Genomic DNA, 60,948 nt, shown 5'->3' on the forward strand with positions numbered 1-60,948 from the left:
ACACACCGCTCAGCATATAAGAGTACACCCTCACAAATCTATCTTTAAATTTGGTCTTTTATTTAGGATGCTTTAGAATATTAGATTTGTGCATATAGATTAGATTAGTCAGTACTGAAGCTTAAGATCACAGTCCAAAAATTAGCCCACCCAAATTTATATGTTAAATCAAAAGACGCAAACGTATCTAAAATTTAGTTAAAAATGCTTATTATTTGATTTTGCTAATTTTTTACTTTTATTTAATGTTTACAATGCAAATCTTATTAGATCCATTTATTTGGTAAACAAAGCAAGTCTCTCATATAATACAATCTACCCTATATCTACTAAAAGACAGAAATTATTACTTTACAAACTGTATTGTAAGTAAATCATAAGAACGTTTTCATATTAGTCAGTATTATTACTAAAATTAATTTAAAAACTGAATAAATATAAATTTACACACAACAAAATAACTAGACTCGATGGGCTGAAAATGTGCAGAGATCTGCGGATTTCTGCGCACACAGATTCCGTGTGGGCCTAGTTATGACTTATGATATTACCACTTTGAGAATTACACTATTATACAATGAGCTTCTGTCACAATAGTGCTGAAGTCATAAAGACACTTGGTATTTGTGTGTGTACAAATATCACACAGACACAAAAAACATGCAAACTTCAATTATCTTTTTGGCGTAATATTTGCAAATTTAAAGTCACAATTTAATGTTTTATACAGCATTACTTATTTATCAAGAATGTCAAATTCAGTGCCTTTCTACACCACACATAAATAAAAAAAATACAACTGGATTCTGCTCATTTAAACAAACAAACATGTGAATAAATTAACGAATGAACGATAGAAGGAAATCATTTGGCCCTAATGTTGTGGAGTTAAAATACATGTTTGGATCATTCTTCACCCAAACAAATAAATAAATAATTAAAGCTGCAAGCAACGATGAAAGGGAACTTTGCACCCAAGTGGCCTTAAAATGACACAGAACAGTGGACAATAATAATTTAAGCTGATATATAAAATATCTGATAAATCACTGATTTATGCCAAACTTCCTTCTGTCAGCAGGTGGCGCTACGACTGTGACTCAATATTGGCATATAGATGTCTTCAAGAGAGGATTCTCATCGAACATGTGAATTTTCTGGCAGATTGGACATTGTGTGGCTGTGACTTTTTTGTAGGTATTGGCATGTTTGACGTGTGTGCCAATTTTTGTATGTGTGTGAATTGTAGCTTAGGGGCCACTTCATTGAATGTTTATAGGTGGCACAGTTGAGCCATTTTGCCACACCCACTTCCGAAACCCACATCAAACGATTATTTTCACCACGTCTAGTGTGTGCGTGCAGTTTCATGAGTTTTCGAGGATGTTTAGACCCTTTAGAAAATTTCCTTGATTAGGGGCAGAATAACAATGATGATAATAATAATAATAATAATAATAATAATAATAATAATAAAAATAATAATAATAAACAGAGTAATTCCAATAGGGCTTACGCAACGTAGGTGCTCGGTCCCTAAAAATAAAAAATTCACTTGACAGATGCCGTGTGTGTGTGGTCTACCTGTCGGGGGATTTGCTGACTTTGCTCTTCTGTCCTGCACTGTCTCCAGAGTGATCAGGTGAGCTGAGCTGCCGGCTCTCTCCACTCAGACTGCCAGAGAAGTTGATCTCGTCATACAGAGGTGCCGAGGGAATGCCAGGAGAAACGGCACCCACACCGTTCAACGCCTCCAGCAGAGAGATGGGCTCAAAACCTGGAGGAACGGAGTCTGAGCTCTGGGGGAACACACAAAACTTTCTGAATAGCAGAGAAAGATCATGTAAAGAAAGAGCACTGACTTGAAAAAATTACTTCTTGCTGCTTGTTCAAACTACTTACTTAAAATGAGCTGAATCAACACAATTCTTGAGTTTGTTTAGAGGGGGACTTAATTGGTTTATGTTCAATCCACTTAAATTTCTATAAAACAATTAAGTTAACTTGATTGATTTGTGTTGGAACAACATGAAGGGATTACGTAGAACTCAGCATTTTTTGACAGTGCAGGGACATTAGCAAATTATTATACTTCAGTGTTTTTAATTAGTTTAACTGATGTGTTTATTTTTTTTACTTTTGTTTCTTATCTATTTAGTTTCTGTATTAGCAATTGTAGTATTCCTATTTCTGACTGCATGTCTATGTTCTGAAAAGCTCCTTATTTCTGTCCATGTTCATCATAAAATTTATTTAAACTCAAATAAAACTAAACATATTTGTTTATTTTCAGTTTCTTTCAAATTCATATTCAAAAGGGAAACAACAGAGTAAATGGAAGAAGCAGTAAAATTAAACAACGTATATGTTTACCTGCAGGCAGGATCGAGACAAAACTTAAATACTGCGGGTGGGAATGGAAGAAAATATTTTTTGTGTGTGTGAAAGGGACAGAATCTTGCTGGAGCCTAGTGCCTAATGCCTAGCTTATAAATTGGCAGATTAAGATCCATCTTCAGAAATGTTCATCTAAACATGTGCTTATAGGCTGCTGAACCTGACATGGACAAAACTCTATCAGATTTTCCTCAGACACAAGTGGACTGCTTATTAATTAGGAAAATTACCATTTTTGCTAATTGTGATTTTATTTCAGTTTGCAAATGTACACATTTTTACAAACTAAGTCTTAGTTTTTCATTAATTGGATTTCAGTTAACTAAAAGTTTTTTGACCAATAGTTTTAGTCTTAATTTCAGTTTTAATTTATGGAAAATAACTAATAATTTTGCATAAATATTGTACATTAGTGACATACCGAATGCTCATCGTGGTCCATGCTCTGAGCCAGAACTGGGCTGAAGGAAACAGGAGAAAGAGCTCCGGGCTTCTTTCTTACAGCCCGGATCTGAAGAAGAGCTCGAAACGCTAGAGACACACAACAAAAGCTCTTTAACATATGAAGATTTACATCAACATAGGTTTTCTTTTGTTTTGTTAATAAATATATATATTAGTTACTGTCATCATGGCAAAGATAAAATAAATCAGTTATTAGAAATGAGTTATTAAAACTATTATGTTTAGAAATGTGCTGAAAAAAATCTTTTCTTTTTGAAACAGAAATTGGGGGAAAAATAAACAGGAGGGCTAATAATTCTGACTTCAACTGTGTGTGTGTATGTATATGTATATATATATATATATATATATATATATATATATATATGTAACCGTATGAGAGCAGGTACATACGCAGTCTGCAGATAGGACAGTTGTTGGCCTGGTAGCGTAGAGTGTCAGCACAGGAGTTACACAGACACAAATGTCTACAGGGCAAAATCAAAGTGTCCCGCAGATCCGACAGACACACCACACACTCGTTGCTGTTGTCACTGTTCTCATCATCAGACGGCTGAAATTACAATGAGGTATTACAAATAATATACAAACTTATTACACCACTCAAAAGTTTATTTTATATAAAAAATTCTATATTATAATATTTGAAATGTAATTAATAAAAAAAAACAATCAGCATCATTCAATCAATCATAGTCTTCAATATCTACACTGCAAAAAAAGCTTTTCTTAGTTAGAGTTCTTTTTTCTAGTCCAAATATCTAAAAATTCTGAAATCAAAAAAGAATTTCAGGACAAGCTAAAAATATGGTCTGGTTTTCAGAAATAATATGCCAAAATTAAGTGAGTTTTTCTATAAAACTACAATTATTAATTAAGCAAAATAATCTTATGTCAAATTATTTTGCTTGTATTTTCGCTTGTCAACTATTCTAGCAATCTCATTTTGAGGGCTTATTAATATCACATGTACCTACAGTTTCTGTGAAAACTGATATTTATTTATTTACAGAATTATTTGATGAATAGGAAGTTGAAAAGAACAGCACTAATTTGAAATTATATGTAATATTATAAAGATATCCTTATAGCTTGAACACATCCAGGAATAAAAGTATTTTAACCTTAAAATGTTCCAAAACCTTTTAGCATTTTAGCAGCGTTTTTATCACTTTGCACACAACAACATTAAGCCAACAACACCCTATGTATATCCCAGATATATATTCATTCTGAGAATGACCTATAAAGGACGTGACAGAGTAATATTTGTTAAACATAGCAGGAATAAATTGCATATAAAAATAGACTTGAAATGAAAAGCAACATTATTTTATAAATCAAATAAATCCAAAATTTATAAACATTCAAAATCTGAATTATACCAAACCCATGGCTAATTAGTGTACACAACATATTGTGAACATATTGAAAATGAACAACAACAATCCTCTTTTCACCTTTGTTTCCTGATTATTTTTGTTTTCAATTCCGTAAATCTCCTGTAACAAATAACTAACACGATCCACCTGTGACAAAAAACAAAAGACCATTATAAACGCATCACTCTCTCTATTTTAGACTTAATTTAAAATAAAAACAGACTCACTATTTGTTTCTGCTTCAAAGGTTTCACTGAGAAACTGCCATCAACATGCTGTATTAAACAAAAATATCATCAGAAATTGACAAATAACAGCAAAGACTTTAGAATCAAACTCACAAAGTTAGAAATAATATAAAACTCACTCTTTCAAATGCTGCAAGCAGTACATGAGCATGTCCCAAACAATCTGAAACGGAACAAAACGACAAACCTTCATGACAGCAGTAAACACTGCGGTTTCTTTTCTTGGATTATTTGGGCAACACCATAGTCTATAAATCTCTTCCGTGTGTTTTTTTGCACAAACAACCAAAAATATCAACAGTAAGGAGTGTCAAGATATTTTAATGGACTACTATGTTGTTTTCATCTGACAAAGTAGCAATTAAACCCTGTAACCTCAGACATTATCCTCTATAATTCTGTCATGACAACATACCATCTCCTTCATCAACCACAGCCTGAATCACCATGGGAAAAACACCTCGGTCCAAATCAAAGTTGAGCTTCAAAAAAAGAAAAGGATAACAAGCACATAAGTCAGGGAACATTCATTACTGTACAAACTAATAACGTAAAGAGGTCCAATCAATATCTTAGAAAACATTATGGATTCAAGCATCAGAGATGATTGACTGTTATAAAACAGGCTGAAGATACTTACATCTTCTTCCTTCCATTCAGAGAAATCAATCTTGAAGGATGGCAGGGTAAACTGCTGGCTAACCCCTCTTTTGTAATATACTGTTTCAGAGACCAGCGCAGGGCTTTTGGGGCTGTATCTAGAAAAGGAAAACATACTGTTAATGCATGAATGTTATATATTACATTACATTAATGGTAACACCATCATTCAAAGATTAAAATAGAAAATCAATACATCTTAAAGTACATTTTAGGCATTATTATTGATGATAAATTATGTTGGAAATCACAAATTGATCAAGTAAAACATACATTACTTATTGGGTGGAGTTAAGTTTAAGTTTACCAACTTTATTAATCCTGCCAGGAGAAATTAAATTAGGGCAGAAGCATCATGACACAACAAATACATCACACACAAATCACTTACAACCAATATTAAACAAACACAATCCAGCATGCTTCATAATAAATTCATAAATATAATAATACTACTAAAAAACAACAACAAAGTAAAACTCATATATTAAAAATGTTAAACTTGATCAAATGTAAGGTTATAAAGCCTTATGGCCTCAGGAACAAAAGTGAATTGATGGATTGAAAGGAGAATTTGATGCTTTTTCAAGAGGGCAACAGTACAAAACATGCCTTCAGAGGGTGGGAGTCATCTCCCAACACACTTTGAATTTTCCTTAGCATTTGCTGCTCATGTAACTCTGCAGAAACATACTAATAATCTTAAAGCAAGTCCTGACTAAGATCTAAAGATGATTTTTGTATCTATCTATCGACAGTATCTATCCATCCATCCATCCATCCATTCATCTATCTATCTATCTATCTATCTATAAAAAAACAAAAGTGAGCAATGAGAATTGTTGCACTGACTATTATGAACAAACAGCAAAATTATTAAATTTACATTCTTTAAAATTTGTAGATTTAGTTGATTCATATACAGCTCGGAAATTGTACAAAGTTTTAAATAAGTTATTTCACAATAGTATTAAATGTCTGTTCAAAATAAGGGAAGGTCCATATAATGTCATTTGAATTTATGCGTTTAAAAAAGGATGATAATTAATGTAAGAATAGGTGTAAACCTAATAGAAAAACATATAGAGTAAATGTGATGAGGAATTTAGATTTTGTAATTCTCTTTGCAAATAAATAAGTATAAATAGGGTAATAATCAGAATACTGTAGTAATTGTTGCAATGTGTATTTTTGTACATGCATTTTTAGAATTATTGAACATATTGGAAAATGTCTAATGTAGTTTAGTTTATTCTGTGTCATCAAATTTAGTTGAAAGAATCGGTAATCAGTTATTTATGTATAAAGGGTAGGTATAATAATCAAGGCTTCGACCTATACATTTCTCATTAACTATTGCTATTTATAAATATATGGCAGTGAGAAGAAAAAAATTAATAATCGAACAAAACTAAGACCTCTCATTACTTTCCTCTATCACTGATAATTTACAAACTCAAATGTATGCCAAAATATAAATAACCACTTCTGCTTCATCATAACTTCAAAAATGTGCAACTACAACTAAAGACCGTACATCGCCATCCCATTGGAGAACTCCTCAAAGGCCTGACAGTAGAGAGTGATGGCCACTCGTGCATCAGAGTCAAAGGTGAACTCCACTCCATACATGGCTCTTGGCTTTACTCCTTCATCGGTGGGAGTATCAGCATCATCTTTATACCTACAATCACACAAATATAGAATGAAAACACAAATTATTAAAGAAATAATTGTACAAATGAATAAAAGTGACTATATGCAGCACCAACTGAGATCTTTTGTTCTTAGATTACCAGTGATGTGATATTCATACAGTACCTGACCAATCGTAACGAGTCCTTTCTGATGTTGACAAGACTTCTCAGTGTCTTGACTGGTTCATGGGGAGCTGGAGTAACATAGGGAAACTGCCAAAAATAAAGAATTATTGCTAATATTTTATAATGTCAGTATGCTTTTAACTGAACGATTTACAACACAAGAAATGTATAGAGGGGATCAGAAGTCTCATTCATAATACAATATTACAAGTGCTCCATGATACTTGGAAATATGCACTATAGTTGAGTAATGCAATAATAATATTTCTCGCAATTCAATATTCCCCTAAATAAATGCCACTTTTCAAATCATTTATTTATGTAATGATTATACTAAAGTGAACAGGAAATGGTTTTCTAATCAAATTAAATCAAATTCAGGCTAAAAAATAAAAAGGTGTCAAGGTCAAAACAATTAGAATTTAAAACACTTAAATGATTGTAAATCAGATATTCTGATTGTTGTTGTCATTTTCATCTCCAACCACTAGTGTTTATTTTGAACTGTCTGGTCTGAGGAACTAGGTTCATCTTTGGGCCAGTCTAGCCAATAGCATCCAATAGCTCCCACTAGGGAGGTGGGTGTAAGGATAGTAAGGCACCTAATCAAATTGGTCAAATTAGGATGAACAACCTATGCATGTAACAAACAAAAACTTAGTAAATATAATTAATTTCAATAAATACCTTTTCTGTGATAGAAATATCGCATATACTAATATCACATTAATGTTTGTTTGGTACTATACTGTGAGCAGCCCTCATATATTTAAAGCAGATAATCAGAATAATTGCTTTTACTGTACCTGCACTGGACGGTTACCGAGAAAGTTGAGATCCATATTTTCCCCAAAAAGGTAACCCTCGGGATGAGGAGTGTCAAACTTTTCTCCTCCCATGAAAAAGTGGCTGGCAAAATAGTTTCCTTGAGAAAAGAAAACCAATAATTAACCAATATAATGATACATCTAACCTAATGTTTGAACAGAAAAAACACAATAAATACTGCATAAACTGACTGGCCTTGTGTACAATGATACTAAAGACCAATCATAACTGACAGTACAGCGATGATGTTTGGTATGTAGTGTTACATAATGTAAATAATGTCCCATTATTATTATTATTATTATTATTATTGATAAAAGAGTTTTAAAGCGAGCAAATAAGTAGTTTCTGGTATTTCCAGTTTAGTTTTTTAAAAGAAAATTAATTCGAAATTAAAGTTTGGGACATGAATACTGCAATAATGAGTGAGAATTACAGTTATTATATACGATGCCTATATTCTGAAATGGAGGTCTTCATATAGGCTACTATATTAAAATATATGCATTCTTATTTTTGACTAGTAAAACCATTCAATAAAAAGCACACTATTCAAATTATGAATAAAAATCATTGCAATAGCCAAGACACTAAATATAACTGTATTATAACAAATATATTTATATTAGGAACACTAATTAAGAACATTAATCAGAAATTAACGTTTAGGACATGAATACTGTCAAAAATCAAGCATCAAGTTATCAAGCCAAAGAAAAATACAGGTCTACGTTATGACTCAATAGTATCATTAATAAAAGAACTGGAGGTATAATGTGGATGCATTGAGAATCGTTTAATAATCGAATAGGCAAGTCGAGAAGCACATCTTGTGTTTTAACTAACTTAGTATTATGGATATCAATCTGACTTATCTGAGTGAGTGTTTAACTCACAATGCTACATGAGAAGACCAGCAGCAGCTTTTATCGATCTTACCTGATTTTGGAGGATATCTGTATGCAGAATTGGCCTGGATGTCGATGTCTTCAACACCAGCGATTCTTCGGCTGAGAATTGAACCCATTTCTCCAACTCAGTCCGATCAGCACTAACGTTAGCGGTTATTAAATGTGTACAACAGCTAAGCAGCTAACCGTAGCTGCGTAATAAAAGAAACGCCTCCGAACAGAGAGCGTGGTCAAATTAACATGACATGTATTTAATTGTCATTTCTTCTCTTCGGAGTCGAATCAGACGGATCTCGTGCTGTCGTGTTTATGTGATGTTCAGTTCAGTCAGCTGGATCAGTCTTGACACTGGCTGGCTAACTGACTAGCAAATCAGCATCTAGCCAGTTAGTTCACCTGTCACGAACGGAGACTCAATAAAACAAGACGAAAAGAGGCACACCAGATATAAAAGTAAACTATAAAAAGAAAGGAAAATGAGACGAGGAAAGGATTTTACCGTCTGGCGTGTTTTCGGATATAAAAGCAGCAGCTCCTTCGTGAAAACACAACACAAGGAAATCGTTGTTGCGATGCTTCCCCGCGAGGGTTGTAGCATATCGCCTCGTGATTGGCTAAGCTTGTCATGAGACCCATTTGCTCGACCAACCAGGAGAGCCAGAGCTTGTGTCACTGCAACCGCGAGAATCTTATTATTGTTGTGAAGATGATATATTTTATGAAGACATTTTACTTGGCTGCCATACCTTCACGAAACAAGACAAATACAAATATTATCTAATACATTTATTTATCTTTCTTGCTAAATTCCTTTTGCACAAATGCAAATTTCAAGATGCGAAACCCTATTTTCCTCTTTTGTTTTCTGTTGTTTGTGTATTTTTCTCAATACTCTTCTTACATCCTACTATTCCAAAGCCCTTAAAACTGTCTACTTATGTCATTCATATTATTTTCCTAAGTATATAACTAATATCTTTGTAGTTAACTGAATTTGCCCCTGATATTGTTTGCTTACTATCAGTTGTACACTCTTTTTTTTTTTTTTTTTTTTTGTGTGTATTCTTTATGGCATTCAATAAAAAGATGGTATATTTTAATAACTCACAAGATTTATGATGTAAAAAACATATAGATAAAATATAATATAGACAAGAATAACATATAGATAAAAATATCTATAAAAACCAAAATGAAGGCCATAATGAGTGATAATTACAGTTATTGCATGCGATGCCCGTATTCTGAAATGGAGGGTTTCACTATAATAAAACATATGGATTATTATGTTTGACTGATAATTGGTTGTAATACAATTTACCAAATGCTAAATAGAAATCATTGCAATAGCCAAAACACCAAAATATCATTCTATTATAACACAAATATAAATGTTATATTGTGTATTAATTAAATTATATTATGACTGCAAACAATCATGACAAAAATAAAACAAACATAAATGAGAACATGACAAATATGACTATTTAACCATTTTAACATTTTCTAGGTGTATTTACAATTTACATTTTGACAAATAGTGCTTTTTTTACTATACACAGTGCTAATACTGTGAGCAATATTTTAATAGTTATTTTATGCTTGTGCTTTTAAGAGGGGATCTTCCTTTACTAAATTCAGCTTATTATTTTTCACCTATTATCTGTTGATAATGTAGGCCTTCTATCATCAAATGCAATTATCTGTATCTTTGCTGTTTGCTTGGCATGTTTTAATTTGCTGGCGCTGTTTCGAATATGGTCAAAGACATCCTGGTGTATGTAAAAAGGTGATTTTTTACAAAGAAAATATATTAAATTCAAGTAGTGTTTAATAAAATATTTAAAATAAATTATGAGAAAATAAATGGTCAGCAGCACGGTGGAGCAGTGAGTAGCACAATCATCTCACAGCAAGAAGGTCGCTGGTTTGAGCCCCGGCTGGCTCAGTTGGCGTTTCTGTGTGGAGTTTGCATGGTCTCCCCTTGTTGGCGTGGGTTTCCTCTGAGTGCTCCGGTTTCCTCCACAGTCAAAGACACGCGGTACAGGTGAATTGAATAAACTAAATTGGCCGTAGTGTATGTGTGTAATGCATAAGTTTATGGGTGTTTCCCAGTGTTGGGTTGCAGCTGGAAGTAAAACATATGCTGGATAAGTTGGCGGACTAAGTTGGGACTAAGCCGAAAAGAAAATGAATGAATAAATGGATAAAAGGTCAAAATATGAGTGAAATGTTCTATTGCCAGTGAGAGTATAACAAACAAAAAACTTATTCTAATCTATACTTACGATAAGTAATCACATATACTAGAGGTTTGTTATACAATAACTAATCATAGTACATTTTATTTTATTTTAAATCATTCTTTTAAATGTCTTGCTGACAAATAGATAAAAAAGTGTATTTATTAATAATGCAAAATATAAAAATTTATAACGACAATGAATTAGTATTGTCATATGATATGCCACCAAATGTTCCTGGTTCCCTGTTGTAAATAATCTTATATTACACTGAATAACAAAAATAGTCAATAACAAAAATGGAATAAAGATGAAAAATAATGATAACTCTTATTAATTAGATACAGTGACGTCAGTTTGATGCAAGGCGTGTTTGTGGGAACGTAACATAATTTTCTTATTTATGGAAACCGCCTTGTCTTTATACACCAGGGGTGTCAAACTCAATTCCTGGAGGGCTGCAACCCTGCAGAGTTTAGTTCCAGCCCTGCTTCAACACACCTATCTGTAGGTATCAAACAAGCCTAAAGCACTCAATTAGTTTGATCTGGTGAGTTTTATTGGGGTTGGTTAGAACTAAACTGTGCTGAGCTGTGGCCCTCCAGGTGAGGGGTTCCCAAACTTTTCAGCCTGCAATCCCCAAAATAACAATGCCAGTGATTCGCGACTCCCAATATTCTTTGAGGAGGTTATAAATATAGAAACCTTGCATGCAATGGCACACACACACCAATAGGTCCAAGTCTTTTCTTCATTAATTTTTTTTTAATTAACGTGAGTCCTGTAAATGTGGCAGAAAGTTTAACCTGGTGCCATAAAATCAATCTGACACTTTTGCTGCGTATTTAATACAATATAATCCAAGAGTTCCCAAGAGCTGAAATCCAAAAGAGAAAAAAAAAATTTAAAGGATGTAATCACTTCAGGAGGTTATGGATAAAATATGGTCATTCTAAAGGTTTAATAAAATTTATTAGATTTTTGGAAATCACCAAGCAACCCCCCTTCATTGTCCCCCAGAGGATCCCGATCCCCACTTTGGGAACCACTGACCTAGGCTCCTATTTCTGCATAGTTGACTACAAGTCCCAGAATTCCCACCTGGTGTTTACTACGTTTGTCCAGCAGGAGCGCTCAGCAGGACGCTTCAACTCACAACAATTTTTGTTTCCAATCGAGAAGTTGATGTTTTAGTGCGGCGTTTTTAAAAGACTGCTAGTTAAAACTTTAAACTGACGACTTCGCATCGGTTTCTTGACTGAATATGGACGAATTAAGGCATCAAGTTATGATAAATCAGTTTGTTCTTACAGCAGGATGCGCGGCGGATCAAGCAAAGCAGTTTTTACAAGCTTCACACTGGCAGTTTGAGGTATGTTTGCTTGATAGGGACTCTTAACGTAACATAAAGATGAATCTCATTTAATATAGTAAAATGTACACAAATCATTTAACTATTTGTTTATTTGACGCGTGTTATATTTTATAATAATCAGGCAAAACAAACACTGCAACAGACATAATCTAAACAAATATGACATTGAAATGATTCATTCATGGGGTAGAAAATATTATGATAAGGCGAACTAAATTGTATTATGTTAAATCATTAAATTCGCATACTTCCAAATGAGTATTTGTTGAATTACAAATAATATATTTTGTATTATCTTACAGACTGCCCTCAGTACATTTTTCCAAGAGGCTAATATTCCTTACAGCCATCAAATGGTGAGTATATTCTTGTTATTTTAGTCATTGGGTTTTGACCGTTTTTATATTTGTTATGATGACTTCCGCCATGTTGAAACCACGAGTCAGACAAAAATAAACACAGGCTGGCGTGTTTCTCTCTAGAACTTATTTATGTCGTTTAAAAATTTGCGACTTTGCTTGTTTAGCTCATCAAGTCTCCCTTTGGTGGTTAATTAGATATGTTATTGTTTTAAGGTGTAAAATGAATGTGGACGCATGGGAGTCGGGTTTTTGCAAACGTGTCCAAAGTTGTGGGGGAGGAGGGCGATTCCAGGAAACCGAGAGAACACGCGCTTGACACCGCGCTGTTTACACTACTGTAATAACAACAAGATCGCCTTCACTAAGGACGCATTGTTGTCTGTTCAAAGCCTCGCTGGCTTTAACCTCGCGTATTTTTATTAGTATCTGTGTTTTTTAATCAAATATCTAAACTTAAAGGAATTTGTCTCGATTACTGAGAAATAGTAGTACTACCGGTCACATGCAAAGCGAATCAAATTCAGTTAACCCTTAAACTCGCCTCATGTAGGCTACAAATGCACTTACAAACAACTTGCATGTTTCACCATGTGAAATGAACGACTGTTAATATTTAGTAATACAACAATGTACACCCACATGGAGACTAATATTCTTGTGAATAGTCCAGAAAGGGCTGTTTTATTCTGCTGGGACCTGGTCGCACCCTTATGGGCCCTGTTGTGGTGATGTCACCAGTGTCATACAAGGACATTTTTGGCAAGATATCTCGCAGTTTATTGTACGTTTCATATATGATGATTTTGAGCTTTGCTCTAAAGATGTTTTATTTGGACTTTTTACATTTAAGAATAATGAATATGAAAATGTTTATTTTCTTTGCAAGCCAATAATCTTGCTAGCAAATTATTTCATTAAAAATGCTAAGTTATGAATATCACCCCTCATTTTTCTCATCTTTAAATAGACATAAACAATTATATTAAATCTCTCTCTACCTCTTTTTACAAAAAGGCAACAAAAACATTGAACATGTTTTTTTGTGTCTTTATATAATTTGTATTGATGGTATTTATAATGTGAATTCCTTGTTTTTTTTTTTTAATCTTATTTTCCTGTACTTGGTTTAGAAAACTTTACAATTGATGTGTTATTTTAATATTTTTTTTTCTCTCTCTATTGTACTAACTCATGTTGTTTGGCATTATTCCCCATGGCTTTTTGTTCATCACAGTTGTTCTTCACATCTGTATTCTTGAGCAAATGTTAATTAGAAGAAGAAAAAAAAGCACAGCTAGTGTTTTTCAGCCAACGCTAAACTTCCGGTGGAAGGTTTCTGTCGCTATTTTACATTTTAGAAGGTTCCTTTTACAGCATCGACATCTTAATGTAATTAAAGTACAATCAGTTAAATAAACGTAAGCATTCATTTAGTTGTTCAAGCGTAAAGCGAGATGATAGTACTGTGAGTACCAGCAGGCTACCGCAGAAACTCCATTTAAAATGCTGAGGTAAAATAATTTTTCATATTTTAAAGACATGGCGGAGGAAAAAATTCTGAGACCCACTTCGTATATCCAGGGTATCCACGGGGTCTTAAAATGTCCTAAATTTCAAAAACAAAATTTTAGGTCTTAAAAAGTCTTAAGTTCACTGAAATATGGTGTTGTAGGTCTTAAATAATTTTGAACAGGTCTTAATTTTCCTCTAAGTAAAGCTACCCAATTGGGCTGACGTCCATCCAATCACCAGCAATCTGTCTTAATAAAATCAAGGAAAAATCAATTAAATCAAGTAAAAACAATTACACAGTTCCTCGTGATAATATCAGAAATGCATCAGGTTGAATAGAAGTTATAGTCAATCAATTTGTACCAAAAACCAACAAATATATATTTTTGATTATTTATGTAATTGCCTCCACAATAAATATACTTTTAATAATGTTAAACGTGTCATAAAAATATATATATATAAATAAAATATGTTGAAAGTAGTCAATACAACTAGAGTTGTCTTATGACACATTGAAGTATGTTGCTAAGAAATAATTAATAATTATTTTTTCTTTTTCTTTGTGGCGAGCAAAAAAAAAATTTCATTGGCCCAACTGGGCCATTAGAAATAATCATTAGTGTTTAGCCCTGTGTAAGTCTAAAATTTCAGTCTTAAAAGGGTCTTAAATTTGACTAAATGAAACCTGCTGAAACCCTGATATCTGTTAAGATTGCTTATCTTTAAAGACAACAGATCTTAAACGTGGAGATTTTGTAATGTAAAAACAGTTTACCGGAAGCTGTCGGCGTGGCTGGCTAAAAACTAAACGTCTGTGTGCTTATATCCCATTTAATTACGATAACAGCAATAATATAGTTTATATACGTCTGTTAGCCGATGTTCACTGTACTACATTGCCTAAATGTTTAAGTACATCCAAGCTAGTGGTGCCCAAACTTTGTCCTGCAAAGTTTAGTTCCAACCCCAATCAGACACCCCTGGGCTAGCTTAACAAGCTCCTACTAGGCTTTCTAGAAACATCCATGCAGGTGTGTTGAGGCAAGTTAGATCTAAAATCTGCAAGACACCGGCCCTCCAGGACTAAGTTTGGACACCCCTGATCCAAAGCAAAGGAGATGATTGAACAGATTATTAACAACATTCAAACCAGATTATGATGATAGTAAAATGAAGGTGAAAGGTAATGTTGTGCAATCCTAGTGTATGTTTGCCTAAAACATTTGGACACCTGCCAGTACAAGCAGACAGCTGAATTATGAATGATATGCATGTCACTCGACACTAGTGTGTGTGTGAATTGTGTGAGTAAGCTCTTGGGAATCGCTTTTTACATTTCGTGTGCAGGTTTCAGTTTTAACGTTCTACTTATGGTCAGATATCAACAGTAAAGATGTGCCTTTTTTGTTTTTGACTGGTTTGAGTGTTTTACTTGACTGCTGATATCCACCAGCTTTGGTGATCAAGTGAATTAATGAAATACTTGGTACTTTACTTGTTGTTCACAATAAAGACATGTCCGACATGGCTTTTGTGAATTACCTCCATAAGTATACACAGCTCTTACCCATCAACACACAATCTTACCGCTCTCACCCATAATCTACACACATTCTCTAAAATGCAAAATGTAAACAAATCAAACTTAATTTGATATCTTTTTATATTGATATCCCTGTTTTGAGAGTATACTTAATATTTCTATATAAAACCTCTCTGCTCAGTCAACAATGCGCTTTTTAGTAATAATAATCAACTGATTGTATATAAGTTCATAACATTTGATTAACTATACTCATATATTTATTCAGCAAGGGTTAATTTTCTTGTAATAAAAACAGTTATATTCACTGAAAAGGCAAATCTGTCTTGTGTCAAAGGACAAAAGAGAAGATTCTTTTAAATCCAGTTTGTTTTGAACGGCTTCACAAAAGACGTCATCGGTTGTTGTTTTCCTCCGATTATTATCTTCTTAAAGCTGGCCTCTGAATGGCTAAACGTTGCTATAGTAGCGTTTGTGTCAGGGCGTCAGGCCTGCTGTTTTTTTTTTCAGGAGAGGTGGACAATCATTATTGTATAAACTCCTGTGTGTCCAAAGGTCCAGAGCCTTCAGTCACTACAACATTTCCTCAATCCTTTCTTTCTTAAAATGATTCACTTTCAGGAATTCCATCAGTTTTCCCTTCTGTTGAAATAGCTGTAAAAATCAAACAGGTAAGGATTCATTAAAGGATTAGTTCATGCACATAAACTGTACTCATCGTTTCCTCAGAAGCGCACACTGTCGGGGGTCGACTGAAGAATTTAAAACATACATGTGAAAGGGTTGAATTATGGCTGAATGAGGTGAATTTGTCTTTACAAACACAAATGCATTTCTTTGGAGAGTTCTCTGGCAAGTCCTGTGCAGTGCGGCCACAGTGAATTTCTTATCCTGGGGTGGTTTACACTAGTATTTTTTTTTTTAGTTTTAAAACATTTAAGAATGAAAACTCTCCTCGTCTGCTCTGGCGCTTTTGTTGCACTTCAGAAAAAACAATCTCCATCCACACAGCCTAAAACCAAGCGGCAACCTCCCACTCTCCCTCGGGAAGCCAATACGGAAGTAACTGAAACTGCAATTCATCAAAATTCCACTAGTCCTGGCTCCATAATAGAGCAAATTTCAATTGAGCCCACTGTTAGAATGGCCATCTTTACCGCAGAAAAAAAGGTGTTTACAGCCTGGTACAAAGAACGATTTTGGTTCATAGAGCTATTATTACCCTTCATGACGACTGTGAGGGGGGTGAATTTTTTTATAACTCATCCATTTCCTTTATATTAGGTTATATTAAGTTTGCATAATTAAGGGCGTGGCCACTTGAGTGACAGCTAGGTCCCACTGGTCGCCGTCACTTCACCTCAGCTGAATCCGGCAGATTAGCCACTGATCTCGGCATATTCATCGTATTTTTGTGTTGTTTTATGTGGCTTGACACAGTCAGCTGCCTTTTGAACTTATTTCTTACAATTATCAGATGATATGGGATGCTGTGTGCACTTAATTGTGCTCACAAACCATTCATGTGGCCTCCGTTTCCCATGTGAGTAAAGTTATAAACTTGTATACCATCTCTATAAATGTATTTGTTTTATTTAAGATCATTTATCATTAATATTTTTCTTTAGACCTGTAATGCACTCCAGAATGTGACAGATTGATTAGCTGTAAGAATAAGAACAATGCTTAGTGGCTCAATGTATTACAGCAGTGTTTTTAAAAGTCTAAACACTTTATTGATATAGTGTACAACCAAGCACATGTGGTCAGAACACAAACGAGTCGCAGGTAATAGAGTATTAAGTATTTCTCCCAAAGTAAAGTCTGTCTGCCAGGTCTAAGCAAAGTGCCAGCAGGTGTCTGTAGCTCCGCTCACTCTCCGTCTCTTTGCCCTTGTTTGGTATCCCGCCGTGGGTGCGATGACACGCGAACAAAATGGCGACGGTTGGCCGCGCCTACTTGTAGCTTCTTTTGCAGTGTTCAGAAACCTATGGGTGACGTCACGGATGCTACGTCCATATATTTTACAGTCTATGGCTAAAACACATGATAGATGACCATTCATGCTCACTGGGTATGCACATATTTTGCCGACATCTGTACTTGCCATTTACATGTTGTGTAATGATCATATGGGAGGGGTTTGGTGAATCAGAATGATACACAATAGTCCAGAAAACCAATCCGAGAGTAATTGTAAATGTATATGCGTCACTTTAACAAAAAAAAAATTGGATTTCATTTCAGAACACCAGCATATACAAACAAATCAGGTCTTCTGTGTTTTTAAAATGCTCTGATTGTTGTGGATGCCACGCATAACTGTAACAAAATGTATGTGTTATTAAACAAAAATAGTACTGTGTAAACCTGAGGGTACTCACTCTCTTAAACACCACCGTGTTTGCTTGCTCGCTCTACAATGAGAAATGGACTTATAAGTACTTCTACTCTTAAAGGGGTGGTCCAGAGTGTATTTTTAAGGCGTGGTTGTGTTTATAAGATGCAAAGCAATATGTGCTCATGCTTCATTTGTTACTTTTCCATATATCATACTTTGATTATATACTGCTACTCAGCTAACATGAAAACGACTAGCGTATTTCCTAGTTCCTCTGAAAGGCCCGCTCTCGAGAGACTCTGATTGGTCAGTAAATATAATGTGCTGTTATTCGTGGATCGGCTCTACGTCACCAGGAAATGCATTATGCCCCTACAAGCACGCGCTTTGCAGTGTAAATATAGTCATTCACAGTAGCTGTTAGCCATATCAGTTTGAATCAGACAAGAAATGACACAGAGGACACAGCTGAACTTCATGCCTGCTCTCTAAAATAAAATCTGAAGAGTGTCTTTCTCATAAATTTCGAATAAGCATCTGTAAGTAATATAAAACGTTCACATATCTTTTGCAAGTTCGTTTGAGATGTAAAACGCAGGAAAAGTAGCCGCATAGAGACACACTGCAGCACTGCTGAAGATTGTGGCTGTTTACAGCGGTTTGACTGATACATATGAATTTGTAACTAAATTGTTAACAGTGCATTTCCTATTGTTTACGTCCGTGCTACAACATTATGTTAACGCTAGAAACTGTGCATGTAATAGATCAACTTTAACAAATAAAAACACTTACAGGTTGTTTGTCACAATCTACAGCTTCTTCTATCATGGTTGGAGCTGCTCCTTTTTTGAGTTTAGCCGAATCCAGGACTGAACTGGGAGAGATTCTTGAAGCTTTGTCAAAGCTATATAGCTTTATAATTCTCTGGAGCATAATTAAAATTAAATTTTGAGAACTTCTCTCTTTGTGTCGTGTCCTTTGGAAGCTCAAATACAGAAACAGAATGAGCTCTGTGGAAATAGCAGCATTTGGACGGCATTTTAGCTTTCTCTGCTACATTACAGCATAACGGTGTTCACACAGGTACATTACACATGTACTAAAGTTTAAAATATGATATCTTAGTGGACCACCCCGTTAATGATGTCCCTTGAAACTGACACTGATGAGAGCAGCGCTGCATGGAAAAGTTTGTTTGTTTTGTTTGTTTATTTATTTATTTTACTTTTCACTATGTGTTAAACAATGCTTGTGTTCTCTGGGAACGTTACGAGTATAACGGTCATGCACTGTCAAGCGCAGGTTTACACTGAAAAACAGTGGAAAAGTAGCGCATTGGAATGAAAAACCAATTCTGAATTTAACATTTTAATTTGTGGTTGAACTAGGGGGAAGTCAGCTAAAATGGGTTTTCAGTAGGCCCACATGGAAATCTGCGCATGTAGAAAAGCCCAGATTCCCACCTTTTTGTTTTTTTATCCCATCATGGAGTCTATTTATTTACTTATTTAAATTTGTGTTAAATTTAATTTCAGTAATATTGTTGAATAATATGCAAATGTTTATATAATTTATTTCTAATACAGTTTGTAAAGTAATATTATCTGACTTTTTAGTACATTGTTTCTCAACCACGTTCCTGAAGGACCACCAGTTCTGCACATTTTCCAGGTCTCCTGAACCAAACACCTGATTCAGATCATCAGCTTATTAGCAGAGACTGGAAGACCTGAAATGAGTGTGACAGACAAGAGACATCCAAAACATGCAGTGCTGGTGGTCCTCCAGGAACGTGGTTGAGAAACACTGTTTTAGTAGATCTATTAGACGAGAAAGTTGCTTTGTTTATCAAACAAGCCGATCTAATTGGATTTGCATTGCATACCTTAAATAAAAGTGTTTAAATAAAATGTTTAGAGTTTTTAATTACTATACTCTCAAAACCATTCGCAAAAATCCACGGATATTTTACAAACCAAAAAGCCTTCAGGTTCAGGCCCTATTTGGAAAAAATGGCAAAGTAGATTGTAGATTTCTGTATCCAATCACAATAACTGATCTTGCATTGTTGCTTTTACACTTGTTAACAACAATTTAAAGTTGTTTTTTTTAAAGCAGGCAGCTTAAAGTGTTACATAAAGCTTGAAATGGATTGAAATTGTTACCCAACATGGCCTCTTTTAGCTGACTTCACCCTATCCCTTTAACTGTACTGGTGTTAAAAAGGCTCTCTCTTTGTTTCCAGATGTGCACTCCAGCCAACACGCCAGCGACACCTCCAAACTTCCCCGATGCCCTGGCCATGTTCTCTCGCCTAAAAGCCTCTGAAAGCTTCGGCAGCAGTAGCCCCATGGCTTCAATGGCCACATCGCCAGCTCCTCACACCAACTGGGCCATGAGTCCTCCACCAACCCCAGGCCTGCAGGGGCGATGGACTCCAGGTCAGCTCATGCCCCAGACGCCCTCTCCAGCCTGGCCTTCAGCCGTGAGTCAGCAAGCCTCCGCTGAGCACATCAGTATTATGATGGAGGCCGAAAGTTAGAGACTGCTTTAATTGGCCATCACACCTTACAGGAAGACGAGGACGGAGCTTCCTCTTGATGATATCAGCAGCTGTGGATGTAAAAGAGAGCAAGCGGGTTGACTGTGGAACGGAGTGCATTCGCTCCAACTGGGGACATCTGGGAGTGTTTTCAAATGCTTTCTGTTGGCGATTACCAAAAACATGGACAAGAGCGAGTAATTATGTAGCATATTCACGGATAACCTCAGACAAATGAATGTGTTACTGAATATTGTGTTCAATTTCAGCAGTTCTCAAGTAATGGTGGATATTTAACCTAGAGTACATGCTTAAAAGTCAACATTCCTCAAAAGAGTTTCCACATCAATGCCATTGAAGAACCATTTTGGGATACTCAAAGAATTTAGTCACTGATTCTTAAAAAAAGCTACCTTAGTGTGTACATTAGTGTTGTCACATTGGAGTTTTGTACCAATCAATACTGAAATTTTAAAAACATCCATTTCCTGCTAACATTTGAGCACATTAAACAGCGCTGATTGGCCATTGTGTTCACGTGCTCAACAGAAATGACTGTGATTGGCCGTGAAGGTCATCAGTTAGTTTACCGTACTCACCGCTGTTTACTAAGTGTAACCACAGATACAGGAACACTGGACCCTCCAGTGTTCCTGTATCTGTGGTTACACCGAGTAAACGGGTGAGTTCGATGAACTGATGACCTTCACGGCCAATCACAGTCATTTCTGTTGAGCGCATAAACACAATTGCAAATCAACTCTGTTTAGGAATGTGCTCAACAAGCGCTCAAACATTCATGGGAAATGGAGGTTTTTAAAATTTCAGTACCGATTGGTATCGAATTCCAGATCAAATCAAAACAAAGTCCAAAACAAAGTTTAAGAACGAGCTGAACTGTGCTCAAATGTTAGTGGGAAATGGACTTTGTTTTGATTTGATTTGAAATTCGATACCAATCGGTACTGATGTTTTAAAAACTTCCACTTCCCATGAATGTTTGAGCGCTTGTTGAGCACGTTCTTGAACAGAGTTGATTTGCAATTGTGTTCACGTGCTCAACAGAAATGACTGTGATTGGCCTTGAAGGTCATCAGTTCATCGAACTCACCCGTTTACTCTGTTTAACCACAGATACAGGAACACTGGAGCGTTTCAAAGACATGTTGATCAGCTGGTTTGTCTATAAGCTAACACACGAGTGATCCTCTGATGAATCGCGCCTTTAAAACACTTCAAATGGAAGTTTTTAAAACTTCAGTACCGATTTGTATTAAAGTCCAGTATTGTGATAACCCGAGTGCAGAATCTTTTAATAACCTAAAGAACAGTTTTGTACTACAAAGAGCATTTAGTGCAATTGAAAGATCCATAGTGGTTCTTAGAACCATTGATACTCACCATCATGCTGTTTCAAACTTGTATTATTTCATTTCTTTTGATTCCATTGACTACCTGATGACCTACATCAATATTCTTCTTTTATATTTCAGGGAAGAGTCTTAAGTTTTATGGGTTTAGAAAGACATGAGCAAATGATTACAGCAAGTTCTTATTTGTGTGATCTGCCCCTTTAACTGACAGGTTTACCTAAAAAAAAAACGCAAGACGCTATCATTATTGACTTCTTCACGACTCTGTGATGAACTAAAATGGCGTTTTGTGCTAAAATGATGCTATAGGAAACATTTCATACCCAGACCGTTCTGTTCAGCACTTACAGCACATTTGTCTGTTTTATCATGAATCTTTTTTTTTATTATTATATATAAAGCAGACATATTTTCCTCCTATGTCATCTCCCTGTAATGGTGTTCACACTGCCTCCACAATATTTGTGGACTATATGTGATGGTTATCACTTCCTATTGTTGTTTTTGAATAAATATTGTATATATTGCAAAACGCCTGCTCGTGCTGCTCCTGTCATTGCTAGCTAACTAGTGTTTTGCTTGAAGTGTAATTCGGGTCACTGCGTGTATACCTGAACTTTGTATTCTGTTGTACCGTGGTAAATGATTATACAGAGACCCAGGGGGGAATTTAATTTAGCAAATGACTAAGTTTCATTAATTGACCATAACTGCAGTAATGTATAGTTCATGTTTTACTTTTATATTAATTAAATGTTTTTAGAATTTCATAACATTGTTAAATGTAAAGTGTGTGTGCGCTTTAATGTTGCTCGGTTTACAACAGAATATGTAATATCAAACAAAATGCCAAAGAAAATCACAGATATGCAAAACTTTCAGGAATTGGTAATTTAGAGATATATAAAATAAAAATATATATGTTATAATTCTAAAATCTGTGAAAAATTCAGCTGTGATCAGCTTTAAAAAATGAATGAGCTTGAGAATTCTCCTTATGATTGCAATCTTTCCTAAATTAGTTTAGGTTTTTTGGTTTGTCTATTTCTTTGCTTTATTTCAATCATGGAGGTTTGCAGTCTTCCACTGTCTATGGTCAACATTTACTTCTACTGCACTTTAGATGATAATAATAATTAATATTGATTCCTTACATTGATATATTTAATTCGATTCACCTTTAATTCTATAGCGCTTTTACAATGTAGATTGTGTCAGATCAGTTTCACATATGATCTTCACAAGATGATAGCAAATTGAAACCGTGTCAGTTCAGTTCAGCTCAGGTCAGTGTGGTTTAATATTCACTACTGAGAGTCCAAACACTGAAGAGCAAATCCATCGATGCGCAGCTCTACAAGTCCCGAACTATGCAACCAGTGGCAACAGCGGCGAGGAAAAAACTTCACCAATTGGTGAAAGTGAAGAATTAAAAAACCTCGAGAGAAACCAGGCTCAGTTGGACACGACCATTTCTCCACTGGCCAAACGTCATGTGCAGAGCTGCAGTCTAGGCGCTGGAAGCTGGACCTCAGAGAAGACTCGTCTGTCACTGGAGCGTCACAGGAATCAGTCTCATGCTCTCCAGGGGGGATTCTTCAAAATGAAGATGACTGAGGTGAAAAACTGGTTATGTATAGTGAGTTGGTATTCATCTGTTCGGCCCGATATGTGAAGCTGATGCAGGACCAGCTGTGATCAGTCATAAGCACATGATCCTCTCAAATTTGTTTATAAATGAACTGCAATTATTGTCTTGCTTCAAGTCCAAATATCTAAACATTTTTAAATCAAGAAGCATTTTCTAGACAAGTAAAATAATACTCGACTTGAAAATCTTGTTTTATGAAATAATGTCCAAAAAAAAAGTGAGTTTTTTTTCTTAAAACCAGTGGAGTTTAATAAGTTTAATAAGATTCTAGTTTAATAAGATTATTTTGTTTATCTCACTGGCAGATTATTTAGAAAAGAAAATGAACAATATGTTTTGCTTGTCTAGAAAATGCGTCTTGATTTATTAGAAAGTTTGACAAGACATGAGACACCAAATCTAAGAAAAGCTTCTCTTTTTTTGCAGTGTACCTTTGTGAATCTAAGGCTGACCATTCAAGACTAAACGGAAAGAGTCTTCCTCTGCAGCTCACATAAACACAACTGTGAGGAATTACAAGTGAAGCATCTTAAGTGAGAGCAGCTGCTTCATCTCAACTGCAGCATCGATGTGAAGAGGCTGTTATTTCTGTTACTTTACTTTCTGTGGTGTGTGTGTGTGTGTGTGTGCGTTATTTATGTTACTGTTTCTCTTTATTTAGTGCAACATATGTCAATGTAAAAATGTAACAATGTAACAGTTAGCTACCCTGTAAAAAATCCCTGCCTTAAATTTAGTTGAATTGCAATTTGAGTTATCTCGATTTGCATTAGTCAAACTGACAAAAAATATGTATAAGTAACCTTATATAACTATAAAAAAATAAAACTTGGAAAAATGTAACCCTGATTAACTCGTTAAAATAAGTTTGAGTAACAAAAACATTCATTGTCATGACTTTTTTGACATATGATGTTATGCAGTGTATTTACCCTGGCAGGGACAAACTATATCCACAATCATACAATGAAAATTTAAAATATTTCATACACAGACTTCAGCGCTTTTGGAAAGGACATAACTGCAGGTTAACTATGTTTATACACTGTCCACCCTTTACACAACTCCTCAACTTTTCTGATTTTGACTGTAATAAAGCTATACAAATAACCTGAAGTGAATATTTCACTTAAATAGTTAACATGTCCAGCGGGCAAATAGGTAAATTTCTGTTTAAAGGAGAAGATTTTTCAACATATTTCTAAACATAATAGTTTTAAATAACTCATTTCTAATAACTGATTTATTTTTGCCATGATGACAGTAAATAATATTTTACTAGATATTTTTCAATACTTTTATACAGCTTAAAGTGAAATTTAAAGGCTTAACTAGGTTAATTAGGTTAACTAGGCAGGTTAGGGGTAACTAGGCAAGTTATTGTTTAAAGGGGCTAATAATATTGACCTTAAAACCTGCTTTTATTCTAGCCAAAAAAAACAAAAAACAAAACAAAAAAACAAATAAGACTTTCGTCCAGAAGAAAAAATATTATCAGACATGCTGTGAAAATAAAATTTCCTTGCTCTGTTAAACATCACTTAGGAAATATTTAAAAAAGAAAAAAAAAATTCAAGGGGGCTAATAATTCTAACTTCAACTGTGTGTGTGTGTGTGTGTGTATATATATATAGATATATATATATTATATATATATATATATATATATATATATATATATATATATATATATATATATATATATATATATATATATATATACATACATATATACACATACATATATACATATATACACATACAGGACTTTCAGAGGTCATCAGGATTATTTGGATTTATCTTCAATGCCTCCATCTTACCCCAGACATGCTCAATAATATTCATATCTGTTGACTGGGCTGGCACATTTACCTTCTTTGCTTTCAGGAACTTTGATGTGGAGGCTGAAGTATAAGAAGGAGCTTCAACCTGCTGAAGAATTTGCCCTCTCCTGTGGTTTGTAATGTAATGGGCAGCACAAATGCTATGACAACTCAGGCTGTTGATGTTGCCATCTACTCTGCAGATTTCTCACATGCCCCCATACTGAATGTAACCCCAAACCATGATTTTTCCTTCACCAAACTTGACTGATGGCTATGAGAATCTTGGGTCATGCGGGCTCCAATAGGTCTTCTGCAGTATTTGTGATGATCAGGATGCAGTTGAACAGATGATTCAGCAGAAAAATCGAACTTCTGCCACTTTTCAAAATGATCAACTAGAAGTCAAGTTATTATTCGTTGCTCTTACAACTGGGATAGACGACAAGACTTTAGTCAGGTATTTATAATTTTATTGTTCATAAAACTATTCAAAAGTCACAATAAAAATATTCCCAACTTCATGAGTGTCTAATTTATCTTTTTAGACAACTGTGATAAGCTTGTTTCAAGCTAATCTTGTTGGCTCAAAAACAAAGTAGTTCTGGAATTTGTTAATGATATTTCTCTTTGAACTTGTTGGCACTTAGTATATTTTTTCTGGCACTTGCTCTGCTAATGACTTGTTTCTTTTCTTTTGAAACTTTATACTGTTTGACAGTAAACAATTCAGATGATGAATTTGTCACAGCAGAGTCTAGTCTGATTTCTGTGTGCCAGAGAGAATACGGGATGTTTCACTCTCCACTGTTCAACTCATTAAAATGGATGTTGAAGTTCATCAAAGCAACAGAAACACAAATAATCAAAAGTAATAAACACAGAAACTAAAAATGACTTTCAGAACAAAGATGAAGATACTGTGACTTATAGTGTAATGATCTCTTCTGACATTTGAACAAATGCAGAAGGGAATAGGAGAAGAGAAATCAATATGAAGGACACATGAACGAGGTCACATGTGAATCATTATAGTTCCGTAAAACATGTCTGTGAGTGGTGGAAAGAGTACTGAAAATCATACTCAAGTAAAAGTACCAAAAGTACCATCGAGTAAAATACCAAATGTAGTGCAAGAAGAGTAAAAGTATCTGTTGTAAATGTTACTCAAAGTAGAAGTAAAAAGTAGCCCATTCAAAAGGACTCAAGAGTAGTATTAAGCTGGGAAAGGTTGATGCGTCTACATGTAATTTGTGCACGTGTGTGTGTTTTAACGTAACATTCAGTAGTGCATTTAGTTATTATTTACAGCCATTTCGGTCATCATACAGTAAAAATCTGTCATCTTCTCATAAGTGACATTCAGTCTAAACAGTCTCTGGGTCATTGCGTGTAAGTATCTTCTTGGACACTTCTAATCGGAGATGGCTAAACTAGGGCCCACGGGCCAAAGTTGGCCCTTTGTATCCTTTGATTTGGCCCCCAGTGGGAAAATGATTGGGTTGAGAAATGCCTTTAACAGAAAGGCATTTGTCATTTCTATTTTAATGTAACCTTTTGTTTGTTGGTTTTATTGTTGAGCTACAAAAAAGCAAACTGAAATTAAATGTTGTGCATGAATCAGATCTTCAAGAAAATGTATATTCTGTCACTTAACGAATACAAATCAAGGCAAAGGCAGGTTCAGCATGACTATAGTGTATTCGACATTGAACTCCATTGTTTGAATCTTTTAAATATTTTTTTTATGGTTTTATTGTAATAAGTTCGTAAAATTAATATAAATTTTCAAAAAAACAGAATGCATTAGTAAATACGGTTGAAGTTCATTTATTCATTTTCTTTTCGGCTTTGTCCCTTTATTAATCCGGGGTCGCCACAGCGGAATGAACCACCAACTTATCCAGCACGTTTTTACGCAGGATGCCCTTTCAGCTGCAACCCATCTCTGGGAAACATCCACACACACTCATTCACACTCATAAACTATGGACAATTTAGCCCACCCAATTCACCTGTACCGCATGTCTTTGGACTTGTGGGGGAAACCGAAGCACCCGGAGGAAACCCACGCAAACACACAGAAACGCCAACTGACCCAGCCAAGGCTTGAACCAACGACATTCTTGCTGTGAGGCGACAGCACTACCTACTGCGCCACTGCGTCGACCTACGGTTGAAGTATTTATTTCTATTTATTTATAAATATTAGGAAATAAATTGAGAAATTACCCATTGCAACTTTAATGTAATACAGTTTGCTGTATTTGCTTTCGAGCCACAGCCTCAATCAAGCTTGGATTTTCGCCCTTCATAAGAAAAAGTTTGGGCACCCCTGCTTTTAATGCTTCCAAACAGTTTGCTGCGTGTCTTGAGGTAGTTCAGTATGGTGCAGTTTGATTTCTATAATAAAAATCAGGAATCACAGGACTGATTTTCTAATCCCCATAGACAGGAAAAAATAAAGTAGTGGAGTAAAAGTACCAATACTGCACTAAAAATGTACTTAAGGGAAAGTAAAAGTACACATTTATAAAACTACTTAGTAAATTACAATTTCTGTAAAAAAAACTACTCAATTACAGTAATTTTTGTATTTATAATTAGTTACTGTACATCACTGATGTCTGTGTAAAACATTACTTTTGAGCGGATTTAGCAGCAAGATTTTGACGATGAAGTTCCTTCTTGACCAGTAGAGGTCCCAAGGTGTTTATTTGTGTTTTCTGGTATTTTACCGCTGAATGACACAAGAAACGCCCTTTCTCAAGACTTTCTGGACAACTATGAAGACTTCTAAAGTATATTAAATTACGTGAGAAGTAATTAACGAGGCCTACTTTTAATTGAAACCAAAAGTTTGGGAGGTGCATTCGCTGCAGGCGTTAGTGATACACCGGTCAGGTTTTTCCATGGCTGATTCAGATTTTTTTCCTAGCAAATTGGCCAATACAAAAATTAGCAAATTTACAGATTTTTATTTTTTATTTTTAAATTGTTTTATTTTTACGTGACACTAAAAAGTTGATTTATTTATCTGGCTGAATCTGCAATGATTTCATACAAGTGTTTTTTTGATTTTTCTTTTATTTATTATTATGATTTCATATCTTGTATCATGATCCACAAATCAGATTCATGATCTTATACCGGCTCACGCCTACAAAAAAAAGCATTATACATTATATTGGGTAGGGAGAAAGCGAAAAAAAAAGTACAATTTTTCATAATAAAAATAAATATGTTTTAAACAGAATATATTTGTGCTGTGGTTACTAACTCATAGGTGTGGTCTATCAATATCAGGTGGTATTTTGAACGAATGTAGAACAACTTCAAAATAATTTCACTTTAAATATAACTTGCACATTGTTACTTTTATCCCCTTAGTAGGGTCAAAAGAAACACAACAATATGTGCTAGATTTAATAGCTTAATCTTGTTTATTTAAAGTGTATCTGGAAATGACCATATATTGTGCTTTTATTTTACAAAAAAAAAAAAAATTAGGTTGCATGTTCATTTTAAATTTCAGTTCCATCAAATGATTTTTTATATTACTGGCAATATGCATTAATGTTTATAAAAAATCTAAATGGAAACACTGCAAACTCTAATGTGGAAGTGAAAAATACAGCATGGCTATTAGCAATGGGACATAAATAACAGTGTTACTTTTGTCGCCACAGGAACTCTTGCTATTTAACCTGATTTACTTTTGAACTGAAAAACTCAGACAATGCAAACTTAAGGATGTGTTACTGCACTAAATAACCTGTAGATTGATCATTAGTGATAAGAAACTTGTAATAGGAAAAAAGTACAGCTAGAATAACTTAATTTCTGCAATTAAAAACTAAAACTTGGACCTAACCATAAGCAGTAGTCCAGAAGACCAGTTTTCAAAAGTTTGCATTTCAGTCTGTCTACATTGAAATGGATCACCAGTATATTCAAACCAAGTCTTTATCCTTTTCAAAAAAATGCTCTATTTTCGAAGATGCTGGAGTATTGTGTACACCAGGTGTAACTGTAACAAAACCTTTACATTTTAAAATGAAATGCACTATTAACAAGAACAAGAACATGAAGGAAGAGCTGAGAGGAGAAGACAGAAGCCTACATACCAGTTACTCTTCCAAACCAATAGAGCAGGAATCAGGACCTAGAGCTGCCCAGAGCAAAACCGCAAGAGAAGACAAGAGGACAGGGGAAGAAAGGCCAGGAACACAGCACACAGGTTAGACAAGCTGAGCTAGAAACAGAGCGTTCATCAACTCGCAAAAGAGTAAGAACCAACGCTGTTGTTGAATGAGTACTTTAACACTCAAGGCAAAAGCGTTTCTGTAAAGGCCTCAGTCAAAGCATGCGCAGTGAGCTACTGTGTGTAAATGTGAATCCTCTCACCAGGAAGAGACAGGTCTCCAGGCGTTTCACTTTCAGTTTTGGTAAAGCTGCTGTGCTCGCTGCTGCAGTCATTCATGGCCTCTTCATCCAGATTCAGATGATCCTCTGTACAGATTTAACAAACCAATGGAAACAAAATGATGTAAGAGCACAAAAGATACTACTGTTAAAAACTAGCCGAGAGCTGTATCTGCTGTTAAAAAGTAGCTGTTGTTAAAAACCATCTGTTGTTAAAAACTACCCTAGAGCACCCTCTGCTGTTAAAAACTAGCCTAACAGCACCATCTGCTGTTATAAACCAGCCTAAAGCGCCATTTGCTATTAAAAATTAACCTAGTGCACAATCTGCTGTTAAAAACTAGCCTAGAGCACCATCTGCTGTTAAAAACTAGCCTGGAGCACTGTCTGCTGTTAAAAACTAGTCTACAGCACCATCTGTTGTTAAAAACTAGCCTACAGCGCCATCTGCTTTTAAAAACTAGCCTAAAGTGTCATCTGTTGTTATAAACTAGCCTAGAGCACCATCTGTTGTTATAAGCTAGCCTAGAGCGCCATCTGCTATTAAAAAAAAGCCTACAGCGCCATCTGTTGTTATAAACTAGCCTAGAGCACCATCTGTTGTTATAAGCTAGCCTAGAGCGCCATCTGCTATTAAAAACTAGCCTACAGCGCCATCTGCTATTAAAAACTAGCCTACAGTGCCATCTGCTATTAAAAATTAGCCTAGACCACCATCTGTTGTTATAAACAAGCCTAGAGCACCATCTGTTGTTATAAACAAGCCTAGAGCACCATCTGTTGTTATAAGCTAGCCTAGAGCGCCATTTGTTGTTAAAAACTAGCCTACAGCGCCATCTGCTATTAAAAACTAGCCTACAGTGCGCCATCTATTGTTATAAACTAGCCTAGAGTGCCATCTGTAATAAAAAACTAGCCTAGAGCGCCATCTGTTGTTTATAAACTAGCCTAGAGCGCCATCTGTTGTTATAAGCTAGCCTAGAGCACCATCTGTTGTTATAAGCTAGCCTAGAGTGCCATCTGTTGTTAAAAACTAGCCTACAGCGCCATCTGCTGTTAAAAACCAGCCTACAGCGCCAGCTGCTGGTAAAAACTAGCCTAGAGCACCATCTTCTGTTAAAAACTAGCCTAGAGCGCCATCTGCTATTAAAAACTAGCCTACAGCGCCATCTGCTATTAAAAACTAGCCTACAGTGCCATCTGCTATTAAAATTAGCCTAGAGCACCATCTGTTGTTATAAACAAGCCTAGAGCACCATCTGTTGTTATAAACAAGCCTAGAGCACCATCTGTTGTTATAAGCTAGCCTAGAGCGCCATCTGTTGTTAAAAACTAGCCTACAGCGCCATCTGCTATTAAAAACTAGCCTACAGTGCGCCATCTATTGTTATAAACTAGCCTAGAGTGCCATCTGTTATTTAAAAACTAGCCTAGAGCGCCATCTGTTGTTTAAAAACTAGCCTAGAGCGCCATCTGTTGTTATAAGCTAGCCTAGAGCACCATCTGTTGTTATAAGCTAGCCTAGAGCACCATCTGTTGTTAAAAACTAGCCTACAGCGCCATCTGCTGTTAAAAACTAGCCTACAGCGCCATCTGCTGTTAAAAACTAGCCTAGAGCACCATCTTCTGTTAAAAACTAGCCTAGAGCACCATCTGCTGTTAAAAACTAGCCTAGAGTGCCATCTGCTGTTAAAAACCTGCCTAGAGCACCCTCTGCTGTTAAAAACTAGCCTAGAGCACCATCTGTTGTTATAAACATGCCTAGAGCGCCATCTGCTGTTAAAAACTAGCCTACAGTGCCATCTGATGTTTAAAACTAGCCTAGAACGCCATCTGCTGTCATAAACTAACCTAGAACGCCATCTGCTGTTAAAAAGTAGCCTACAGTGCCATCTGCTGTTAAAAACCTGCCTAGAGCACCCTCTGCTGTTAAAAACTAGCCTAGAGCACCATCTGTTGTTATAAACATGCCTAGAGCGCCATCTGCTGTTAAAAACTAGCCTACAGTGCCATTTGATGTTTAAAACTAGCCTAGAACGCCATCTGCTGTCATAAACTAACCTAGAACGCCATCTGCTGTTAAAAAGTAGCCTAAAGTGCCATCTGCTGTTAAAAACTAGCCTAGAGCACCATCTGCTGTTAAAAACTAGCCTAGAGCGCCATCTGCTGTTAAAAACCTGCCTAGAGCACCCTCTGCTGTTAAAAACTAGCCTAGAGCACCATCTGTTGTTATAAACTTGCCTAGAGCGCCATCTGCTGTTAAAAACTAGCCTAGAGTGCCATCTAATGTTTAAAACTAGCCTAGAACGCCATCTGCTGTCATAAACTAACCTAGAACGCCATCTGCTGTTAAAAACTAGCCTACAGTGCCATCTGCTGTTAAAAACTAGCCTACAGTGCGCCATCTATTGTTATAAACTAGCCTAGAGTGCCATCTGTTATTTAAAAACTAGCCTAGAGCGCCATCTGTTGTTTAAAAACTAGCCTAGAGCGCCATCTGTTGTTATAAGCTAGCCTAGAGCACCATCTGTTGTTATAAGCTAGCCTACAGCGCCATCTGCTGTTAAAAACTAGCCTACAGTGCCATCTGCTGTTAAAAACTAGCCTAGCACCATCTTCTGTTAAAAACTAGCCTAGAGCGCCATCTGCTGTTAAAAACTAGCCTACAGCGCCATCTGCTATTAAAAACTAGCCTACAGTGCCATCTGCTATTAAAAATTAGCCTAGAGCACCATCTGTTGTTATAAACAAGCCTAGAGCACCATCTGTTGTTATAAACAAGCCTAGAGCACCATCTGTTGTTTAAGCTAGCCTAGAGCGCCATCTGTTGTTAAAAACTAGCCTACAGCGCCATCTGCTATTAAAAACTAGCCTACAGTGCGCCATCTATTGTTATAAACTAGCCTAGAGTGCCATCTGTTATTTAAAAACTAGCCTAGAGCGCCATCTGTTGTTTAAAAACTAGCCTAGAGCGCCATCTGTTGTTATAAGCTAGCCGAGAGCACCATCTTTTGTTATAAGCTAGCCTAGAGTGCCATCTGCTGTTAAAAACTAGCCTACAGCGCTAGCTGCTGTTAAAAACTAGCCTAGAGCACCATCTTCTGTTAAAAACTAACCTAGAGCACCATCTGCTGTTAAAAACTAGCCTAGAGTGCCATCTGCTGTTAAAAACCTGCCTAGAGCACCCTCTGCTGTTAAAAACTAGCCTAGAGCACCATCTGTTGTTATAAACTTGCCTAGAGCGCCATCTGCTGTTAAAAACTAGCCTAGAGTGCCATCTGATGTTTAAAACCTAGCCTAGAACGCCATCTGCTGTCATAAACTAACCTAGAACGCCATCTGCTGTTAAAAAGTAGCCTACAGTGCCATCTGCTGTTAAAAACTAGCCTACAGTGCCATCTGCTGTTAAAAACTAGCCTAGAGGATCATCTGCTGTTAAAAACTAGCCTAGAGCGCCTTCTGCTGTTAAAAACCTGCCTAGAGCACCCTCTGCTGTTAAAAACTAGCCTAGAGCACCATCTGTTGTTATAAACTTGCCTAGAGCGCCATCTGCTGTTAAAAACTAGCCTAGAGTGCCATCTGATGTTTAAAACTAGCCTAGAACGCCATCTGCTGTCATAAACTAACCTAGAATGCCATCTGCTGTTAAAAACTAGCCTACAGTGCCATCTGCTGTTAAAAACTAGCCTACAGTGCCATCTGCTGTTAAAACTAGCCTAGAGCGCCATCTGCTGTTAAAAACCTGCCTAGAGCACCCTCTGCTGTTAAAAACTAGCCTAGAGCACCATCTGTTGTTATAAACTAGCCTAGAACGCCATCTGCTGTCATAAACTAACCTAGAACGCCATCTGTTGTTAAAAACTAGCCTACAGTGCCATCTGCTGTTAAAAACTAGCCTAGAGCGCCATCTGCTTATAAAAACTAGCCTAGAGCGCCAGCTGATGCTAAAAACTACCCTAGAGCGCCATCTGCTCTTAAACCCTACCCTAGAGCGCCATCTGTGTTTAAAAACTAACCTAGACTTCCATCTGCTTTAAAAAACTAGCCTAGAGATCCATCTGCTGTTAAAAACTAACCTAGAGTGCAGTCTGCTGTTAAAAACCAAGTGATTCAAGGGAGAATAAAGATGCTTTTTGAATTCATTTGAATAAATTTCTCAAACTCATTCTTGCCACAGCTCTGGAAGTTACTCACCCTCTTCAGGAGACAGTGAATCAGGCGCATCATCCCCAGCTGTGCCCTGAGAATATAAGAAGCATGAGGAAGGTGCAAACCAATCAGAAGGCTGTGTCCATGTGTGTTATGTCACATGTGTCCTGACCTCAGTGGGTGCGGGACTGCTGGAAAGCAGCATGTGAGCCTGGGCATCAGACATCTCTGAGAGCTTCTCTTCATCCTCCTCTTGAATGGGTGACGATGGAGAGCGCAGAGTGCTGCAAACAAACACACACACCCTCAAAACCTGGGATGTGCATAATCCATTCATTGTTTGTGGCTTCACATAGGCAACAACAGTCTGTTCATCATTATGACATAGAAAGCACTGGGTGGCGCTGTAGATACATGACACTTGTGGTGATGAAGTACAGCTATATTTAGACTTTTACTGAAGAGCTGTTCTTGTAAGTCAAGTGTCCACATTCCACAGGATGAGGATCAGTTTTTATAGTGGGAAGAGAACATGAGCTTCTTCCAGCAATTCCGATGCTTACTAAAACAGAGCATTTTTTACACAGCACATCCCGTTATCAACTGGATAACACTTTTCCATGAACAGTAGAAACAATAATTCAAAAGCTTAAATGTTGACATGTTTTATGCATTAACTTAATAATAGACATTTAGTTGGTTTCTTTGTCATCTCTAGGTGTATTTTATACCTATACTACATATTTTTGAACTAGTATATAAATTTTTTATGAAAAACAAACAAATAAATATTCAATAACAATTATTATTTTGCTTTTGAGTGTTTTTGTGCTGCCACCTTGGCTAATTTAAGTGTGTCATGAATACATAGGATTCTAAACTGTCGTAATGCAACAAATGATTTGGATTTCTGTCTAGGCATGGGACAATAACCATTTGGAAAAGTCAAGGTTTTAAAACCGCCAAAATTTTCTGCTATACCATTCCTATGGTATATGCCAGATTTTTTATTTACTTTATTTATTTTTTTGGACAACAGTATCTCCAGCAGAAAAGATACGCAAAAATGGCGTTTTAAATTCGAAAGAAATCGGTGTTTATGAAACGAATGAAGACAATGTCAAAGATTCATTTGAATTATTCAGCCTGACATGTTTATCGTTCCAAATTTTTAAAAATGTTTCTCAAAATGAAATATTTTGTGTTCAAAGAGGGTAAAAAGTTTAAGTTTTTTTACTCAGACATTTAAAAAGAATAGATATTAGAGCAGTAATCACAATACCCCGCGAAACCGTGATATTTTTATCCCAGGTTATCATACCGTCAGAATCTTATACCGGCCCATGCCTATTTCTGTCATGTATACAAATGTAAATTTAACAATTCAATTAACTTAGAAACTTACACTTTCCACTGTGGATGTCACATGTGTGTCCATGCTCACATGCAGATATTTAGGAAAACTGCTTTTTTTTTGGCTTGTGCAGAATTATTTAACTATAGTATATCGTAATCCCCATACAGGGATATTTATGCTGTCCTAACTTGAAGAATAGAGACATTCAAACTCAATTCTAATAGGATTCATCATGCAGTGAATGAACACCAGTGTTGCCAAATTAGAGTAGTTCTGATCTTTGTCTGAGGGTTGTTATTATGGGTTAAGTTTTGACATATCACATATATTATGTTTACCTGAAATTGTGGCATTAAAATATTTTACTCAACTAAATGTATATTCTACAAATGATAGAAAACCATTAGAATGTTTAAAAGAGACCTTAAGGTCATATCATACACCTGGAGCAATAAGGCGCAAGACGTGTTTGGTGCGATGTGTTGCTATTTTCAGAGCAGCGCAACCCTAATTTTTATGTTTGCGCCACGTTGTTTAAATAGCAAAAATCAATTTGTGCCAATTTGTGGACTCATGGGTGTTCTGGTCGAAAAAAGGAGATGTGTTAAGGCACATTGTTGGTACGTTGCTATTTTGAGAAACTGAAATAGACTGTGCCAACTAAAGGATGGTCCAGCACAGACCACATTAGTTATGCACCTATGCAGGTCCAAACGCATACAGATTGCTTAATACACACAGGATGTACAGCAATACACAAATATCTTTACGAATGAAAAAAAAGGATTATCCCCACCCCCTTTTTTATTATTTATTTTTTTCCTATTATTTTTATTTATTTATTTTAATATATAACTTCAACATAATATATATTGTTTTAAAATAAAACTGTGCAAATGTACCCTTTTTGTTTTTTCTCCCTTTCCCCTAATCTTTAAGTATCTATCTGTATCCTTACTGACTATTTCTGATGTATCTTGATTTTGTGTTGTGTTCTAATAAAAAAACAGTTAAAAAAAAAAAAAAAGGATTAAAATGTTATAAAAAAAAAAGTCTCACATAAATATAAAAACCACTGCCGCTATGCCTTCATCTTGGGGGGCCTTTTTCAGTTTATTCATGATCATTTTCTTTTGTATAATTTTATTTATTATTAGCAGTATTATTTATTAAATGCAAATTTATATTTGTTTTAATAAAAACAAATCTTACTTAAAACAAGTTTAGATTTGTCCACCTTTCGGGTTTTGGAGATGTATGCGTCACCACATGGGGCATAAGAACAGGACGTGTGTTTGGATATAACTGTTTTTTTGACCACACTCAGTTATTATTGTTTATTTACTTTGCTGGAAATTAGAACAGAATTTACAAATAGTTTTGAAACAAATCTTTGCGCTTAAACAAAATTAATATATAGGCTAATGGATGTCTTCAATGGAGTGAGTTTCCACCATGTCCTTCTTTACGAAAGTAAAGAAGTATGAGTAAAAGTAAACTAAAGAGAAAGTAAAGAGGCCAAATGGAGGAGGCTTGTTCTTTATTCACGTTGTAGACAGTCTGTTTAACTTTTTTCTTGCTAGTTGAAGCATTCAGTTTTTCCACCTACAAAGTCCGCCATGTAAATAGCAAATTTGCCAATGGCGTGACGCAACTGGCTCACTTTTAGGTGCAAGGCCTGCAGCCGTGGCTGTTTTCCATAGTAACTGTTGGCAGGATTCTCCAGGATTTTTTGATAAATACCAACTAAAACAGTACATTTAACTTAAACTTTATAATATATATAACATTTTGATGACTTAATACGTTTAATACATATAGCGATGTAAAATGTATTTAAGCCGTTTTAAAAATGTTGACCACAAACTGCAAAAAGGATTTGGTTCATCAGCTGTCAAACTGAAGGTAATTTATGAACTAAATGTTTACCATTACAAATATACTGTAATGAAAAAAGAAATAAACTGTATAATGCATTCAATGATGTAAAATACTTATTTTTACACATGGGAATGTCATATTTTGAGTTCAGGGATTGAGCTAGTTTTGATTGGCCATTTGGCAACTTTTATTTTGAAAATCTGGCAACACTGATAGATGCTGAAGACATGTTTTTGATTTTTTGCAAAGGCGAGTGATATGCTCAATTATCTCACACACTAATAAAACAAACTTTATGATTTAATCAGAGCCAATAAATATCTCCATCACCATCTCCAAACATACCTAGCTAAAACAGGAAGCTGGAATATGAATCAACCAAAGCATGCTTCCTGAGATACTGCACATATTTTCCTTACTGCAGCAATGACAACAGGATGTTTCGCAAAAGGCCAAGCTGAGTTTTACGGAAAGGGGAAGTCAATGACCTGCTGTAACACGGCTAATGCAGGAAGTTCCACTCATGACTGGCCACAAGCACGCAAAGATCACTTATGAAGAAATGTTACAGATGTCACTAAACAGTTTTGTTTCCTTTCCTGTGTTAATGCATTTTGTGTTTCCTACTAAAACAGGAAGTTTGGATATAGAGAGGTACATGCTGAACATGTGACCTTCTAATTTCAGACACAGTGTATACACACCGCTCAGCATATAAGAGTACACCCTCACAAATCTATCTTTAAATTTGGTCTTTTATTAGGATGCTTTAGAATATTAGATTTGTGCATATAGATTAGATTAGTCAGTACTGAAGCTTAAGATCACAGTCCAAAAATTAGCCCACCCAAATTTATATGTTAAATCAAAAGACGCAAACGTATCTAAAATTTAGTTAAAAATGCTTATTATTTGATTTTGCTAATTTTTTACTTTTTTATAATGTTTACAATGCAAATCTTATTAGATCCATTTATTTGGTAAACAAAGCAAGTCTCTCATATAATACAATCTACCCTATATCTACTAAAAGACAGAAATTATTACTTTACAAACTGTATTGTAAGTAAATCATAAGAACGTTTTCATATTAGTCAGTATTATTACTAAAATTAATTTAAAAACTGAATAAATATAATTTACACACAACAAAATAACTAGACTCGATGGGCTGAAAATGTGCAGAGATCTGCGGATTTCTGCGCACACAGATTCCGTGTGGGCCTAGTTATGACTTATGATATTACCACTTTGAGAATTACACTATTATACAATGAGCTTCTGTCACAATAGTGCTGAAGTCATAAAGACACTTGGTATTTGTGTGTGTACAAATATCACACAGACACAAAAAACATGCAAACTTCAATTATCTTTTTGGCGTAATATTTGCAAATTTAAAGTCACAATTTAATGTTTTATACAGCATTACTTATTTATCAAGAATGTCAAATTCAGTGCCTTTCTACACCACACATAAATAAAAAAAATACAACTGGATTCTGCTCATTTAAACAAACAAACATGTGAATAAATTAACGAATGAACGATAGAAGGAAATCATTTGGCCCTAATGTTGTGGAGTTAAAATACATGTTTGGATCATTCTTCACCCAAACAAATAAATAAATAATTAAAGCTGCAAGCAACGATGAAAGGGAACTTTGCACCCAAGTGGCCTTAAAATGACACAGAACAGTGGACAATAATAATTTAAGCTGATATATAAAATATCTGATAAATCACTGATTTATGCCAAACTTCCTTCTGTCAGCAGGTGGCGCTACGACTGTGACTCAATATTGGCATATAGATGTCTTCAAGAGAGGATTCTCATCGAACATGTGAATTTTCTGGCAGATTGGACATTGTGTGGCTGTGACTTTTTTGTAGGTATTGGCATGTTTGACGTGTGTGCCAATTTTTGTATGTGTGTGAATTGTAGCTTAGGGGCCACTTCATTGAATGTTTATAGGTGGCACAGTTGAGCCATTTTGCCACACCCACTTCCGAAACCCACATCAAACGATTATTTTCACCACGTCTAGTGTGTGCGTGCAGTTTCATGAGTTTTCGAGGATGTTTAGACCCTTTAGAAAATTTCCTTGATTAGGGGCAGAATAACAATGATGATAATAATAATAATAATAATAATAATAATAATAATAAAATAATAATAATAAACAGAGTAATTCCAATAGGGCTTACGCAACGTAGGTGCTCGGTCCCTAAAAATAAAAATTCACTTGACAGATGCCGTGTGTGTGTGGTCTACCTGTCGGGGGATTTGCTGACTTTGCTCTTCTGTCCTGCACTGTCTCCAGAGTGATCAGGTGAGCTGAGCTGCCGGCTCTCTCCACTCAGACTGCCAGAGAAGTTGATCTCGTCATACAGAGGTGCCGAGGGAATGCCAGGAGAAACGGCACCCACACCGTTCAACGCCTCCAGCAGAGAGATGGGCTCAAAACCTGGAGGAACGGAGTCTGAGCTCTGGGGGAACACACAAAACTTTCTGAATAGCAGAGAAAGATCATGTAAAGAAAGAGCACTGACTTGAAAAAATTACTTCTTGCTGCTTGTTCAAACTACTTACTTAAAATGAGCTGAATCAACACAATTCTTGAGTTTGTTTAGAGGGGGACTTAATTGGTTTATGTTCAATCCACTTAAATTTCTATAAAACAATTAAGTTAACTTGATTGATTTGTGTTGGAACAACATGAAGGGATTACGTAGAACTCAGCATTTTTTGACAGTGCAGGGACATTAGCAAATTATTATACTTCAGTGTTTTTAATTAGTTTAACTGATGTGTTTATTTTTTTACTTTTGTTTCTTATCTATTTAGTTTCTGTATTAGCAATTGTAGTATTCCTATTTCTGACTGCATGTCTATGTTCTGAAAAGCTCCTTATTTCTGTCCATGTTCATCATAAAATTTATTTAAACTCAAATAAAACTAAACATATTTGTTTATTTTCAGTTTCTTTCAAATTCATATTCAAAAGGGAAACAACAGAGTAAATGGAAGAAGCAGTAAAATTAAACAACGTATATGTTTACCTGCAGGCAGGATCGAGACAAAACTTAAACTGCGGGTGGGAATGGAAGAAAATATTTTTGTGTGTGTGAAAGGGACAGAATCTTGCTGGAGCCTAGTGCCTAATGCCTAGCTTATAAATTGGCAGATTAAGATCCATCTTCAGAAATGTTCATCTAAACATGTGCTTATAGGCTGCTGAACCTGACATGGACAAAACTCTATCAGATTTTCCTCAGACACAAGTGGACTGCTTATTAATTAGGAAAATTACCATTTTGCTAATTGTGATTTTATTTCAGTTTGCAAATGTACACATTTTACAAACTAAGTCTTAGTTTTTCATTAATTGGATTTCAGTTAACTAAAAGTTTTTTGACCAATAGTTTTAGTCTTAATTTCAGTTTTAATTTATGGAAAATAACTAATAATTTTGCATAAATATTGTACATTAGTGACATACCGAATGCTCATCGTGGTCCATGCTCTGAGCCAGAACTGGGCTGAAGGAAACAGGAGAAAGAGCTCCGGGCTTCTTTCTTACAGCCCGGATCTGAAGAAGAGCTCGAAACGCTAGAGACACACAACAAAAGCTCTTTAACATATGAAGATTTACATCAACATAGGTTTTCTTTTGTTTTGTTAATAAATATATATATTAGTTACTGTCATCATGGCAAAGATAAAATAAATCAGTTATTAGAAATGAGTTATTAAAACTATTATGTTTAGAAATGTGCTGAAAAAAATCTTTTCTTTTTGAAACAGAAATTGGGGGAAAAATAAACAGGAGGGCTAATAATTCTGACTTCAACTGTGTGTGTGTATGTATATGTATATATATATATATATATATATATATATATATGTAACCGTATGAGAGCAGGTACATACGCAGTCTGCAGATAGGACAGTTGTTGGCCTGGTAGCGTAGAGTGTCAGCACAGGAGTTACACAGACACAAATGTCTACAGGGCAAAATCAAAGTGTCCCGCAGATCCGACAGACACACCACACCTCGTTGCTGTTGTCACTGTTCTCATCATCAGACGGCTGAAATTACAATGAGGTATTACAAATAATATACAAACTTATTACACCACTCAAAAGTTTATTTTATATAAAAAATTCTATATTATAATATTTGAAATGTAATTAATAAAAAAAAACAATCAGCATCATTCAATCAATCATAGTCTTCAATATCTACACTGCAAAAAAAGCTTTCTTAGTTAGAGTTCTTTTTTCTAGTCCAAATATCTAAAAATTCTGAAATCAAAAAAGAATTTCAGGACAAGCTAAAATATGGTCTGGTTTTCAGAAATAATATGCCAAAATTAAGTGAGTTTTTCTATAAAACTACAATTATTAATTAAGCAAAATAATCTTATGTCAAATTATTTTGCTTGTATTTTCGCTTGTCAACTATTCTAGCAATCTCATTTTGAGGGCTTATTAATATCACATGTACCTACAGTTTCTGTGAAAACTGATATTTATTTATTTACAGAATTATTTGATGAATAGGAAGTTGAAAAGAACAGCACTAATTTGAAATTATATGTTATTATAAAGATATCCTTATAGCTTGAACACATCCAGGAATAAAAGTATTTTAACCTTAAAATGTTCCAAAACCTTTTAGCATTTTAGCAGCGTTTTTATCACTTTGCACACAACAACATTAAGCCAACAACACCCTATGTATATCCCAGATATATATCATTCTGAGAATGACCTATAAAGGACGTGACAGAGTAATATTTGTTAAACATAGCAGGAATAAATTGCATATAAAAAGACTTGAAATGAAAAGCAACATTATTTTATAAATCAAATAAATCCAAAATTTATAAACATTCAAAATCTGAATTATACCAAACCCATGGCTAATTAGTGTACACAACATATTGTGAACATATTGAAAATGAACAACAACAATCCTCTTTTCACCTTTGTTTCCTGATTATTTTTGTTTTCAATTCCGTAAATCTCCTGTAACAAATAACTAACACGATCCACCTGTGACAAAAAACAAAAGACCATTATAAACGCATCACTCTCTCTATTTTAGACTTAATTTAAAATAAAACAGACTCACTATTTGTTTCTGCTTCTTCAAAGGTTTCACTGAGAAACTGCCATCAACATGCTGTATTAAACAAAATATCATCAGAAATTGACAAATAACAGCAAAGACTTTAGAATCAAACTCACAAAGTTAGAAATAATATAAAACTCACTCTTTCAAATGCTGCAAGCAGTACATGAGCATGTCCCAAACAATCTGAAACGGAACAAAACGACAAACCTTCATGACAGCAGTAAACACTGCGGTTTCTTTTCTTGGATTATTTGGGCAACACCATAGTCTATAAATCTCTTCCGTGTGTTTTTTTTGCACAAACAACCAAAAATATCAACAGTAAGGAGTGTCAAGATATTTTAATGGACTACTATGTTGTTTTCATCTGACAAAGTAGCAATTAAACCCTGTAACCTCAGACATTATCCTCTATAATTCTGTCATGACAACATACCATCTCCTTCATCAACCACAGCCTGAATCACCATGGGAAAAACACCTCGGTCCAAATCAAAGTTGAGCTTCAAAAAAGAAAAGGATAACAAGCACATAAGTCAGGGAACATTCATTACTGTACAAACTAATAACGTAAAGAGGTCCAATCAATATCTTAGAAAACATTATGGATTCAAGCATCAGAGATGATTGACTGTTATAAAACAGGCTGAAGATACTTACATCTTCTTCCTTCCATTCAGAGAAATCAATCTTGAAGGATGGCAGGGTAAACTGCTGGCTAACCCCTCTTTTGTAATATACTGTTTCAGAGACCAGCGCAGGGCTTTTGGGGCTGTATCTAGAAAAGGAAAACATACTGTTAATGCATGAATGTTATATATTACATTACATTAATGGTAACACCATCATTCAAAGATTAAAATAGAAAATCAATACATCTTAAAGTACATTTTAGGCATTATTATTGATGATAAATTATGTTGGAAATCACAAATTGATCAAGTAAAACATACATTACTTATTGGGTGGAGTTAAGTTTAAGTTTACCAACTTTATTAATCCTGCCAGGAGAAATTAAATTAGGGCAGAAGCATCATGACACAACAAATACATCACACACAAATCACTTACAACCAATATTAAACAAACACAATCCAGCATGCTTCATAATAAATTCATAAATATAATAATACTACTAAAAAACAACAACAAAGTAAAACTCATATATTAAAAATGTTAAACTTGATCAAATGTAAGGTTATAAAGCCTTATGGCCTCAGGAACAAAAGTGAATTGATGGATTGAAAGGAGAATTTGATGCTTTTTCAAGAGGGCAACAGTACAAAACATGCCTTCAGAGGGTGGGAGTCATCTCCCAACACACTTTGAATTTTCCTTAGCATTTGCTGCTCATGTAACTCTGCAGAAACATACTAATAATCTTAAAGCAAGTCCTGACTAAGATCTAAAGATGATTTTTGTATCTATCTATCGACAGTATCTATCCATCCATCCATCCATCCATTCATCTATCTATCTATCTATCTATCTATAAAAAACAAAAGTGAGCAATGAGAATTGTTGCACTGACTATTATGAACAAACAGCAAAATTATTAAATTTACATTCTTTAAAATTTGTAGATTTAGTTGATTCATATACAGCTCGGAAATTGTACAAAGTTTTAAATAAGTTATTTCACAATAGTATTAAATGTCTGTTCAAAATAAGGGAAGGTCCATATAATGTCATTTGAATTTATGCGTTTAAAAAAGGATGATATTAATGTAAGAATAGGTGTAAACCTAATAGAAAAACATATAGAGTAAATGTGATGAGGAATTTAGATTTTGTAATTCTCTTTGCAAATAAATAAGTATAAATAGGGTAATAATCAGAATACTGTAGTAATTGTTGCAATGTGTATTTTTGTACATGCATTTTTAGAATTATTGAACATATTGGAAAATGTCTAATGTAGTTTAGTTTATTCTGTGTCATCAAATTTAGTTGAAAGAATCGGTAATCAGTTATTTATGTATAAAGGGTAGGTATAATAATCAAGGCTTCGACCTATACATTTCTCATTAACTATTGCTATTTATAAATATATGGCAGTGAGAAGAAAAAAATTAATAATCGAACAAAACTAAGACCTCTCATTACTTTCCTCTATCACTGATAATTTACAAACTCAAATGTATGCCAAAATATAAATAACCACTTCTGCTTCATCATAACTTCAAAAATGTGCAACTACAACTAAAGACCGTACATCGCCATCCCATTGGAGAACTCCTCAAAGGCCTGACAGTAGAGAGTGATGGCCACTCGTGCATCAGAGTCAAAGGTGAACTCCACTCCATACATGGCTCTTGGCTTTACTCCTTCATCGGTGGGAGTATCAGCATCATCTTTATACCTACAATCACACAAATATAGAATGAAAACACAAATTATTAAAGAAATAATTGTACAAATGAATAAAAGTGACTATATGCAGCACCAACTGAGATCTTTTGTTCTTAGATTACCAGTGATGTGATATTCATACAGTACCTGACCAATCGTAACGAGTCCTTCTGATGTTGACAAGACTTCTCAGTGTCTTGACTGGTTCATGGGGAGCTGGAGTAACATAGGGAAACTGCCAAAAATAAAGAATTATTGCTAATATTTTATAATGTCAGTATGCTTTTAACTGAACGATTTACAACACAAGAAATGTATAGAGGGGATCAGAAGTCTCATTCATAATACAATATTACAAGTGCTCCATGATACTTGGAAATATGCACTATAGTTGAGTAATGCAATAATAATATTTCTCGCAATTCATATTCCCCTAAATAAATGCCACTTTCAAATCATTTATTTATGTAATGATTATACTAAAGTGAACAGGAAATGGTTTTCTAATCAACATTAAATCAATTCAGGCTAAAAAATAAAAAGGTGTCAAGGTCAAAACAATTAGAATTTAAAACACTTAAATGATTGTAAATCAGATATTCTGATTGTTGTTGTCATTTTCATCTCCACCACTAGTGTTTATTTTGAACTGTCTGGTCTGAGGAACTAGGTCATCTTTGGGCCAGTCTAGCCAATAGCATCCAATAGCTCCCATAGGGAGGTGGGTGTAAGGATAGTAAGGCACCTAATCAAATTGGTCAAATTAGGATGAACAACCTATGCATGTAACAAACAAAAACTTAGTAAATATAATTAATTTCAATAAATACCTTTTCTGTGATAGAAATATCGCATATACTAATATCACATTAATGTTTGTTTGGTACTATACTGTGAGCAGCCCTCATATATTTAAAGCAGATAATCAGAATAATTGCTTTTACTGTACCTGCACTGGACGGTTACCGAGAAAAGTTGAGATCCATATTTTCCCCAAAAAGGTAACCCTCGGGATGAGGAGTGTCAAACTTTTCTCCTCCCATGAAAAAGTGGCTGGCAACATAGTTTCCTTGAGAAAGAAAACCAATAATTAACCAATATAATGATACATCTAACCTAATGTTTGAACAGAAAAAACACAATAAATACTGCATAAACTGACTGGCCTTGTGTACAATGATACTAAAGACAATCATAACTGACAGTACAGCGATGATGTTTGGTATGTATGTGTACATAATGTTAAAATAATTCCCATTATTATTATTCTTATTATATTATTGATAAAAAGAGTTTTAAAGCGAGCAAATACGTAGTTCTTGTATTTCCAGTTTAGTTTTTTTAAAAGAAAATAATTCGAAATTAAAGTTTGGGACAGGAATACTGCAATAATGAGTGAGAATTAAAGTTATTATATACGATGCCTATATTCTGAAATGGAGGTCTTCATATAGGCTACTATATTAAAATATATGCATTCTATTTTGACTAGTAAACCATTCAATAAAAAGCACACTATTCAACATTATGAATAAAAATCATTGCAATAGCCAAGACCACTAAATATAACTGTATTATAACAATATATTTATATTAGGAACACATAATTAAGACCATTAATCAGAAATTAACGTTAGGACATGAATACTGTCAAAATCAAGCATCAAGTTATCAAGCCAAAGAAAAATACAGGTCTACGTTATGACTCATAGTATCATTAATAACAGAACTGGAGGTATAATGTGGATGCATTGGAGAATCGTTAATAATCGAATAGGGCAAGTCGAGAAGCACATCTTGTGTTTTAACTAACTTAGTATTATGGATATCAATCTGACTTATCTGAGTGGAGTGTTTAACTCACACTGCTACATGAGAAGACCAGCAGCAGCTTTATCGATCTTACCTGATTTTGGAGGATATCTGTATGCAGAATTGGCCTGGATGTCGATGTCTTCAACACCAGCGATTCTTCGGCTGAGAATTGAACCCATTTCTCCCAACTCAGTCCGATCAGCACTTAACGTTAGCGGTTATTAAATGTGTACAACAGCTAAGCAGCTAACCGTAGCTGCGTAATAAAAGAAACGCCTCCGAACAGAGAGCGTGGTCAAATTAACATGACATGTATTTAATTGTCATTCTTCTCTTCGGAGTCGAATCAGACGGATCTCGTGCTGTCGTGTTTATGTGATGTTCAGTTCAGTCAGCTGGATCAGTCTTGACACTGGCTGTGCTAACTGACTAGCAAATCAGCATCTAGCCAGTTAGTTCACCTGTCACGAACGGAGACTCAATAAAACAAGACGAAAAGAGGCACACCAGATATAAAAGTAAACTATAAAAAGAAAGGAAATGAGGACGAGGAAAGGATTTTACCGTCTGGCGTGTTTTCGGATATAAAAGCAGCAGCTCCTTCGTGAAACACAACACAAGGAAATCGTTGTTGCGATGCTTCCCCGCGAGGGTTGTAGCATATCGCCTCGTGATTGGCTAAGCTTGTCATGAGACCCATTTGCTCGACCACCAGGAGAGCCAGAGCTTGTGTCACTGCACCGCGAGAATCTTATTATTGTTGTGAAGATGATATATTTTATGAAGACATTTTACTTGGCTGCCATACCTTCACGAAACCAAGACAAATACAAATATTATCTAATACATTTATTTATCTTTCTTGCTAAATTCCTTTTGCACAAATGCAAATTTCAAGATGCGAACCCTATTTTCCTCTTTTGTTTTTCTGTTGTTTGTGTTATTTTCTCAATACTCTTCTTACATCCTACTATTCCAAAGCCCTTAAAACTGTCTACTTATGTCATTCATATTATTTTCCTAAGTATATAACTAATATCTTTGTAGTTAACCTGAATTTGCCCCTGATATTGTTTGCTTACTATCAGTTGTACACTCTTTTTTTTTTTTTTTTTTTTTGTGTGTATTCTTTATGGCATTCATAAAAAGATGGTATATTTTAATAACTCACAAGATTTATGATGTAAAAAACATATAGATAAATATAATATAGACAAGAATAACATATAGATAAAAATATCTATAAAAACCAAAATGAAGGCCATAATGAGTGATAATTACAGTTATTGCAATGCGATGCCGTATTCTGAAATGGAGGGTTTCACTATAATAAACATATGGATTATTATGTTTGACTGATAATTGGTGTAATACAATTTACCAAATGCTAAATAGAAATCATTGCAATAGCCAAACACCAAATATCATTCTAATTATAACACAAATATAAATGTTATATTGTGTATTAATTAAATTATATTATGACTGCAAACAATCATGACAAAATAAAACAAACATAAATGAGGAACATGACAAATATGACTATTTAACAATTTTAACATTTTCTAGGTGTATTTACAATTTACATTTTGACAATAGTGCTTTTTTTACTATACACCAGTGCTAATACTGTGAGCAATATTTTAATAGTTATTTTATGCTTGTGCTTTTAGAGGGGATCTTCCTTTACTAAATTCAGCTTATTATTTTTCACCTCTTATCTGTTGATAATGTAGGCCTTCTATCATCAAATGCAATTATCTGTATCTTTGCTTTTGCTTGGCATGTTTTAATTTGCTGGCGCTGTTTCGAATATGGTCAAAGACATCCTGGTGTATGTAAAAGGTGATTTTTAACAAAGAAAATATATTAAATTCAAGTAGTGTTTAATAAAATATTTAAAATAAATTATGAGAAATAAATGGTCAGCAGCACGGTGGAGCAGTGAGTAGCACAATCATCTCACAGCAAGAAGGTCGCTGGTTTGAGCCCCGGCTGGCTCAGTTGGCGTTTCTGTGTGGAGTTTGCATGGTCTCCCCTTGTTGGCGTGGGTTTCCTCTGAGTGCTCCGGTTTCCTCCACAGTCAAAGACACGCGGTACAGGTGAATTGAATAAACTAAATTGGCCGTAGTGTATGTGTGTAATGCATAAGTTTATGGGTGTTTCCCAGTGTTGGGTTGCAGCTGGAAGTAAACATATGCTGGATAAGTTGGCGGACTAAGTTGGGACTAAGCCGAAAAGAAATGAATGAATAATGGATAAAAGGTCAAAATATGAGTGAAATGTTCTATTGCCAGTGAGAGTATAACAAACAAAAACTTATTCTAATCTATACTTACGATAAGTAATCACATATACTAGAGGTTTGTTATACAATAACTAATCATAGTACATTTTATTTTATTTTAAATCATTCTTTTAAATGTCTTGCTGACCAATAGATAAAAAAGTGTATTATTAATAATGCAAAATATAAAATTTATAACGACAATGAATTAGTATTGTCATATGATATGCCACCAAATGTTCCTGGTTCCCTGTTGTAAAAATCTTATATTACACTGAATAACAAAAATAGTCAATAACACAAAATGGAATAAAGATGAAAAATAATGATAACTCTTATTAATTAGATACAGTGACGTCGTTTGATGCAAGGCGTGTTTGTGGGGAACGTAACATAATTTTCTTATTTATGGAAACGCCTTGTCTTTATACACCAGGGGTGTCAAAACTCAATTCCTGGAGGGCTGCAACCCTGCAGAGTTTAGTTCCAGCCCTGCTTCAACACACCTATCTGTAGGTATCAAACAAGCCTAAAGCACTCAATTAGTTTGATCTGGTGAGTTTATTGGGGTTGGTTAGGAAACTAAACTGTGCTGAGCTGTGGCCCTCCCCGGTGAGGGGTTCCCAAACTTTTCAGCCTGCAATCCCCAAATAACAATGCCAGTGATTCGCGACTCCAATATTCTTTGAGGAGGTTATAAAATATAGAAAACCTTGCATGCAATGGCACACACACACCAATAGGTCCAAGTCTTTTCTTCATTAATTTTTTTTTAATTACGTGAGTCCTGTAAATGTGGCAGAAAGTTTAACCTGGTGCATAAAATCAATCTGACACTTTTGGCTGCGTATGTAATACAATATAATCCAAGAGTTCCCAAGAGCTGAAATCCAAAAGAGAAAAAAAAAATTTAAAGGATGTAATCACTTCAGGAGGTTATGGATAAAATATGGTCATTCTAAGGTTAATAAAATTTATTAGATTTTTGGAAATCACCAAGCAACCCCCCTTCATTGTCCCCCAGAGGATCCCGAATCCCCACTTTGGGACCACTGACCTAGGCTCCTATTTCTGCATAGTGGACTACAAGTCCCAGAATTCCCACCTGGTGTTTACTACGTTTGTCCAGCAGGAGCGCTCAGCAGGACGCTTCAACTCACAACAATTTTTGTTTCCAATCGAGAAGTTGATGTTTTAGTGCGGCGCGTTTTTAAAAGACTGCTAGTTAAAACTTTAAACTGACGACTTCGCATCGGTTTCTTGACTGAATATGGACGAATTAAGGCATCAAGTTATGATAAATCAGTTTGTTCCTTACAGCAGGATGCGCGGCGGATCAAGCAAAGGCAGTTTTACAAGCTTCACACTGGCAGTTTGAGGTATGTTTGCTTGATAGGACTCTTAACGGAACATAAAGATGAATCTCATGTAATATAGTAAAATGTACACAAATCATTTAACTATTTGTTTATTTGACGCGTTGTTTATATTTTATAATAATCAGGCAAAACAAACACTGCAACAGACATAATCTAAACAAATATGACATTGAAATGATTCATTCATGGGGTAGAAAATATTATGATAAGGCGAACTAAATTGTATTATGTTAAATCATTAAATTCGCATACTTCCAAATGAGTATTTGTTGAATTACAAATAATATATTTTGTATTATCTTACAGACTGCCCTCAGTACATTTTTCCAAGAGGCTAATATTCCTTACAGCCATCAAATGGTGAGTATATTCTTGTTATTTAGTCATTGGGTTTTGACCGTTTTTATATTTGTTATGATGACTTCGCCATGTTGAACCACGAGTCAGACAAAAATAAACACAGGCTGGCGGTTTCTCTCTAGAACTTATTTATGTCGTTTAAAAATTTGCGACTTTGCTTGTTTAGCTCATCAAGTCTCCCTTTGGTGGTTAATTAGATATGTTATTGTTTTAAGGTTTAAAATGAATGTGGACGCATGGGAGTCGGGTTTTTGCAAAACGTGTCCAAAGTTGTGGGGAGGGAGGGCGATTCCAGGAAACCGAGAGAACACGCGCTGACACCCGCGCTGTTTACACTACGTAATAACAACAAGATCGCCTTCACTAAGGACGCATTGTTGTCTGTTCAAAGCCTCGCTGGCTTTAACCTCGCGTATTTTTATTAGTATCTGTGTTTTTTAATCAATATCTAAACGTAAAGGAATTTGTCTCGATTACTGAGAAATAGTAGTACTACCGGTCACATGCAAAGCGAATCAAATTCAGTTAACCCTTAAACTCGCCTCATGTAGGCTACAAATGCACTTACAAACAACTTGCATGTTTCACCATGTGAAATGAACGACTGTTAATATTTAGTAATACAACAATGTACACCCACATGGAGACTAATATTCTTGTGAATAGTCCAGAAAGGGCTGTTTTTATTCTGCTGGGACCTGGTCGCACCCTTATGGGCCCTGTTGTGGTGATGTCACCAGTGTCATACAAGGACATTTTTGGCAAGATATCTCGCAGTTTATTGTACGTTTCATATATGATGATTTTGAGCTTTGCTCTAAAGATGTTTTATTTGACTTTTTACATTTAAGAATAATGAATATGAAAATGTTTATTTTCTTTGCAAGCCAATAATCTTGCTAGCAAATTATTTCATTAAAAATGCTAAGTTATGAATATCACCCCTCATTTTTCTCATCTTTAAATAGACATAAACAATTATATTAAATCTCTCTCTACCTCTTTTACAAAAAGGCAACAAAAACATTGAACATGTTTTTTGTGTCTTTATATAATTTGTATTGATGTTATTTATAAGTGAACTTCCTTGTTTTTTTTTTTAATCTTATTTTCTGTACTTGGTTTAGAAAACTTTACAATTGATGTGTTATTTTAATATTTTTTTTTTCTCTCTCTATTCGTACTAACTCATGTTGTTGGCATTATTCCCCATGGCTTTTGTTCATCACAGTTGTTCTTCACATCTGTATTCTTGAGCAAATGTTAATTAGAAGAAGAAAAAAAAGCACAGCTAGTGTTTTTCAGCCAACGCTAACTTCCGGTGGAAGGTTTCTGTCGCTATTTTACATTTAGAAGGTTCCTTTTACAGCATCGACATCTTAATGTAATTAAAGTACAATCAGTTAAATAAACGTAAGCATTCATTTAGTTGTTCAAGCGTAAAGCGAGATGATAGTACTGTGAGTACCAGCAGGCTACCGCAGAACTCCATTTAAAATGCTGAGGTAAAATAATTTTTCATATTTTAAAGACATGGCGGAGGAAAAATTCTGAGACCCACTTCGTATATCCAGGGTATCCACGGGGTCTTAAAATGTCCTAAATTTCTAAAAACAAAATTTTAGGTCTTAAAAAGGTCTTAAGTTCACTGAAATATGGTGTTGTAGGTCTTAAATAATTTTGAACAGGTCTTAATTTTCCTCTAAGTAAAGCTACCCAATTGGGCTGACGTCCATCCAATCACCAGCAATCTGTCTTAATAAAATCAAGGAAAAATCAATTAAATCAAGTAAAAACAATTACACAGTTCCTCGTGATAATATCAGAAATGCATCAGGTTGAATAGAAAGTTATAGTCAATCAATTTGTACCAAAAACCAACAAATATATATTTTTGATTATTTATGTAATTGCCTCACAATAAATATACTTTTAATAATGTTAAACGTGTCATAAAATATATATATATAAATAAAATATGTTGAAAGTAGTCAATACAACTAGAGTTGTCTTATGACACATTGAAGTATGTTGCTAGAAATAATATTATAATTATTTTTCTTTTTCTTTGTGGCGAGCAAAAAAAAAAATTTCATTGGCCCAACTGGGCCAGTAGAAATAATCCTTAGTGTTTAGCCCTGTGTAAGTCTAAAATTTCAGTCTTAAAAGGGTCTTAAATTTGACTAAATGAAACCTGCTGAAACCCTGATATCTGTTAAGATTGCTTATTCTTTAAAGACAACAGATCTTAAACGTGGAGATTTTGTAATGTAAACACAGTTTACCGGAAGCTGTCGGCGTGGCTGGCTAAAAACTAAACGTCTGTGTGCTTATATCCATTTAATTACGATAACAGCAATAATATAGTTTATATACGTCTGTTAGCCGATGTTCACTGTACTACATTGCCTAAATGTTTAAGTACATCCAAGCTAGTGGTGCCCAAACTTTGTCCTGCAAGTTTAGTTCCAACCCCAATCAGACACCCCTGGGCTAGCTTAACAAGCTCCTACTAGGCTTTCTAGAAACATCCATGCAGGTGTGTTGAGGCAAGTTAGATCTAAAATCTGCAAGACACCGGCCCTCCAGGACTAAGTTTGGACACCCCTGATCCAAAGCAAAGGAGATGATTGAACAGATTATTAACAACATTCAAACCAGTTATGATGATAGTAAAATGAAGGTGAAAGGTAATGTTGTGCAATCCTAGTGTATGTTTGCCTAAAACATTTGGACACCTGCCAGTACAAGCAGACAGCTGAATTATGAATGATATGCATGTCACTCGACACTAGTGTGTGTGTGAATTGTGTGAGTAAGCTCTTGGGAATCGCTTTTTACATTTCGTGTGCAGGTTTCAGTTTTAACGTTCTACTTATGGTCAGATATCAACAGTAAAGATGTGCCTTTTTTGTTTTTGACTGGTTTGAGTGTTTTACTTGACTGCTGATATCCACCAGCTTTGGTGATCAAGTGAATTAATGAAATACTTGGTACTTTACTTGTTGTTCACAATAAAGACATGTCCGACATGGCTTTTGTGAATTACCTCCATAAGTATACACAGCTCTTACCCATCAACACACAATCTTACCGCTCTCACCCATAATCTACACACATTCTCTAAAATGCAAAATGTAAACAAATCAAACTTAATTTGATATCTTTTTATATTGATATCCCTGTTTTGAGAGTATACTTAATATTTCTATATAAAACCTCTCTGCTCAGTCAACAATGCGCTTTTAGTAATAATAATCAACTGATTGTATATAAGTTCATAACATTTGATTAACTATACTCATATATTTATTCAGCAAGGGTTAATTTTCTTGTAATAAAAACAGTTATATTCACTGAAAAGGCAAATCTGTCTTGTGTCAAAGGACAAAAGAGAAGATTCTTTTAAATCCAGTTTGTTTTGAACGGCTTCACAAAAGACGTCATCGGTTGTTGTTTTCCTCCGATTATTATCTTCTTAAAGCTGGCCTCTGAATGGCTAAACGTTGCTATAGTAGCGTTTGTGTCAGGGCGTCAGGCTGCTGTTTTTTTTTTCAGGAGAGGTGGACAATCATTATTGTATAAACTCCTGTGTGTCCAAAGGTCCAGAGCCTTCAGTCACTACAACATTTCCTCAATCCTTTCTTTCTTAAAATGATTCACTTTCAGGAATTCCATCAGTTTTCCCTTCTGTTGAAATAGCTGTAAAAATCAAACAGGTAAGGATTCATTAAAGGATTAGTTCATGCACATAAACTGTACTCATCGTTTCCTCAGAAGCGCACACTGTCGGGGGTCGACTGAAGAATTTAAAAACATACATGTGAAGGGTTGAATTATGGCTGAATGAGGTGAATTTGTCTTTACAAACCACAAATGCATTTCTTTGGAGAGTTCTCTGGCAAGTCCTGTGCAGTGCGGCCACAGTGAATTTCTTATCCTGGGGTGGTTTACACTAGTATTTTTTTTTTTAGTTTTAAAACATTTAAGAATGAAAACTCTCCTCGTCTGCTCTGGCGCTTTTGTTGCACTTCAGAAAAAACAATCTCCATCCACACAGCCTAAAACCAAGCGGCAACCTCCCACTCTCCCTCGGGAAGCCAATACGGAAGTAACTGAAACTGCAATTCATCAAAATTCCACTAGTCCTGGCTCCATAATAGAGCAAATTTCAATTGAGCCCACTGTTAGAATGGCCATCTTTACCGCAGAAAAAAAGGTGTTTACAGCCTGGTACAAAGAACGATTTTGGTTCATAGAGCTATTATTACCCTTCATGACGACTGTGAGGGGGGTGAATTTTTTTTATAACTCATCCATTTCCTTTATATTAGGTTATATTAAGTTTTGCATAATTAAGGGCGTGGCCACTTGAGTGACAGCTAGGTCCCACTGGTCGCCGTCACTTCACCTCAGCTGAATCCGGCAGATTAGCCACTGATCTCGGCATATTCATCGTATTTTTGTGTTGTTTTATGTGGCTTGACACAGTCAGCTGCCTTTTGAACTTATTTCTTACAATTATCAGATGATATGGGATGCTGTGTGCACTTAATTGTGCTCACAAACCATTCATGTGGCCTCCGTTTCCCATGTGAGTAAAGTTATAAACTTGTATACCATCTCTATAAATGTATTTGTTTTATTTAAGATCATTTATCATTAATATTTTTTCTTTAGACCTGTAATGCACTCCAGAATGTGACAGATTGATTAGCTGTAAGAATAAGAACAATGCTTAGTGGCTCAATGTATTACAGCAGTGTTTTTAAAAAGTCTAAACACTTTATTGATATAGTGTACAACCAAGCACATGTGGTCAGAACACAAACGAGTCGCAGGTAATAGAGTATTAAGTATTTCTCCCAAAGTAAAGTCTGTCTGCCAGGTCTAAGCAAAGTGCCAGCAGGTGTCTGTAGCTCCGCTCACTCTCCGTCTCTTTGCCCTTGTTTGGTATTCCCGCCGTGGGTGCGATGACACGCGAACAAAATGGCGACGGTTGGCCGCGCCTACTTGTAGCTTCTTTTGCAGTGTTCAGAACCTATGGGTGACGTCACGGATGCTACGTCCATATATTTTACAGTCTATGGCTAAAACACATGATAGATGACCATTCATGCTCACTGGGTATGCACATATTTTGCCGACATCTGTACTTGCCATTTACATGTTGTGTAATGATCATATGGGAGGGGTTTGGTGAATCAGAATGATACACAATAGTCCAGAAAACCAATCCGAGAGTAATTGTAAATGTATATGCGTCACTTTAACAAAAAAAAAATTGGATTTCATTTCAGAACACCAGCATATACAAACAAATCAGGTCTTCTGTGTTTTTAAAAATGCTCTGATTGTTGTGGATGCCACGCATAACTGTAACAAATGTATGTGTTATTAAACAAAAATAGTACTGTGTAAACCTGAGGGTACTCACTCTCTTAAACACCACCGTGTTTGCTTGCTCGCTCTACAATGAGAAATGGACTTATAAGTACTTCTACTCTTAAAGGGGTGGTCCAGAGTGTATTTTTAAGGCGTGGTTGTGTTTATAAGATGCAAAGCAATATGTGCTCATGCTTCATTTGTTACTTTTCCATATATCATACTTGATTATATACTGCTACTCAGCTAACATGAAAACGACTAGCGTATTTCCTAGTTCCTCTGAAAGGCCCGCTCTCGAGAGACTCTGATTGGTCAGTAATATAATGTGCTGTTATTCGTGGATCGGCTCTACGTCACCAGGAAATGCATTATGCCCCTACAAGCACGCGCTTTGCAGTGTAAATATAGTCATTCACAGTAGCTGTTAGCCATATCAGTTTGAATCAGACAAGAATGACACAGAGGACACAGCTGAACTTCATGCCTGCTCTCTAAAATAAAATCTGAAGAGTGTCTTTCTCATAAATTTCGAATAAGCATCTGTAAGTAATATAAAACGTTCACATATCTTTTGCAAGTTCGTTTGAGATGTAAAACGCAGGAAAAGTAGCCGCATAGAGACACACTGCAGCACTGCTGAAGATTGTGGCTGTTTACAGCGGTTTGACTGATACATATGAATTTGTAACTAAATTGTTAACAGTGCATTTCCTATTGTTTACGTCCGTGCTACAACATTATGTTAACGCTAGAAACTGTGCATGTAATAGATCAACTTTAACAAATAAAAACACTTACAGGTTGTTTGTCACAATCTACAGCTTCTTCTATCATGGTTGGAGCTGCTCCTTTTTTGAGTTTAGCCGAATCCAGGACTGAACTGGGAGAGATTCTTGAAGCTTTGTCAAAGCTATATAGCTTTATATTCTCTGGAGCATAATTAAAATTAAATTTTGAGAACTTCTCTCTTTGTGTCGTGTCCTTTGGAAGCTCAAATACAGAAACAGAATGAGCTCTGTGGAAATAGCAGCATTTGGACGGCATTTTAGCTTTCTCTGCTACATTACAGCATAACGGTGTTCACACAGGTACATTACACATGTACTAAAGTTTAAAATATGATATCTTAGTGGACCACCCCGTTAATGATGTCCCTTGAAACTGACACTGATGAGAGCAGCGCTGCATGGAAAAGTTTGTTTGTTTTGTTTGTTTATTTATTTATTTTACTTTCACTATGTGTTAAACAATGCTTGTGTTCTCTGGGAACGTTACGAGTATAACGGTCATGCACTGTCAAGCGCAGGTTTACACTGAAAAACAGTGGAAAAGTAGCGCATTGGAATGAAAAACCAATTCTGAATTTAACATTTTTAATTTGTGGTTGAACTAGGGGGAAGTCAGCTAAAATGGGTTTTCAGTAGGCCCACATGGAAATCTGCGCATGTAGAAAAGCCCAGATTCCCACCTTTTTGTTTTTTTATCCCATCATGGAGTCTATTTATTTACTTATTTAAATTTGTGTTAAATTTAATTTCAGTAATATTGTTGAATAATATGCAAATGTTTATATAATTTATTCTAATACAGTTTGTAAAGTAATATTATCTGACTTTTTAGTACATTGTTTCTCAACCACGTTCCTGAAGGACCACCAGTTCTGCACATTTTCCAGGTCTCCTGAACCAAACACCTGATTCAGATCATCAGCTTATTAGCAGAGACTGGAAGACCTGAAATGAGTGTGACAGACAAGAGACATCCAAAACATGCAGTGCTGGTGGTCCTCCAGGAACGTGGTTGAGAAACACTGTTTTAGTAGATCTATTAGACGAGAAAGTTGCTTTGTTTATCAAACAAGCCGATCTAATTGGATTTGCATTGCATACCTTAAATAAAAGTGTTTAAATAAAATGTTTAGAGTTTTTAATTACTATACTCTCAAAACCATTCGCAAAAATCCACGGATATTTACAAACCAAAAAGCCTTCAGGTTCAGGCCCTATTTGGAAAAAATGGCAAAGTAGATTGTAGATTTCTGTATCCAATCACAATAACTGATCTTGCATTGTTGCTTTTACACTTGTTAACAACAATTTAAAGTTGTTTTTTTTAAAGCAGGCAGCTTAAAGTGTTACATAAAGCTTGAAATGGATTGAAATTGTTACCCAACATGGCCTCTTTTAGCTGACTTCACCCTATCCCTTTAACTGTACTGGTGTTAAAAAGGCTCTCTCTTTGTTTCCAGATGTGCACTCCAGCCAACACGCCAGCGACACCTCCAAACTTCCCCGATGCCCTGGCCATGTTCTCTCGCCTAAAAGCCTCTGAAAGCTTCGGCAGCAGTAGCCCCATGGCTTCAATGGCCACATCGCCAGCTCCTCACACCAACTGGGCCATGAGTCCTCCACCAACCCCAGGCCTGCAGGGGCGATGGACTCCAGGTCAGCTCATGCCCCAGACGCCCTCTCCAGCCTGGCCTTCAGCCGTGAGTCAGCAAGCCTCCGCTGAGCACATCAGTATTATGATGGAGGCCGAAAGTTAGAGACTGCTTTAATTGGCCATCACACCTTACAGGAAGACGAGGACGGAGCTTCCTCTTGATGATATCAGCAGCTGTGGATGTAAAAGAGAGCAAGCGGGTTGACTGTGGAACGGAGTGCATTCGCTCCAACTGGGGACATCTGGGAGTGTTTTCAAATGCTTTCTGTTGGCGATTACCAAAAACATGGACAAGAGCGAGTAATTATGTAGCATATTCACGGATAACCTCAGACAAATGAATGTGTTACTGAATATTGTGTTCAATTTCAGCAGTTCTCAAGTAATGGTGATATTTAACCTAGAGTACATGCTTAAAAGTCAACATTCCTCAAAAGAGTTTCCACATCAATGCCATTGAAGAACCATTTTGGGATACTCAAAGAATTTAGTCACTGATTCTTAAAAAAAGCTACCTTAGTGTGTACATTAGTGTTGTCACATTGGAGTTTTGTACCAATCAATACTGAAATTTTAAAAACATCCATTTCCTGCTAACATTTGAGCACATTAAACAGCGCTGATTGGCCATTGTGTTCACGTGCTCAACAGAAATGACTGTGATTGGCCGTGAAGGTCATCAGTTAGTTTACCGTACTCACCGCTGTTTACTAAGTGTAACCACAGATACAGGAACACTGGACCCTCCAGTGTTCCTGTATCTGTGGTTACACCGAGTAAACGGGTGAGTTCGATGAACTGATGACCTTCACGGCCAATCACAGTCATTTCTGTTGAGCGCATAAACACAATTGCAAATCAACTCTGTTTAGGAATGTGCTCAACAAGCGCTCAAACATTCATGGGAAATGGAGGTTTTTAAAATTTCAGTACCGATTGGTATCGAATTCCAGATCAAATCAAAACAAAGTCCAAAACAAAGTTTAAGAACGAGCTGAACTGTGCTCAAATGTTAGTGGGAAATGGACTTTGTTTTGATTTGATTTGAAATTCGATACCAATCGGTACTGATGTTTTAAAAAACTTCCACTTCCCATGAATGTTTGAGCGCTTGTTGAGCACGTTCTTGAACAGAGTTGATTTGCAATTGTGTTCACGTGCTCAACAGAAATGACTGTGATTGGCCTTGAAGGTCATCAGTTCATCGAACTCACCCGTTACTCTGTTTAACCACAGATACAGGAACACTGGAGCGTTTCAAAGACATGTGATCAGCTGGTTTGTCTATAAGCTAACACACGAGTGATCCTCTGATGAATCGCGCCTTTAAAACACTTCAAATGGAAGTTTTTAAAACTTCAGTACCGATTTGTATTAAAGTCCAGTATTGTGATAACCCGAGTGCAGAATCTTTAATAACCTAAAGAACAGTTTTGTACTACAAAGAGCATTTAGTGCAATTGAAAGATCCATAGTGGTTCTTAGAACCATTGATACTCACCATCATGCTGTTTCAAACTTGTATTATTTCATTTCTTTTGATTCCATTGACTACCTGATGACCTACATCAATATTCTTCTTTTATATTTCAGGGAAGAGTCTTAAGTTTTATGGGTTTAGAAAGACATGAGCAAATGATTACAGCAAGTTCTTATTTGTGTGATCTGCCCCTTTAACTGACAGGTTTACCTAAAAAAAAACGCAAGACGCTATCATTATTGACTTCTTCACGACTCTGTGATGAACTAAAATGGCGTTTTGTGCTAAAATGATGCTATAGGAAACATTTCATACCCAGACCGTTCTGTTCAGCACTTACAGCACATTTGTCTGTTTTATCATGAATCTTTTTTTTTATTATTATATATAAAGCAGACATATTTTCCTCCTATGTCATCTCCCTGTAATGGTGTTCACACTGCCTCCACAATATTTGTGGACTATATGTGATGGTTATCACTTCCTATTGTTGTTTTTGAATAAATATTGTATATATTGCAAAACGCCTGCTCGTGCTGCTCCTGTCATTGCTAGCTAACTAGTGTTTTGCTTGAAGTGTAATTCGGGTCACTGCGTGTATACCTGAACTTTGTATTCTGTTGTACCGTGGTAAATGATTATACAGAGACCCAGGGGGGAATTTAATTTAGCAAATGACTAAGTTTCATTAATTGACCATAACTGCAGTAATGTATAGTTCATGTTTTACTTTTATATTAATTAAATGTTTTTAGAATTTCATAACATTGTTAAATGTAAAGTGTGTGTGCGCTTTAATGTTGCTCGGTTTACAACAGAATATGTAATATCAAACAAAATGCCAAAGAAAATCACAGATATGCAAAACTTTCAGGAATTGGTAATTTAGAGATATATAAAATAAAAATATATATGTTATAATTCTAAAATCTGTGAAAAATTCAGCTGTGATCAGCTTTAAAAAATGAATGAGCTTGAGAATTCTCCTTATGATTGCAATCTTT

At 35.4% G+C, this 60,948-nt stretch overlaps 3 protein-coding genes and 1 pseudogene across 4 annotated transcripts in view; 2 read left to right on the forward strand and 2 right to left on the reverse strand.

The window, feature by feature from the left end:
* The window catches only part of LOC130221542 (E3 ubiquitin-protein ligase MGRN1-like), a 23,645-nt gene extending 14,371 nt beyond the window's left edge, over nt 1-9,274 (reverse strand). Inside the window, exons 1-12 of one of the 2 annotated variants that reach the window (XM_056454069.1) lie at nt 8,743-9,273; nt 7,782-7,900; nt 6,974-7,062; nt 6,690-6,836; nt 5,133-5,250; nt 4,908-4,974; nt 4,612-4,655; nt 4,472-4,519; nt 4,323-4,391; nt 3,256-3,415; nt 2,819-2,928; nt 1,585-1,799 (exon numbers count right to left, since the gene is read on the reverse strand). In XM_056454069.1, the coding sequence (XP_056310044.1) occupies nt 1,585-1,799; nt 2,819-2,928; nt 3,256-3,415; nt 4,323-4,391; nt 4,472-4,519; nt 4,612-4,655; nt 4,908-4,974; nt 5,133-5,250; nt 6,690-6,836; nt 6,974-7,062; nt 7,782-7,900; nt 8,743-8,830 (1,274 nt within the window). In that variant the 5' untranslated portion in view covers nt 8,831-9,273. Of the gene's footprint in view, nt 1-1,584; nt 1,800-2,818; nt 2,929-3,255; nt 3,416-4,322; nt 4,392-4,471; nt 4,520-4,611; nt 4,656-4,907; nt 4,975-5,132; nt 5,251-6,689; nt 6,837-6,973; nt 7,063-7,781; nt 7,901-8,742 lie in introns of both variants that reach the window. The other variant, XM_056454070.1, reaches the window with a different exon arrangement.
* A 2,830-nt stretch (nt 9,275-12,104) lies between these two features.
* LOC130221544 (UBA-like domain-containing protein 1) lies at nt 12,105-22,543 on the forward strand. The gene is made up of 3 exons (XM_056454071.1): nt 12,105-12,329; nt 12,635-12,688; nt 20,342-22,543. Exons 1-3 carry the CDS (start codon nt 12,222-12,224, stop codon nt 20,636-20,638), a joined length of 459 nt encoding a protein of 152 aa, XP_056310046.1. The 5' UTR covers nt 12,105-12,221; the 3' UTR covers nt 20,639-22,543.
* A 7,072-nt stretch (nt 22,544-29,615) lies between these two features.
* Nucleotides 29,616-46,787, reverse strand: LOC130219589 (E3 ubiquitin-protein ligase MGRN1-like). The gene is given in 19 exon segments (XM_056452023.1): nt 29,616-29,656; nt 29,893-29,997; nt 34,105-34,150; nt 34,232-34,343; nt 39,573-39,787; nt 40,801-40,910; nt 41,232-41,354; nt 41,357-41,390; nt 42,291-42,359; nt 42,439-42,489; nt 42,581-42,624; nt 42,878-42,944; nt 43,102-43,219; nt 44,657-44,803; nt 44,941-44,965; nt 44,968-45,028; nt 45,743-45,766; nt 45,768-45,862; nt 46,700-46,787. Coding segments are annotated over 19 exon segments (1,575 nt in total).
* Nucleotides 46,788-50,150: 3,363 nt separating this feature from the next.
* LOC130221545 (UBA-like domain-containing protein 1) lies at nt 50,151-59,535 on the forward strand (annotated as a pseudogene).
* The last annotated feature ends 1,413 nt before the right edge of the window (nt 59,536-60,948 follow it).

The sequence above is a fragment of the Danio aesculapii genome, chromosome 3, assembly GCF_903798145.1.
Source record: "Danio aesculapii chromosome 3, fDanAes4.1, whole genome shotgun sequence".
NCBI classification, from domain to species: domain Eukaryota; kingdom Metazoa; phylum Chordata; class Actinopteri; order Cypriniformes; family Danionidae; genus Danio; species Danio aesculapii.

Bases quoted from the DNA above. Each gene is read 5' to 3' on its own strand.
- LOC130221544 (XM_056454071.1), top strand. From the start codon at position 12,222: ATGGACGAATTAAGGCATCAAGTTATGATAAATCAGTTTGTTCTTACA. The intron at 12,330-12,634 runs GTATGTTTGCTT...ATTATCTTACAG, and splicing joins CTTCACACTGGCAGTTTGAG to ACTGCCCTCAGTACATTTTT. The intron at 12,689-20,341 runs GTGAGTATATTC...CTTTGTTTCCAG, and splicing joins TTCCTTACAGCCATCAAATG to ATGTGCACTCCAGCCAACAC.